The 69,186-nt window shown below is 35.9% G+C and overlaps 1 protein-coding gene across 1 annotated transcript; it reads right to left on the bottom strand.

Moving 5' to 3' along the window:
- Positions 1-18,183: 18,183 nt before the first annotated feature.
- LOC128552463 (protein mono-ADP-ribosyltransferase PARP14-like) lies at positions 18,184-68,969 on the bottom strand (the record flags this gene model as incomplete). The annotated part of the gene is made up of 20 exons (XM_053533502.1): positions 18,184-23,204; positions 24,018-24,195; positions 24,594-24,730; positions 25,008-25,114; positions 29,033-29,218; positions 31,904-32,028; positions 36,325-36,539; positions 38,156-38,356; positions 40,118-40,297; positions 42,538-42,603; positions 43,218-43,370; positions 46,957-47,068; positions 48,043-48,264; positions 50,661-50,897; positions 54,650-54,768; positions 56,345-56,577; positions 57,200-57,455; positions 57,976-59,724; positions 61,172-61,405; positions 68,673-68,969. Coding segments are annotated over 20 exons (5,297 nt in total), but the record flags the coding sequence as incomplete, so codon positions are not given.
- Between the last annotated feature and the right edge of the window lie 217 nt (positions 68,970-69,186).

The raw sequence follows: 69,186 nt of genomic DNA, 5'->3' as shown, positions 1-69,186 counted from the left end.
GATCTACATCTGTTTCAAACAAGACGAATTAAAGAGATCATAGAAGGTAACAATGCAATTCAGTTATATTCATAGATAAAACTCTGTCATTCTCACATGTGATCATGAAACATATTTACTAAAATGTAGAGGAACACATTTTAGACACATTTTCTTGTTTAAAGATTCTCTAAGATGAAACTATACAGAATTTTCTTCTGATATTGTTATGAATAATCCATCCTTTACAGACCACATCACTAATAGATTTTTTTAGGAAGTATCTTTTTTTAGAACATAAAAATGTGTTGCAACCTGTGACTGGCGTACTGAAAAAAAAAGTCAGTCAAGCAAAATATGTTTTTCATAAAATACACAGGAAGCCATACTGCAAAAATCACATTAAGTTAATAATATACGGCCAGTGAATAAGACAGTTCAAGAAAATTGTAATCATTAAAAATTCAATTAATTCTAATTCAGACTTGCTGTAAAATAGCAAGAAAGTCAATGAATTACTATCCTTGCAAACTGTATGTCAAGTGTCAAACTCTCAAACAGTTAAAAACACTACTGTCACTGCTGTTATTGTCATAGACATAAGAATAATAAATAATATTAATTAAATAATATTAAATAAATACAGACTTGTTGGTTAAAAATGTCTGGGGTTGGGGTGGGGGGGGGGGGGGGAGGGCTATTACTGTCATATAAATATGGCAAGTGAAAGACATATGTGATGTATTTGCAAGTATAAAAATCTATTCAAATAACTAGAGTTGGCACTGCAGAGACAGATACTGCAGTTTGTAATAATTAAATTAATAGAAATACCTCTGGTCTAAACATCATCCACTTAATACAAACATGAACACATAATATTCACTAAAGCACTATATCATTTTGAGCAAAATTGAAAACACTGTACAGCACTGATCTCATTATCTGAACAGCCTATTCAAGAAAGCAGCTAAGAGGATTTTATAGTCAACTCGTCCCCTAGTCAATTTGTCTCCCAGTCAATTTGCTTCCATTTCTTGTCATTTCGTCCCCCTTAAAACTTCAAAGTGGTCATTTTGTCCCCAACTTTTCTGCCCCTCTTTCCATATTTTGTTTTTGTCGTAATTTTCTAGATAATGACAAATATGGTTATGATGTAAAATATACGTTCTGCATATTAATATGGTAATGTTACTTTTTTGTTTTATAAATATCTGGTTGTATGAAAAAGTGCAGAGTGCATGCCCGTTTCGTACCTTAAAGTGAAAAGTTTGCATGAATGTTATTATTCTAGTCACAATTGTTTTTAAAAAGCGATATTTTCTTACTTGGAAGATTTCCAATTTTATGTGAAATTACAAAGTGTGTATTCTTATTGTTTTCTCGTTACTAGTAGATGCTCATACATAAAACAAATTATCAGCAATTACCTTCATGTTATTCTTTTCATTAGTCACTGAAAAGATAATATCTGTTGAGAAAAACAGATCATATCCTCAAACAACCCAATCAATATTAAGTTGAAAAAAATCACTATTAACACCTTTCAATCAGTCTGAACATCGAATGTAAAACTGATTATTTATAATTAATACCTTTTCAAATACATCTGTTATAATTTAATATGTGTTAAAGCAGCATGGCATCGCGATTGATAGGTACTTTTTGCAGTTAGTACAAAAATTGCAATTAAATGAAAGGCAGCCACACTCGTGTCTATATGAATTCATTAAAATGGATATAATAACTTAATTAAAGCTAGACTTACTTCAGTATAGCAGGATTATAACAAAAGTATAAAGTAACCAAGGAATAACATGTTCATTACAGTGAAAGAAAGTAATATTTACTTGCTTCATTAACTGTTTCTGTCGTTTATCCATTGATTGATAAACAGTTAATACTTCTTTCATTCTTATTATAGATATGTAACATTGTACATTGTATTTACATCAGCTATTTTCTGAAGGTTTAGTTTACAAGTTAATTTATCTTTAATTTTATGCATTATACCGCCTTACCCTGTATAAAACTCAAATTGTTTTAAAGATTTAATTATATAAGCGATCCCAATGGGAGACTTTGGTCAGTTATCTCCCGTTCATACTCTATTAGAATCAGTAGGTCCTTTCACTTGGATTACTCTGTTGTTATCGCTATGTTATTTGTACCAATATGATATAAATGAAGCTAAATTATTGGTCATTATGACTGTTGATTTAAGAATGTCTTCAACTACTTATTCTGTGAACATTAATTGTCTAATTTTGACATTCCAAACATTTAATTTACCCCCCAAAAAAAGCAAGATATCTTATACCTGAGAACTGAGATATCTCATAGGCGAAACAGCGATAAAGTAAGAGGATTCCAAACGATAGGGCCTACATACAAAGTTATTATCTTGAACATAATCCAATAAGTGAGACAATTTGATTCAACTTAAGTCCCTCGTATCATTAATTCAAAACATTAGTTAGTAAATAAGGACTTCAAAGTGAAAAGATAGTCAGGGCGAAGTGAAGGGAGGGATAAAATGACTAAAACGGTGACGTGTTGACCGAATTCAAGAGGTTGGACAAAGTGACCAAATTTGGGGACGAAATGATCAAACTGGGGCTGAGTTGACTGAGGGTGGGAGAGGGACTGCCTGACTAAGGGCAACTTGATTACCATTAAGAGTATACATATACGTCCACACTATCTAGCAATTCAATTACAAACCCTTACAAAGGTAAGGCTGCCGAGGTACAAAAAAGTGCAGTTTTAAATTAATCAACTTTTGTCATACTAATTTAAATTTAAAAAATGCCGAGATGTAAATGTAAATTAGTATAAGCACTCGCTCTTCCTGGACCAATTTAATTTAGTTTTGTACTTCCTCATTCGACTTATGAATTGTCCAACTAACAAGACGTTTCGGATGACACTGTTGTATTATATGCTATAGTAATGCTACTAATGAAAGGCGCAAAACATATAGCCGGGGAGAACGTTCCTCAGATGACGTCGCAGTTGTTCCGTCTGGTGAAAAGAATGGCCGGGAAGTTGTTTTCAATGTTAAATGCCACAAAATATGTGCAATTTACAATATTATTTTGTTTACAAATAGAAAGGAAATAAAATGTAAATATAAGAAATGAAACTTTTTTTTCGGTGTTTATGCAAAATGAACGACAGAATAGGATCGGAAAAATCATTTTATTTCTTAATTAAACTAAATGTTATCCCAGTTGTGCATCCAAGACGTAAGATACCCATAGCATTGCATGACAAAGTTGAAGGTGAGTTGAAGCGCATGGAAAAATTAGGGGTCATAGCTAAGGTCTCTAAGCCTACTTCCTAGATTAATTGTATGGTTGTTACGGGAATAAACAAGAGTGCCAGAATGGAAATGCAACAAAGGCAAGTAATTCTAAAGGGACCTGCGCAAGACACTCTGTTTCATGATGGTGTACAATTGTGCCAAGTTACATCAAAATCCCTCCATGCATGAAGAAGAAATGCTCCGGACAAAGTCAATTCTTGTATCTGACATTTGGCCTCTTAGTGTGACCTTGACCGTGGGCCTGATTCTTGCGCACGACACTTCGTCTTGTGATGGTGAACATTTATGCCAAGTTATATCAAAATCCCTCCATGCATGAAGAAGAAATGCTCCGGACAAAGTTTTCATTCTTATATCCTTTGACCTCCAAGTTTGACCTTGACCTTAGACCTACGGACCTGGTTCTTGCGTATGACACTCCGTCTCATGATCGTGAACAATTGTGCCAAGTAACATCAAAATCCCTCCATGCATGAAGAAGATATGCTCCGGACAAAGTCATTCTTGTATTTGACCTTTGACCTCTATGTGTGACCTTGACCTTAGACCTAGGGACCTGGTTCTTGACACTCCGTCTCATGATAGTGAACAATCGTGACAAGTTATCAAAATCCCTCCATGCATGAAGAAGATATGCTCCTGACAAAGTCTGTGGACGCCGCCCGCCCTCCAAGGGCGTTCCCATAATACGTCCCGTTTTTCAAACGGGTGTATAAAAAAAAGGAAATATCAGAATCTGTCTAGACCCTAGAGACCCTAATAAGTACATCATTAGGCCTTATTATCCAATGCAAACATTAGATGATATTTTTGCAAAGTTTTTCACAGGAATCATCATACTAAACCACAAAATTTATGAGGAATTCTCATACTTAACAACATACAACACGATGAACGGCAGATATAGATATTTTTGCGCGTCCCATATGGTCTTAAAAACTCTGGAGATGAGTTTATGAGGAAATTTGACCAATGCTATGAAGGGCTAGAAGGCGTCATAATTGCAGATGACACAACGAGTTCTGGCAGCTATAGAGAAGAGCATGACCAAAATCCTAAGCGAACAGCTGAAAATTGCATACACTTTAATGAGAAAATATTGCAAGTTGGTTTGACTGAGGTTACTTATTTTGAAACGTTTTAAGTTCAGAAGATCTGAAACCATGTCCAGATAAGGTACGGTCATAAGAATTACCACATCCTACTTCAAAATAAGAGGTTGAAACTATACTTTACATGGTAAACTACCTTCTCGCTTTGAACCTAACCTATCTGATATTACCAGCCCTATTAGATAAGTACTTTTGAAAGATGTTATGTTTTCCTGGGACAAACAGCAAATTAATGCCTTTGAGCAAATGGAGTCAATGATTATGCAACTTAGCAAGGTCTTGGCATATTATGATCCTAAAAAGGAACTAACGCTCCAAGTAGACGCTAGCCAAAATAGCTTGGAAGCTACCATTATACAAGAAGGTAAACCCATAGCATATGCTTCAAGGTCATTGACTGACACTCTCAGAAAAGATATTCACAAATACAGAAAGAAATGTTGGCAATCGTATTTGGGTGTACAAAGTTTCATCAGAACAAATAGGATAGGACAATTATTGTTGAAAACGACCATTTACCCTTGTCTGTAAAGTTTATAAACAACTCTTATTTGCAGCCCCGGCTAGGTTACAGAAAATGCTTTTGAAATTGCATAAAATATGATTTTTTTATATTGTTATAATTCGAGTTGCAAATACACTTAGTAGACATTCTTTGAAAGACACAAGCCCGGGGTGGTCTGAAAATGCTGACCTATATGTAAATTTTCTGATTTCTAGCATTTCTGTAAGTGACAGGAAATAAGGTCACTCACTGAGCAAAATGAGCAATTAATTCAGCCAAAAAATATTAAAAGGCTGGCCGTGAAACCGCAAGCCGTGCAGCCCATATAAAATTTCCTTTTGGAATTACAGAGGTGAATTGTTAGTGACTGGTGTCATCATCAAAGGCAAGAAATAATAGTAATATCCACTCTCATAAGGTTTTATGTATTACAGCTGGTACATTCCTCCCATTTCTGGGTTGAGAAGTGTCTGAAAAGGAGCATCAGAAGTAATATTTTGGTCTGGAATTTCCGGTGACATCAAAAAAATAAAGTTTTGAATTGCCCAATTTGTCTAGAACACAGGGATTCAAACAGTAAGGAACAATTGACTCCAACGAATTTGCCAGACTATCCATTTCAAATTGTAGGATTAGACCTGCTCTCTTGGGAGCGTGAGAACTGCCTTGTGTATAATGATTACTACAGCTATTACTTTGAAGTGAAAGAACTTCCGGACATGAAAAGTACCACTGTCATTAAGAGGTTAAAAGGTCTGATGGCTCTCTGAGGGATCTGTGAAATTTTGATTTTTGATAATGGTCCATGCTATTCAAACAGGTTAATGAATGAGTTTGCAACTGAATACGAAATTAATCATCAAGCATATAGCCCATATCATAGCTGAGGCAATGGTTTGGCTGAGGCTTATGTTAAAATATACATTGTACAAGATAATTATTTTCACAAAAAACAAACAAGAATTCTAAAACGATCCGATTCATTTTCCTATTAAACAAAAAAGACTGTAAACAGTGAATTATTATACGACAATTTACTGTTCTGACGTCACAATATTACGTCATAGCGTTTAACGGCATATAGCGGCGCGCTGGAAAAGAAACCAATTGAAAACGGGCAAATATTTAAAAAATGCCGTCAAGAATGTACTTTAAAGTCCTTGGTAACGTGTTAGAATTGAAATAATATATCTCATTTAGTGATTTGCTCTTGAATAAATCATTGTTTGTCGTTCAGATGCGTATTATTATATATAATTCCACCGCATCTGAACTCCAAACAATGATTTATTCAACGACAAATCATTGGATGAGATATATTGTTTCTTAAACATCCTTTTCTTAGTCTCATTGAGTTTAGGACTACACCCCTAGATGTAGGTTACAGCCAAGCCCAATTAATCATCGGAACACAGCTTAATTCAGTTTTGCTTACTGCCAGAGAAAACCTGGTTCTTGAGGTCATTTCATCAAAATTGATCAGGGTGAAATTTAGGTCACATATCCAAAATGTACTATGATAAAAATGCAAAACTCATTGAACACCACAATATAGGTGATTCAGTGATTCAGCTAGAATTCAGCAATTTGATAAGACATGGAAATCTGCTTTAGTTTTAGAAAAGAACAATGACAGTTCATACACTGTGTGCACTCAGCAAGGTATATCATACCGTCGAAACGGAAAACCAATAAAATTGCATTAAATCAAGATTCATAAGATTCTGATATACATGTACAGGCTGAATTTAGCACTAATTCAGCTACATCCTTTGGTTCAAATAAACAAGAACCCCTGACGCCTTTCACCTCTGCACAATACTGCCCATACAAAAGTGAACAATTACTAGTATATATATCAAACCATGCGTTACAACGTCTGGCCGATTAGTAAGGTTCTTTCCGTCTGCTTGAAAGTAAATGAATAGCTTATCAGTTTCTCCTACAATGTTAAGAATGGATGAACCCATCAGAATATTAAACTGACTGTACATAATTGGAGTGAAGTAAATTATTGACTCTGCAGTGTATCATTGATGAGTTATAATGGACTATTTGCGTACCTATTTAGTCACAGAACATTAAACGAAAGGAATTTTCTAGTTTACTGGTAAACATTAAAGTTAACTTATAAAGCTTATAAAGATTATTATTCAAATATTATAATTTCCTTGAAATCAATCAGCAAATTTCCAAATTTTGCACTTAATTAGATATTTGTATTCCTTTAAGAAAAAGATGTTGTATTTTATACTATAGTATAGTAATTCTACTAATGAAAAACTATAGCAAGACTGTTGCAGTTTCTTCCCTTGACTTACAGCTGTATCAGGGCCGTAGGAACAGGGGGCAGGGGGACAAGGCCCCCATAAGCTGTCCGATTAAGGTAATTGTCTTAGCAATATTTTGACAACGAGTAAATTTTAGGCTGAATTTCAAAATGTGTCCCCCCCACCAAACCCCACAAACAAATCTGAGAATGCTTCCTACGTGCCTGTCTATTGCAATAAATTTGATTTAGTGTGAGTTGGTTAAGCTAGTTAGTTAACAAGTCTTGTAACAGTAAAGATCTAGAGATACCCCTACACTCTTGTCATTATTCATTCTTTTAGTTAGATTTAAATTGACAATAATTGAACAGACATGACCATTTCTTTTTCTTCATACGGTATATTTGTTACTGCAAGAAAGAGAATCAATCTGCACATAATTAATCATTCTCTATAAGGTTACTTTTTTTCTATAAATTTACTAGTCAATTTTCTAGAAAAATAACAACTTTCGATTTGAAACCGAAAGTAGGCTGTTTTTGGTCGAATTTTTAGTAATAAAACTTTCATAAGAGTTCTCGATATTATAGACACGTTATCATACAAAACTGATAAAATAAGCAACCTGCTGCTGAGGAACATAATAGCACACATCTCGTCAGTTTATTGAAACTTTCGATTCCGTCGACTCTGTCTGTGTCCAATATTCGCCCATATTGAAAATGACTTTCAACACGACTACGAAAGGAATTTTCTGATACTGCGATTGGTACTTGACAAACTGTAATGCAATTTTCGCTTGTCTTTTCTAACGTCATTATTTCCTTAGGCTAAGCTGTTGAACAGGTCCCATGACAGCAGAAAAGATATACGTAAACAATAAAACCGTAAACATTAAATCGTCCCGATTGGATGTACGCACATTAAATCGTCCCGTAGATGTACGCGCGTATTAAATGTACTATATACTGACTAAAGGTTAGGGTAGGTTTAACATAGGTTTAATAGCGTACATTCAATGCGTGCGTAAACTCAGTGCGGGAGATTTAACGCCGACCATACATGGGTATATGGGTAAATCAATACGTTGATATCTTAATCACAGTACACGGTTTCCGGTAAGTTTGGCAGATCGAGTGGCTGTCGCGAGAATGTCTTCCCATCCCGGCTCTCCAACATACGCATGCAAGCACGCTTATACACGTACAAGGTCATTTGTGCAATTGAGTTGAAAGGATGAAACTTTCCATCCATGAATGTAAAGTAGTAAATTATATGATAACAATAATAATAGGCCTAATTTGTAATAATAATGAACTAGTTCTATAGTTAAAACTGGGTACTTTAGTTGGTTCATGAATCAATTGTAACATGAATCTTTTTGCTTACACAAAATGCCAGGCTTCTTGAGACACAGAACAAAAATCTAATTCAACCAAATTTTAAGAATACTAAATGACAAAATCTCGATTAGCATATACAGAGCCAAGCACGGGATTTTGCAAAAGTAAAAATTATTTTACCGATATTTGTATAGGCATTCAGATCAATAAAACGACGTTAAAATTCATAAGGACACCTTTGAAAACAAAAAGATATCTACATTCTTCAAGTGTCTAGTTCGAAGTTTTGCTAAGTATGTTTAAAATTTAAAATTGTTAACAAACAAGATTAAATTTAAAAGATGTTGTTCTTCCTAAAACATGTAAAAATTGCACTAAATCTATATTCCTAAATAAGTTTCTCTTTTCTCATTACTATGTTTGAACAGAACACAATTTTCTTTTATGAAAGGGCCAAAATATACATTACATTTGAATTGTTTAATTAGTTATTAAATAAAAGTTTAATAATAAAATAGTTGCACTGTTTAATCATAAATCTATAGTAACACCTAGCAAATTTACTTCATCGTTACAATTTATTTTATCGCCACATAGATAAAAAGTAATATTGCATTGTTCAGTCTTAAGTTCTATAGGGACTGTATTAATTATGCATCGATTAGCTTGCATTATATAAACTGAAACATTTTTATCAAAGACATCACCTTGACGTTCTGAGGTAGACTAAGGTGCTCCATGTTTCCAGGATATCTACCATAACATTTAGTTTTAAACTATATCTCTAGATCATGGTTGGCAAAGGACAAGTTATCATCATTGTAAATGTCATCAAGAAAAATGCTGAAAAGTGCAGAACCTAATATCAGGACTTGAAGTACACCTTTGGGCCTATATATTTCTTAAAACCACTTTTGGATTGCCATACTTTAATACATTGTTTCTTTTCACTTCTAAAGTAAATGACAATCAACACTAAATAATTCAGGTACACCATAATGTTTTAATCTGAAAGAAACTAAATCTTGTGGCAAGCAGTCAAAGGCTTTGAATGTCCATTAAAACTGATGTTGTATATTTATTCTCAACTAAGTCCTGTTTCTCACCCTCATTCAGTCTATGTAGCGTTATTTGACAGCCATAACCTGTTCTAAATGCTGATGAAAGGGCCATAATTACATCAAAATTACAAATCAGAGTTATGGGGATTGTTACCACACTTGCAGATGATGATGATAAAGATACATTTCAAGTTTCAAGCCTTTATCTTTTATTGTACTAAAAATATATCCAGAAAGCGAAAATTGCCAAAAAACTTGAAGTATGAAAGGGGCATAATTCTGTCAAAAATACAATTAGAGTTATGGGGATTGTTATTTGGATTGTATCCACACGTGTAGATGATGATTATAAAGAAATGTTTTAAAGTCATAATCTTTTAAAGTACGAGGATATGTCTAAATCTTTCGAACAAATTTAATAGTATTAGTATAACGGACCCAGTCCCTGCACATACACATACTTTGTATACTGGACAGTATTTATGTGAACATACAGTAAGACATTAGCAATAGTAACAAAGGTATAACACCTTGGTGACCTTGACTTTTGGTATAGTGGGCCCATCCCCTGCACATACTTTGTTTGTATGCTCGACAATGTTTATGTAAACTTATAGTAGGATATGAGCAAAAGTAACAAAGATATAACAGAAAAACAAAGGTTGCCGAAAAACTTTTGCCTTAAAAATAACCTTAGTATAACCAAAGAGCTATAAAAAAAGTCTTTTGTATAACACCTGAGTGACCTTGACCTTATGTAAAATGGGCCAAGCCCCTGCACATACTTTGTTTGTATGCTGGAAAATGTTTATAATATGTGAACTTACAGTAAGATATAAGCAATAGTCACAAAGATATGACAGTAAAACAAAGGTTGCCGAAAAACTGTAACCAAGGAAGCTCACGCGGACGCCGACGACAGGGCGAGTAGAATAGCCCCCTGTTCTCTGAAAAGTGGAGCAAAAATGGTTTTACAGAAGGCCAAAAAGCAGCAGTGATGGGAATATGAAAATACTATTGGGAATTTTCTAAGTAGATGGTGAAGCTGGGAAGACTTTGTAAAAGAATAAAATCTAACCACTTATGAAAACAACAACGATAGGGCAGTTTGAAATTAAAGAAAATGCTACCATTTTTTGTGTATTTATTACGTAGTTTACAGTTCTGAATTCTAAATATCACAAATAGCCTTTAGATATATCAATTTCTAATATATCTTGAGTGTAATATGTAAAACATGATAATATTTTTCTTTATACATGTAGTTTGGAAAAGGGGATAATTTTTTCAGAAATAAGGAAAAAAGGTTCAGACAAATATCTTCAAACCCGCTATTTTGTTAAATGTTGCCATAAAATCAAAATGGTAGCCATTTTGATCAAATATTGAAATTTTCGTAATTTTCTTATTGTTAAGCCGATTTTGAAAATTCTTTTACTTCCTCAAATGCTTAAATAAATTCTTGCAGGCAGAATATACCTGGGGCTACTAAAACGATAAATGAATAACATCTCCGACGACATACGTTGTCCCTACCATTGCTATCCTATCACCCTACTACGTACTAGTTAAAGTATCAAAACTGAAAAGTAAATACGTAAAATTGAGCTTTGATACACTCTAACGAAGGCAAACAAAGTTGAAAAGGCTAATAAGTATTTTGTAATTATAACAGCTCTTTTATAACTGAAAATCTTGGTCAATTCATTCTTTACATATTAACAGTGTCAAACTGCGTGAAGGGTATCGATCACACGAAGATGATTTCTGACAATCTACTAAGGTTAACGTTGTGCATTCTGCCTAGAGCACAAGATATCTATGTAATTTTCTAAACCTTCAAGATAATGTGTGCATTATTCTAATAACAATACAGCAATAGATTATATTTCTTTTGATGTCCCCGGGCATACAGCCATTGCATAAGCTGTCCTTCATTCCATCCAGTCGAGCACATGATTGATACCTTAAGCGTAAGGAGGTGTGGCCAATTCAATGTATTCATCGTGCAAACAACTTAAGTCCTTTTTACATATATGGTCATTCTTTTGTGATTTCAAACAATGGAAAGACCACCTGATACCAAAGTGTTCATCCGTACATTCGTCCGTTCGACATCTTACCGTTTTGCCTACAACCCACATTAATTACCCGATTTAGTACATACTCGCACTCAACAATTCTTGTGACTAGACCTAGAACCTAATCTATATATAAAAGACTTTGACCCTCATATGATCTTCATTTTCAAACTTAATACCTTAATAAACAACACTTTGGTTATACAGCCCACATAAATGACTCATTTTAGGTCATACTCACACTCATCAAACTTTGTAGCAAACCTGCAAACTGACCATTTCATAGATGACAATGGCCTTCATTTGATCTTCACCTTTAAACTTGAAATCTCGGAAAAAAAAAACATCTTTAGTTATACAACCGGGGCATGATTTTGTATTCACTAATATCCTCTAAGTCGTCCTTTTACGCAGCTTAAACGCGCATTTAACATATTTGAGTTAATACTGACAGATGTGAGGCAGTTTGAAGAGAGATAACAAATGATTCAAAGGCGAAACAAGACGTATATGATTTAAGATGATGAATTAAGGACAACTTTGTAATCTAAGCCTCCTCACAGCCCTTTGGTCGGACCTTGCGATAGAAAGGCATCAGCGGGTGACTTTGTGAAAGCCTGGTAGTTATCATGCTGCTCGCACGAACCCATGCAAGACCAGTTTAAGTTCCAGCTAAAATACTGATACTCAGAATATATATATTTAAGAAATGCTAATTTTTTTGTTACAAACAATTTTTAATTTAGATAAAGTATATCCTATTTCGGCCGTTATCAAAGTGTTCACAAAACACTTACTAATACCTAACAGTTACCTCTAACATTTACATCACACATTTACATGTACTTTTCATATAAAGTGAAAATAGAATTCTAACACTCCTATCAAACATTCAAAGACCAGACTGCATCAAACTTCACCCGTTGGAAGAACTGCGGCTGAAACGTTTTTCCTAAAATTCAAATATTTTTTCAGAAATCCATCTTCTCTGAATTATTACCATGTAAGTGTACAAACACTTATGCATGTCTTCTGTTGACAAAAACAAATCCAGCAAACTCCTTTCCCCAATATCTCCAACTTGAATTATGTGTAAGCTTCTTGCGATAAACGTTTCTCGCTTCACAAAATATAATATCTTTGTATGATCTCCAATATAGCTTCTGACAGAAACGTTCATGTAAACCCCAGCTTATCCAAATTCATGAAGTTATTTATGGATCTCTGATGTCAACCGTGCAAACAGAATTTATTCTACCGGACTTAAAGAACGCCTTCTTTAAAGTTATACATCTGAATAAAATTGATGACGCACTTGAATTAAAATATAATCTCTGATGACGAATATTCAGACGAGGTATCAGTAACACCAGGATATCCTCTAGCGCCCTTGCATGGTCCTCTTCTCTCCTTGATTATATCAATGACTGCCTAAATTTATAACTTCTCAGATAAATGTTGTTTGCTTATGTAAGCTTTTGTATCCTATCCGACTGTCGCACTCCAGGAACGTTAGGAAATAACACTTTACTTATTTAAATTAAATTCAAGCCAGGAAAACTTGTTACCACTAAACTTCCGAGATACAACTCTAAACATAGTTTCATTAATATATTACAAGACCGAATTCTTTAGTCTGCTGGTTATTCTAAATACCTTGGTGTCAATCTTTCTTACAGTTTATCCATCAAACATAGCTATTGGATTTCTTAACCGTGTTACATGTAACGTGGGAATCAAATTCGTCACTTTTTATTTTCGTTTTCATTCGGAAAACTGACTTATTAGGGAAACTCAATCAGCGGTAATTAGTTCTAATAAGCGCAAATTAAGAGATTTGTTTAATACAGGGATATTGCGTATGTTTCATTAACAAAGGACGAATTCCAAAGGCTTTAATCACACTACTTATGGTACCACTGTAACCATTGCATAGATGCGACAGATTAAACACTTCACATGTATCATAAAATTGTACTGTCCGTTCCTCGATTGTGTCCCCACTGTGTGACTATCGTACAACATCACGTGAGCATTCACTCGAAACTTCATGTTGTGATTGTTGAATTTATGACGTCAAATAACTATTCAGATCATCAGTCTAATGCCAGATTGTGTGTGTTACTCAGGAATATGCAAGTCCATATCTCTTGTTATGCAAAATCTGTTATGCACCTTTTTGTAAACTCAAGGGAAGAGGCGAGAAAACATTTCAACAGTTAATTAATGTATAAAGTGCAATGGTAATTATATCGAGAAAAAGTCCCTACAATCTGAACAGTAACGTCAACTGATATCCCCTAATGCCGTTACGTCAAAATAACATGCATCGTCTCTAGCAACATAGTTTTCTTTAAAAAGTGACAAGCAAAGTCAATGTAATTCTGGGACCCTTAAAAGACTACCACATACAGTCGTTCGGCTACATACCATGCTCGATGTCGGCACGCGGTCAGTCAACTGAATTTTCTCCAGATGGAAACTGACTGTAAATATATTCCAGTTTTTGTCGGTACCAGTCAATAACGTGGGCTCTGAAAAAAAGTTATAATATTCTTCCTTCTTAAGGTCTCTGACTTCAAATCATTTGGCGCTCATCAATATGGGTTCGAGCCTCACTCGAGGCGTTGAATTCTTCATGTGAGGAAGCCATCCAGCTGGCTTACGGAAGGTCGGTGGTTCTACCCAGGTGCCCGCTCGTGATGAAATTATGCACAAAGTGCACCTGGGGTCTTCCTCCACTATCAAAGCTGGAAAGTCGCCATATGACCTAAAATTGTGTCGGTGTGACGTTAAACCCAACAAAAGCAAATACATGTAGATAAAACTTCTAGAATATCTCATTCACTGCGCTATCTTGATTGTTGCATGGATATTTTGGAATTGTATGTGTTGCCTGTGTTAAAATGATTTACAATATATACACATAAATATTTCAGAGTAGTTAAAGGTTAACTAAAACGAATTGTCATTGCATCTTAATTGTTTGAAACATGGTGTAATTGAAACATGTTTCCTGTTTAAACGTATTCTAACCAAACAGATTGAGATAAGGTTTCCTCTAAACATTAATGATCATTTTATTCATGAGGTATAGGATTTTCTTTTCCCTTCTTATCTATCAGCCTTTAACTTAGGTACGAGATTTATAATTTTTTAGTGTATTTATTCTTCTTTTTTTCTAAATAACATATTTCTTTAATAATTATTTTAGGCAATTATCATATGTAATATTTGTTAATAACCGGACACTATCGGCTGTCTAAACGTCAATATGACCTTGATCTTTGATCTACTGACCCAACAGCAATATGGATTCACTACTTACATCTGCTGATGACAGGCCTATGAGTCTGAAGGCAGTCTTCACGAGTTCTTTAATTCGTGATTAGAAAAGCCTGGCACTCTATAGATCACTGTCACCCAGACCTTTGACAAACTGACCTCTTAAGCTATTGGTGTCTACCCCTAACAAAACACATTATCATATAACGCTTGACAGCTGTATGCCAGATAGTTATTCAGATCTGAAGCAAACAATTTTAGTTACAATAACACCGTGACCTACACTTATGACCCTCAAAAGAATATAGGTCATCAACTGACCACAGAAAATCTTTCTATTAATTTTTATGGTGCTATATAGAAAAATACTATAATATAAAATAGTTAAAATAGAACCATGGCATGGACATTTCTCCATTTTAACTCATGCCGCGCATGAAATAAGTGTCAAATGAATAAAACCCAGTTTAAAATATCAATTGAATAAAGTCAAAACAAATCCATTAAACACCCGATATCAGAGGAAGCACCTAAAGGGCATTCTGAATAAAACATGTTTCCTCAAACTTTACCGAAATTGCATCCTTACTAAGTAAACTCCGAAGATAAACTTTTTTAACGTTGATCAATTACAAAATGTCAAATATTAGGGTGAACATAATTTGAACATAGCCCTGTATACAGGTCTTACGTTAAGCCAATAACGATGATGTCTGTTTTGGGTCAAATGAATATTTGTAAGAAATAAAGAAGTACACACTGAATTCTTCCAGTACAAACAAATCTACTTTCTTTAATTCCTCTGATCAATGTGATGATGAGGTTCAACATAAGACAAGAGCTGTCCCTATTAGTGACTAATGCCGCACAGACGTGCCCAAGAATGCTAAAGTTGCCTGCGCAAAATATGCCAGAATAGTTTAGGTGTGAATTTTAAGCAATAAATATGACATTTGAAAAGATATGGACAGGACACGACTAAATGCAGATATCAAATTACGACATTGACCTGAAAGACCAAGGTCACAGGCACTATACACCTTTTGGCTTAAACATCCATTTCAAAAAGTAATTTCAAAATAGTTCCATGTTTAAAGGAGATATGAAGCAGAAAGAAAATAAAATGAAAATTTAAATAATGACCTTTACCTTGACCCAAGAGAACCGGTTCATGCACATGGCCTATTTTCAGGTTAAAATAGTTATTTGCTCAAAATGACTTCTAAACCTATACACAAACAACAAAAAACGAAAATAATAACTGCATGCAGAAAACCGATATGCCAAATTGTGACCTTAATATTGACCTTACAGATCTTGGTTATTGACACGGCACATCCTTGAGATTAGATGAGCATTTGTGCAAACTTATTTCAAAATCCCTCCATGTGCCAATAAATATGGACTCGACACGAATAAATTTTCAAAACCGATATGTCAAATTGTGACCTTGACCTTAACATCATTTTATGACATTGACCTGACCCGAGAGACCCGGGTCATAAGCACTACATATCTCAATACGGTTAACATTTGTGTCAAATTATTTCTAAATCCCCCTATGAATCTTAAGTTACAACCCGAAAAAGAATTAACATAGACGCACGCATACACACACGAACGTACGGACAGTGCGATTTTAATATGCTCCCCTTTGGGAGCATAAAATCGTATCAATTTTAACAAATCACAATCAATAAAGTACAAAGACTAGACGGGAATCATATTTGTGATTTCATGTCTTCTCCCACTGGCAATATTGGAATTCTGAATCGTTAGGAACGGGCGAGGGGAGGGTATGTAGTCAACACTGCTTGAGAAGAAATTGATTATTCAGAAAAACATAATAGAAAATATTTTGAAACACATTTAATCAATAGAAAAACAATAAATATTCTCATGTTTAATAAATTTCTATAGATATGTTAACAAAATCGTGTCACAAAATAAACTACTCTGTTAAAGTAAGTAGATCATCTAAACATAACAATATATTTATGAAATTCTACATGTGCCTAAGACATAATCTTTGGTATAAGTTATAGGAAACTTAATTATGATAGATAGTAAAATTAATTCAATAAAATAAAGAACTTGCCATTATTCACATTATATGAGTCCAAAACTGAGAAATGCTAGTTTTTCTAAGCAACTGAATGTGCATGTAATGCATCTCTCCGGCCTGAATTTGTATAGGGATTGATGTTGTAGAAGTCGCGGTTTTGTCTTATTGAAGCTGCATACCTCCAGATTTATGTCACAGCATTCTTAATTTATTTAGAAAGGGATTTCCGTAATGACTGCAATAGATTAATTGTAATGTGATTCTTAGCATTTAGTAAGTTTTATCAACCTTTAAGGAGTTCATCAAAATGTTTTGTGCGCAACTCAAACGCACAGCAAGCGATAACCACTGTAAGCAAATTTCACAATTCACCGCCGAAAGTGCATAACTGTCGGATATGCAGCGCACTTGCGGAAAAAATATCGTATATACTGACAATTTAGGTCGTGCATATTTTAACTTTAAAAGTGATGGTGTTTCATGGAAGGAGTAGTCGTAGGACGTTCGTGTCCAAGAAATCATCTTGCTCGAAACGAATACACTGTGAACATCCAAGTTTAACTATCTCATCGAGTAATGATTCAGCCGACTCTAAGTCACATAATATTCCAGAAAATAACGTAGATAAAATAATTATCTCTTTCAAGTCCATAAATGACTTGCTTAAAATGTCTTTATACTTTGTGTGCCCCTTCATGGATTTCACGTAGTAAGATCAGTGTTATGGCCCTTGACAGTCCAAAATGTACATAAAGGGCCTAAAATTTGTGTCGCACGTACCTCAAAAAGTATATGGCCCAGAGTCATGAAATCTTACAGGAATTAAATTCAGCATGCGAAGTTGTGCACCAGGGCTTTTATTTGAGGTTTCACTCAGTAAAAGCAGATTTATGTCCCTTGACTTGGTAATATATATACGTAAATGGCACGAAAGCTTGTGTAACACGTATCTCAAAAAGTATTTGACATAGAGGCATGAAACGTTAAAGCAGTATCATTTAGCATGTGAGTATGTGAGTGATACAATTAGTCATGAAACATTGTAACAGTGTGCAATTTAATTTGCTGTATAAGAAAAAAAAACTGTTCATAATTTTAGGTGGTCGGGGTAATAAAAAATACTTTTGTGGGTAGACTGAACATTTTTTAAATGCATATTTTATGCATAGTTAAAGTGGTTTCATTAATTGTGATGCAAAAACAGTAACAACAGAGTGAATTTTTAAGTAAACAACTGTTTGCACTTGTTTTATTATGACATTGTATGTATTGTTTCTTCAGACAAAATACCAATTTGGTGTTCTTAATAAAAATTGAATATTGAAAAAAAGAAGCACGGGTACCTATCTTTTTTATTTTTTATTTTAACTTGATATACATCAATCTATAAATATGCAAAGTTATAGAAAAATCTGTCCCCTAGAAATAATTGTGATAAGAATCTTTAACACTCTTTTAGTTTAAAAAAAGGTAGTTCGTTTGCTCAAAAATGTGAATCTGATGAATGATCCCCAACAAGACTTTGTGAAATGACTATACACATTGTCCGATGCAATTATTTTGAAAACTGCAACAAATAATAATTAATGGAAATATTGACATTATATGCACGTCTTCTCATTCCCATCTGTTATTGGGGCGAAAATCTTTATATATTCTCATCAGTGCTTTAAAAAAGTTACAAAACGAAGAGAACTTGTAAACTATTCCAGGAATATGTACTTAATTTCACTGATACATAAATATGCGAGTCTAAATTTTATAGAAATATTCGTTTGTTTGTTTTGGGTTTAAGGCCGTTTTTCAGCAGTATTTCAGTTATGTAACGGCGGGCAGTTAACCTAACCAGTTTTCCTGGATTCTGTACCAGTACAAACCTGTCCTCCGCAAGAAACTGCAAACTTCCCCACATGAATAACCAGAGGTGGAGGATGAATGATTTCAGACACAGTGTCTTTTATCAAATCGTCACGGAGAACATACACCCCGCCCGAGGATCGAACTCGCGACCCCGCGATCCGTAGACCAACGATCTCCCTACTGAGCTAAGAGGGCGGGTTTTATAGAAATATCTTCAGTACTTGATTATTTTTATGTTGGACATCGACGAGGAATAAAAGTACAAAAGGGAAGTACTAAAGTAATTTGCGACGGATAACGACAAGAAATAAATCTTAAGTACAAAAATGAAGATAATTTGAAAGTATTAGCATGAGTATTCAGTTGTAGTGGACAACGGCAAGGAATAAAAGTATAAAAGGAAATAATCTGAACATACTTGAGTACTGTACGACGGACAGCGACAATGAAAAAAATATGAAAGGGGAACATCATTTAAAATTATCAAAAATAAAGTTTTTGTTCTTGATCTTCGAATCAATCTATACTAGATTTTAAATGAAAACTCTTCAATACTTAAAAGATATTCTATGGATAAGGAAACATTAAGCACCAAAAAGTAAAATAACCAATTAGACCAATAGTTCCGTACACTTGAATCCCTGTAATTCTAAGATATCTATATTTTAAGTTTCTCTGAAATATAATTAAAACCTTTGGGGTTATAATACTTCGTGCAAGGAATAAAACGCACAAAAAGGGAGATATCTTGAAAAACCTCCATAATATAGTCATTGTTCTTATTCCATCGCACTTGTACTAATCTGCTTGTACAGTTACAGTTCAAGTTACACTGATACTTCCTGGTTTATGACAGTCATGCTCCGAAAAAAAAAACACAAAAGGGAAATTTCTTCTTAAGTATTGGACATGAGAGTTAAAGTAATTGTGCACAGCATTCTCTCACATAAATATCTTTCTACATAACATTTTCAAAGGAATCTCTCCAGTAATTCTAAAGAAAATGTAAGTACAAAAATGGGTGTCAACATGATAGAGTTACGGTCCTTATGCATTGTACATCCCCTAAACGGTACCTGTTTCATTTAAATATTTCCAATATTTTTGAACTTGTGCTCCTGGATGATGCCTCCAACAAAAGTCTCGTTTAAAAAGGTTTTGACGTTAATAAATAATACTAATGAAATATTTTGATCACTACTCGTAAGTATAATATAGGAGATAATTCTGTATTTATTAAAAAAAGAGTTATGGTAAGTTACTTCAAATTTCCTTCGTTGGATTTTAAGCCATACATTTTACAAATATAAAAAACAAATAAGTAGGCAAAAGCAATTACTTTATATATTCAAGAAAAGATTATGATTCGTCTGCTCGGTGTAAAGACATATTAAATTCCCTCCAATTGAGTTAAAGTTACTGTATTACAGGTAAAAATATGATGAAAATAAGTAAACAATGGAAATAAAGTGCATCTGTATAAAACGTTCAATAGTAATGACGTTGCCCTCCGAACAGTACATAAATAAACAAGTGAATGAAGTATTGCCATGCAATACAAAGTCCCCTACTGGAAGGCACCTAATTTTCTCTACTGCAGTATAGCATAATGAACTGATATCTGTCAATGATGTATAAACAATATTGTACTATATATACAGAATGCTATAAACAAAAGACTTGGATTAAAATTTGTATATATAAAACCCTATAGTTGTTTTCATATAGCATTTTTGGCCGATTATCAAAAAGGTAACGTTATTTATAGCAAAAAAGTCCATATAAGTCCACACAAAACTCTTTACCAGGTAGAGGTCAAAATACACCTAAAAATTGGATGTAACAGGCATGTTGTACCATAGAAAACTGGTCTCGATTTTTCCCTACGGCCTGTAATAAGTTACAATAAAGGCTATTTATATTAATAACAAAGGAAAAAGACTCTAAAAAACAAGAGTGCCTCATGGTGGTGAACATTTGTGCCAAGTTACATCAAAATCCATGCATCAATGCATAAAGACGAAATGCTCCGGACAAAGTCATTCTTGAACTTGGCATCTGACCTCTTAGTGTGACCTTGACCTTAGACCTAGGGACCTGGTTCTTGCGCACAACAATCTGTCTCATGATAGTGAACATTTATGCCAAGTTACCGCTCACCGTGGCCCAGTGGTTAAGGCGTCCGCCTCGGGAGCGGGAGGTCGAAGGTTCGAGCCCCATGGGGACCGTTCGTCCAAGGGATGTTTGTCATGGGACTCGTTCCGAAAAGGCCGGTTCGTGAGCCGCGAGCTAGTTAAATGAATGGCTACCGACTTCTATCCGCCTGGCGCCTGTCATAGTGGTAGAAGTTGGGAGGTAATTGGTACGCACTATAAAGGTGTCTCATAAGCCAAATTGGCTGGCCCTTTCAATAGGGGTGACACTATTATAAACAAGACCTTTACCTTTACCTTACATCAAAATCCCTCCATGCAAGAAGAAGTGTTCCAGACAAAGTCATTCTTGTATCTGACCTTTGGCATCTGTGTGTGACCTTGACCTTCGACCTAGGGACCAGGTTCTTGTGCATGACACTCCCTCTTATAGTGGTGAACATTTATGCCAAGTAATATTCAAATCCAGTTTTGCATGACAAAGTTATACACCGGACAGGAAAAATGTCCCATTAACCTTTGATCTCCAAGTGTGACCTTGACCTTTAAGCTAGGGTTCTGGATGTTGCGCAGGACACGGCATTTCATCATGGGGAACCTTTATGCCAAGTAATATTAAAATACCTTGATGGATGTCAGAGTTCTGGACCGGACAGGAATAAACACTACTGACCTTTGACCTCAAATTGTGACCTTGACCTTTGAGCTAGGGGTCAGGGTTTTGCGCATGACACGTCATCTCATCATGGGGAACATTTGTGCCAAATAATATTAAAATACCTTCATGGATGGCAGAGTTATGGACCAGACACGAAACAGACCTTGTTCACGCCATGTTAATATTTGACTGCCAAGTGTGACCTTGACCTTTGAGGTAGGGGTCTAAAAGTTATGCATGACACATCGACTTATTATGAGGTACATTTGTGCCAAGTAATATCAAAATCCCTTCATGGATGACAGAGTTATAGACCGGACAGGAAAAAAAACCTATTGACCTTTGACCTCAAATTGTGACCTTGACCTTTCAGCTTGGGGTCCAAACTTTGCGCATGACACGTCGTCTCATCATGGGGAACATTTGTACCAAGTAATATTGAAATCCCTTAAAGGATGACAGAGTTATGGACCGGACAGGAAACAGACCCTGTTCATGCCATGTTAAAATTTGACTGCCAAGTGTGACCATGACCTTTGAGGTAGGGGTCTGAAAGTTGTGCATGACACATCGTATTATTATGAGGTACATTTGTGCCAAGTAATATTATAATCCCTTCATGGATGGCAGAGTTATGGACCGGACAGGAAAAAATCCCTGTTGACCTTTGACCTCTAAACGGCGTTTAGTTCTTTTTGTCTGAATCATAACCAAAACATGTAGAAGACATTCTGGATATAAATATTTTTTTCCAGATATATAAATGTTCCTTTAGAGATACCGCTCACTGGCATAATTTTTCCAAGTAAAACAAAATATTTCGGATTAAATATTGCAATTTCGTATAAAAATGAAGTAATGAAGCTAAATCATTATAGTGTTGAGGTATTCCATCATCAAGTTTTCAAAAGAAAAAAATACCAAATGTAATTTTACTCTAGGTACCATCCATTAACATACGTCCTTTTAAACACACAATAAATAATATTATCATAAAACATTCACAAATAACAGTAGAAAAAATATTTAGAATCACTGGTACATCAACATTTTTTCACACTCATGTAATATTGTTATATTCTTATATTTATCCTATAAAGCAATAGAGCAGCTTGTTTATACTGTAAACCATTTACTTAAAGACCTCTTTTTATTCTATGGCTAGTAAAATAGAATCCTTTCACTCCTTAATACACATATATGTGATTTAAATATTAAGGGGAAAATGTAACCAGATATTCAGGATAAGCCTGGGTATCGTTGAAGATGATGTACATCCCTGGTGTATTCACATTATCCACGACAGAGTCATAAATGGCGTTACTCCCACCTGACGGTTTTGCAGGCGGCACCCTCATTCCACTTTGACCTGTCGTATATTCACCTGTCAGTACACGACAGTAGTACATTCGTTTCATTCCACTACTATCTGGCCTTGAGTATGTGTCACCACAAGAATAGGCAGCTTGAACAGCAAAATATACTCCATTTCCATAAGCAGTCGCTGTTGATAAAATTTTTAAGTAACAGTATGAGTATATTATCATTCGACCACGGAATACTGCGAAATCATTGATATTCGTGGGACACAAATTTTCTGTGGATTTCACGGTTGCTCCAATCCACAAAACTAAATCTCAACGAACAAAGAATATTCATTTAAACCTAAAAAATTAAATCCACGAATTCAAATCACCACGAAATAACCGTTCTAACAAAAACCATGAAGTTACACCCCCACGCAATTAACTGATTTCATAGTAGATAAATAGAAATTTTAAACAAGATATTGAGCATTGTTTGAAAGTGTTGGTTTGCAACGGGTTTATATAATTAAGTCATATCGACACTATTTCAATCTATGCGTATCCGAGACGCAAAACTGTAGTAAATAACCAATAAACAAAAACAAAGGATGTCAAGGACCTTTATTGTCCTCGAACAAACTATACAGACCGGTTGTATAGAAATATATTGACATTAGAGGCCTAGCAATTCTGAGGTCACAATGCTGGAACGATTACTCATTGTCATATAAGTTTAACTTGCTTCGGATGTTACACTTATAAAGCTTGCGTTGTGACACAATGTTTGAATGTTGAATATTCATCAAACAACCAACGTTTTAGACGATCTGGTCGTTTTGAAGTTTTAAGAGATGGAAACGCACTCGTTGGTGAACCCAAACAAAAACTACAAAATCTTGATTAATTCAAATTGTTTCTTAACAATTTTATGGTCCAAATTTTAAAATTTTACATACTTAAAATTTCGGAGGTGAGACATTTCATATACTTAAGACGTTATTTGCTTTTACCATTCTTGCCGCAATAGCTCCTGTTAAATCCATGAGCATTAATACTGTCTACTGCTTCTTCTGCTGTACCATGCCATAGAAAATTCTCATTTTGCGTGTTTGGCGGATTTTGACCTTCCAGTTGTTTCTTCTTAGTATTGTACTGATTCCATAATGTTTTATTCTGAACTCGGTGAATCTGAAAACATAGTCGAAAAAATAAACTGTCTAAAGTGACTTAATAATGCTTCCAATTTAGAAAGCTGGTGTTTCCGAGCGCTTAAATACAGAAACCACATGATGTATCAATTAACCAAGTAACTACGTTGGAAACTGGCCGATAACACTTGTCTGACATCTTTTTTGTTACCACATCAATGACCTGAGAACAAATTGACTTTTCATCTTTGGATGGTGCAGGAAAGTTCCAGGTGCCCCTTCAATCAATACTGCAGGCATCAGCGGGTACCTGAATAGAACCGCTGACCTTCCGTAATCCAGCTGGATGACTACCTCACATGACATGACTATGGCGGTGAGGGTACCTACCCCTAAGGGAATCTTTACATCCTTTAATCATAAAAGGGTAATGTTTACCTGACTGATTTGACTAACAGCAGTTGCCTGGAACTTCTGATAAATATCCTGGTATTCGGGATCTGTGTTTGGTAAGTTCACCACTTTAAGGTTTCCTTTAAATTCTCCCCAAGACGCGGGCGTATCACTTGCACCTTCTGTAAACAAATAAATTGTGTAAGTAAGAAAAAGCAAGTAAATACATGCGTGTGCAATATATCAAAGCTAAAATATTTCCATTTACACTTTAAACAAACATATATGTACGAAATATGTACAATAAATAAATGTCATAACTAAGCAGTTGGAAAGACAATAAAACATGAAAGGTAACGGTAGATTTCCCGGAAGCACAAAGCGCCCAAAAGACAACCATAGAGCCATGCATCGCAAAGTAGGTCCATCATGTATTATAGAAGTCATATTTATATTTACCTTTAAGCAGATCTCTCCTTATAACATTAACAGTATCTTCAATGTTATCTGCTGCATACTCTTCCATCTTCTTGAAGTCAAGGATGTATTTCCTCTTATCATCAGCACTTAAATGTAAAAACGGTTGGTTTATTATATTACTTTAGACTGGGTAATATTCTCAAGCTTTTCTGTCATTCTGCTTACAAATATTTCTACTATTCTAATACAAACGACACAAAATTGTACACTGTAAAACTAAAAACGCAAGCATTTCCAAAGTTTTCAATTACTAGTATAACTACTTTCAGAAACCGTTCTTTCATCTTTGAATCCATACTGCAGAATTACTTACACCAACAGCATTAACAACACCAATAGCATTAACATGATGCGTATGTTCATAGAAAATAGTTTGAGCTTGTTTAAGAGTGAAATTAAAATATCTTTCACTATTGACGATGTTGTTCACGGTGGAAGATTATAAGGATCATACATGCCTGCCTGAGTAAGGACTACGGGGAATGGAAAACAGAGCGCTAGCGAGCTTTTTCATTCACCCTGTCCCGAGGGTTTGACACCACTGGCATCAGACCAGAAAAAAATGCCAATGTACATGTTAAACCCTACCCATAGGTATACAATTAGAACCATGGCCATGAAAGGGAAAATGCACTAACCCATTTCAATTTCTCATCTAAAATGCGGAGTTCGATGAATGGGTAACAAGCATATTCAACAAGGGGTAATTTGTCTTCCATCGTGCACGAGTCACATTGTCTCAGTATTATATATTGCAGAGATACTCCACTTATATTATGCTTTCGCCAACGTTACAGAAAAACTTGGATGAACTTCCCTAATGACCATCCGGTCTAGAGGTCGCAGCGGCGTGCACATGTTAGGCGAAATGTAAACAAACAAGAACAGTGCAAAATATTCACAGTTATAGATAAAACTCGGAAATGCGCGATTGAAATGGATTAGTATATTTTCCCGTTCATGACCATGGTTCTTATAGCATACTAGGGGTAGGGTATAACATAACAGTGGCATTTCATTTTTGGTCTGGTGCCAGCGGGAAACACCCGCCTTACGCAGACAGACATGTTAGATGCCGTATATAACTTTCAATGATTTTGTAAACATATCAATTGCACATAACGCTTATGAGGCCATAATAAAGAGTATCAAGCGCGTGTAGGTTGTCTTTTCCCGAAGGAAAGATAAGATTATTGCAACCCGATCACCGTCTCTTTCGCCGCTAGGTAGGCCAGCAGGTCAACACAAGGTTTTCTTGACTATCTAGCTGGCAAAGACCCAAGTTGTGGTGGTAGGAGATCCCCTTATGTTTTCTAATAGGAGAAAACAAGATACATGCGTAAATAGTGACGGCATGTTATGACATTTTGAGCTGTCTGTGCTATATATTTTCAAAATCAATGAAAATGAAGGTAATGGAAGACTTACAAGAGCTGTCACAGGAGACCGCGCGCTCGACTCTTTCGATACTGGATAGTGAAATTAGGCACATCCAAGGAAGCTGGAGCTATAGCTTAAGTCTGTGTCCAATGTATTTAGTAATACCAGAGACCGAGACGAAGTGTATCAAAACATTAAAAATGTGTAAAGTGATATAATTCATGACCATTTCCGCAACAGTAATGCATCGTGTGTCATATCATGTGGCTTATAATGCAGAACAACTACTTTATGTTTAAATCAAATCTGTTTAGTAATAACTGAGATAGGGCAAAAGTGCATCACAACTTGAACCAGAAATTTAAAGCAAATAGGGAGCATAATTCATAACAAATTGGTGCCAGCATTATGGACCTTGTGTCATATGATATGGATGATGATGCGGAAGTTTCAATCAAATCAATTTAGTAACAAAACATCAAAAGTAAATGGACATTTTGTTTGTGTGTTTTTGGTAAAACGCCGTTTTTCAGTAACGTAACGGCGGGAAGTCAACATAACCAGCGTTCCTGGATGTTGTACCAGTAAAATCATGTTCTCCGCAAGTAGGCTAACTGCGAACTTTCCGACATGAATCAGAGGTAGAAGACAAATGATTTCGGACAAAATCAAATTCATTAAATAATGATAAAGATAATTATAGTGAAAGTACACCAAAATTAACCTGACATTCTAAGTAAAAAGGGGCATGATTCGTTAAATATTGGTGCAAGAGTTATAGACCTTGTGTCACATGATTTGGTTGATGATGTGAAACAACTATTATTCTAAGGTTGCACAAAAAATTGTTAGTAATTACAGAGTTAGAGCTTAAGTGCATTTAAGTAAAAAGGGGCATTATTCGTAAAATATTGGTGCCAGATTTATGGCCTTTGCTTTACTTGTTACGGGTGATGATGATGTGCAACAATTTTTTAAACTTAAATCAAAAATTGATGCTGAAGATATGTACCTTGTGTCATATGATGTGAAACAACTAATTTAAGTTTGAATCAAATCTATTTTAGTAATAAATGATATAGAATGAAAGTGCACCAAAACTTTAACCTGAAATTCTAAGTAAAGGGGGATAATTGATGATATATTGGTGTGAGAGATATGACCCTTGTGTCATATGATGCAAGCGATGATTAGAAATAAGTTGGAAGTAAATCAAGTAATTAAAAAGATAAAGAGAAAGTGCATCAAAACTTTAACCTAGGTTTAGAGACCTACCCTAAGCCCTCTTTACACTAGGGAAACAATCTGTTTATTGAGTGAAATTGTTGAGTGAACACCGTTTGACAGTCATAATCCTGTCTATGTTATACCAGTGCATAGGAAAGTAAGCTATCTATGTTATCTGCTATACAGGATAACACACACATGCATCTAACAGTCCTGAATTGTTTTCTTTGATTTTCTCATATTTCTAGATATTTCTCCCATACTTTGACGCATATATACGGGTAGCAGAGATCATTCTCTCTCCAGCAATAGCTTTCTCAACATATTTTACCTTGTGCAATTCTGTGGGTTTTAACATTTTTAAAATTTAAAAAAAAAATCGTCTGTTTGTTGACAAATTTCACCACAAAAATGTCACATTTTCCCCCAGGGCATTAAATGATTTGATCTGTACATATTTTTCTTTTCAAAGTACTGATCTTTACAGTAATTGCTACTAATTATGCATGATTTTTTTCGTGCCTAGAGGTGGAAAGTGCATGCTTTGCATGAGATACTATGATCATAGCCACCTAAGCCTACAATGAAGTTTTAGCGAAGTTGTCTCCATTTTTTCTATATAGTTTACCCAGGATCACATTTTTCAGTTGAAATAACTCTTTTTCAGAAAATGATATCTAAAATACTTTGATGCAGTTAGCTACATATATACCTAAAATAGATAGCGCCTACTTGAAGTTTGTATTTTTGGCACAATGCCTACTAGGTATGGACGCGGAAGGACGCCAACGTCGAATTCGGGTCGAGTAGGATAGCTCTACATATACTTAGTATAGTCGAACTAAAATCATCCAACATGTCCGCTTATATAAGACAATTTTTCCCCAATCCCATTACAGCAAATCGGCTTTCCATTGCTCGCTGCCATTTGGGTTAGGATGTAAGACACGTGCGCATTTTGACTGCATAATTATAATACTCCTATATTTGCATAAAACCTGTTTTTCATATTTTTTGATCAATGAATTATTTCAATTTTAGTGCGAAATATGTCTGAGAATTGCACTTTGAAAATATCAGATATATTTTTCACTGATACTGAAGTATTAAATGTGTAAAATTTGTCAAATTATCTTACATACCTGCCTGTGTGTCTCGGTTTTCCTAAACTGAGCGGAAAGCGGGGAATAGAGCGCTAACGGGGTTCTGTTACAAGGGTTGGGAAAACACATGCCTTTCACATGCACACATGTAAGATCATTTTTCTTGCCTACCATTGCAAATTTTTCAAAGATATTGTAAATTATAAAATTGCGCATGCGGTTTGTACGTGCAATGAAGCTAATGAAAAATATTCATATCGATGAAGTGAAAAGCCTGAAAATAAGAATACTTACACAAAAGAATATGTAGGTTCTTGCAGCTTAAACGCATTTTCTATCTTGAAGTTAAGTGTTTTGTCATATTCCACCAGTTTTTGTCCACATTCCTCCGTTATTTCTATGTAGAACCACTGCACTAAACAGCTCATAATTTCTGCGGTTTCTCTTTGCTTTTCCTGTGTAGCAGCATCACGCATGATTCTGAAAGAGAGCACTGTCAGTTATTTTTTTCTAAATGACACATTCAATCGGGGCTTTAGTGTGCTCTATAACACGAGTACTGCCTGCTCAAACTGTACAGTACGAACCACACACTGTTAACTGGAGCGTACTTTAAGTACATGAAATTCAATGGGGCACAGAAACAATGAAGTTCAGTCGATCTGATTTCAGACCTCGCTTCGTACGCAGAAATCAAAATTAAAGGTTCAAGAATAAAAATATTTTATTGCAAAAGGTTCAACAATACAAAGTAATTTAAATATGTTCTGCGCTTGGCTGTGACTTTTACCGGAACCAAATCATTTTTGAAATATATCAAACAGAAGATGATACATGAAATACAAGAACTTTGAATATTTTTGGGTGTGCCCCTGTGCACATAAATACATCATGGGTGTTTTATCTTTGAAGGTCCGACTTGTTTTTGTTGGATTCTAAGTCATACAAACGCAACTGTATGCCATAAGGTAACATACCAGCTTTTGAGGGTGAACGAAGGCCAAATGTGCTACTCCAAGCATTATTTTGAGCACAGGCTAACACCTAGATAGAACAAACGATCTTTCCTTAGCAAGCTAAATGACTTCCTTACATAAAAGGATTCTCCATCCGAAGCGAGGCGTTGAACCCATAACCATAACGGTGTGTGGCAAATAATCTTAACCACTCACCAAAGTACGGAATCCTGTTGGGGCCATTTATAATGTCGCCGTTGCGTTTGTGGGGTCGACACACGACAACGCGAAGTGACATAGCGACATTACGAAGTGACACCCGACAATCGCAAACGACGGCGACAATCCCAAACGACGATGTCGCGATATCCACTTTGAAATGTCGCCTTTCAAAAGCACGATATATCGTGATGTCACTTCGCGTTGTCGAGCGTCGTATCGCATTGTCGCTATGTCACTTCGTAATGTCGAGATGTCACTTCGTGTTGTTGTGTGTCGACCCTGCAAACGCGACGGTGACATTATCAAACGACATGCGATAATCACAAACGACGCTCGACAACGCGAAGCGACATTTTCCAAATGTCGTATCGTATGTCGCGTGTCGCGGGTTTGGGTGAGGGTCGACGCGCGACAATTCCAAACGATACACGACACGCGAAGTGACACTCGACAATACGAAGCGACATTTTCATAATGTCGTATCGCATGTCGCCCGTCTACCGGTGAAAGGGTAAGATAAAAAGCTGTATTTCCGTACTGTTCCGTATATAAAATGTCCATGTTTTTCATTAACTTCAAATAATTGTAATTGTTCCAAACACAAGATATTTTAATGAAATAACTTTTATAGATTAAATTCAAACATTGTCTAAACGGATATGTAACTTGTATAATTTTACCGCCGACGGTTTCGTCGGAGCACCGTCTCAAAATGTATCATTTTTTCGTGAAAATATGCATACTTCTTCATATATTAAATAGAAGGGTGGTCCTTGTCTGAGGAGCCATATCTTCATAACCTGATGTCCGATTTTAATAAATGATACCTTGTTGCAAAGGGCAAGCCAGTACCTAGAGAAAAGAGGCCACGTCAGGTTCGAACCCGGTCGGCTAGGGTTCAAGGTCAAATTCCGGTAATATTCTCAAAATATGAACTTGTCAGAGCAGTCAAGACAGTCCAGAAAACACAAGCACTACCTTCACTGAGTCCAATAACACCATTGGAGCAATTCTCATGGCTCCCCGGTTCGGGTCAGCTTAGTCTTGGCCAGCACCCTACCGCATATAACAAGTTTGATCATTTTCTGATACCTGGCCTATTTTTTTTTAATTATTATTATTGTAATTTATACTGAATTTCAATTGATAATGACACTATGTTAGATTTTGACCCTTGTTCGAGTCTCTACATCCCAGGTACCTACCTATACCATATATATATATGAATATGTTCGTAGATGTTTTGGCTTTACATTTAAGCTACTTACAAGTCCATATGATGCCATCAGAGCTCAGGACAGGTATCAGAAAATGATTAAACTTGTTATATACGGTAGGAAAATAGTTATTGGACCGGTGTGTTTCGTTTCAAGTTATAAGAGTTTAATTCTTGTTCTAGCGGATACTGAGGTATAGCTTAGATACAGAAACTAGAGATCTCTTTGGTACGGAATCCTGTTGGGGCCATTTATAATGTCGCCGTCGCGTTTGTGGGGTCGACACACGACAACGCGAAGTGACATCGCGACATTACGAAGTGACATAGCGACAATGCGATACGACGCTCGACAATGCGAAGTGACATCGCGATATATCGTGCTTTTGAAAGGCGGCATTTTAAAGTGGATATCGCGACATCGTCGTTTGGGATTGTCGCCGTCGTTTGCGATTGTCGGATGTCACTTCGTAATGTCGCTATGTCACTTCGCGTTGTCGTGTGTCGACCCCACAAACGCGACGGCGACATTATAAATGGCCCCAACAGGATTCCGTACTAAAGAGATCTCTAGTTTCTGTATCTAAGCTATACCTCAGTATCCGCTACAACAATAATTAAACTCTTATAACTTGAAACGAAACACACCGGTCCAATAACTATTTTTCTGAGGTAAATGGAAGTGTAATTTTCAGTATGATTTGACTTTGACAGCGGTTTCATGAACTTTCAACACATATTTTCTTTAATCTAACAATCATAAAATATTACCCATGGATCTTGTCTGAGGCATTCATCAAGTTTTCAGCTAAGCCAGTTATCTGTATCTTCCCTGATGTCACATCAGTGTTTATTTGGACATTGCTTTCTTTTGCAATGGCTTCTATTTCTGCTATCTATACGGAAAGAAAATATCAGATAACAAAGCAGTGAATATTAAGGTTATACATTACGTTGCTTACTAAACAAAACAAATGAATACAAGCGTACTACATACACACTGAATTATCAAGCACATATAAGTCCCTTAAAAAGGACCATTGGACAATGGACGTTTCCAATGTTATAACAGGGTAATTTAAATAGAAAATGATTCTTCCAAAGTCTGTTTATTTCCTTAAAGGTACCAACTTTCTTAGAAGTATGACTTAAGGTAAGTAAATGTGCATGGTGGTTAAGTGATATCAACTTTTTTGTATTTCTGTTAACGGTTATTCTGTCGCAAATATTAGGAAATACTATGTTGAGATGTTATATCAGTGTTTTTTTTTTCATCAATAGGTTAAATACGAAAGTCGTGTCAGGTTGGGAAGACATAAGCAACATTTATTCTCCACAATTTGCCATCACTGTCCGTCACTGAGCAAAGTGTCTAACGTTTACCTTTAATTTGAAAAAAAAACGAAACAAATCACTGTTTAGTAATCAACATTTAGATATGAAATACATATGGACGATTTTAATGTTCAGCCTATACTATTTATAGCGGCTACCAAAGTGACTGACTGGAAGTTACCACTATAGACAGGTAACATTACTATACCCAGGTTGCGATGTAGGACATCAAATCCGTTTAAAACTTCATTGTGCCCATGATTGACATAAGGTTTATTGTTTCTAATGATGTACTACTATTTAATTAAGTAACACATAAAAACCTCTTAAACCTGATACAAAGTTTAAAAATATTTAATTACGTATACATGCATTACACTTAACTGTAGATGGGAGCGTTTTCCATTTCTTAAATATATAACGGCTTCTTTTGTTCCTTCAGAAATAGATGAATAGGTAATATCGTAACTGTTAATAATAACTTTTAATCCTTTATTAACTGTTAAAAAAAAGGTGTGCCGCACGTGGGAGCTATTTTTTGCATAATGATACGCATATTAAAAAATGGTTTAGTGATGAATGTAGAATGAAGCGTGAGGTGTATTTAAAGGCATTGTACGATTTTTATTTAAATAAAACTGACATTACTAGGAGTGACCTATATGGAAAGAAACGAGATTATAAAAGTACGTGCAAAAATGTAAACGAAATTATCATAGAAACCTTGGTAGGAAAATGAATGAAATGAGAAGAAAGAGCTCGCGGGAATTTTGGAAAATATTTAAAAAGAAACCAGGTAGCCCAAATGGTGAAAATATAAGCATCGATGAATTCTATGAACACTTCAAAAATTTGTCCAGTAATACAACTGTGAATGAAAATGCGGAGTGTAACGAGTTTTTATCGCAGTTTAATAGTGAAGACCATGGAAGTTCGTTTGTTGAACTTGATCAACCAATCACGAGAGAGGAAATATTCTCAGCAACTAAGCGGTTAGGTTGTAATAAGTCTTGTTCACTTGATAATGTTTTATATGAATATTTTAAAGAAAGCATCAACATAACTGTACACTCTATTGAATTATTGTTTAATCATATTTTGAATACAAAGGTATATCCACGTAGCTGGTCGACAGGATTAATTATTCCCTTGTACAAAAAAGGCGATTCTGCGGACCCAAATAATTATAGAGGAATTACACTGACAAGTTGTTTTGCTAAATTATTCACTGTCATTATAAATGAGCGACTGAAACGCTGGGCCGAGAAAACCGATAGTTTGACTGATGCACAGTTCGGGTTTAAACAGAACTATGGTACTGTCGATCCTATTTTTATATTGAATGCTTTAATTGAAAAGCAAATCAGAAATAAAAACAAGTTGATGTCTTGCTTTGTGGATTATAAAAAAGCTTATGATTTTATAGACAGAAATTGTTTATGGTACAAATTGATAAAGTCGGGTATAGATGGGAAATTGTTGTCGATTATACGCTCTATGTACGATGATGTGAAACTTTGAAATTGGTCTCTTTCAAGGGGAAATAACTTCGCCTATAATGTTTTCCTTGTTTTTGAATGATATTGAATTGTATTTACAAGAAGATTTGAATGGCGGTATAACGCTTGATCAAATATCTATTTATCTGTTGTTATTTGCTGATGATGCTGTCTTGTTTTCCGAAACAAAAGAAGGGTTACAAAATGCTCTTGACAACCTAGAAACATATTGTAAAAAATGGAATCTCACGGTTAATATTGACAAAACAAAAATAGTTGTTTTCAGAAAAGGTGGAAAACTAAATAGAGAATTCAAATGGACATATGATGGTAAAGATATTGAAATAGTTCAGAACTTTAATTATTTGGGTATTGTTTTTTCAAGTGGTGGTTCGTTTATACCAGCAACAAATACACTTAGTGGTAAAGGCCTAAGGGCAATGAATTCATTGTTCAACATTACAAAAGAGTTAGATGCCAACGTAGAAATAATGTTAAATCTTTTTGATGCTTGTTTTATCAATTTTAAATTATAGCTGTGAAGTATGGGGCTTTGCTAAAGCAGAAAATATTGAACGTGTGCATAAAAAATTTTGTAAATGGTTACTGAATGTTAAATTGTCTACGAACACATTGTCATTGTACTCAGAACTAGGTAGATTTCGACTGTATATTGAAAGGTATGTAAGGATAGCTAAATACTGGTTAAAATTACATGGAAATAAGAGTCAAAATTGTATTTTGTCATCGATTGTACAAAGTCAAAGAAATGATATCATAAGTAACCAAGCTGTTGTAAACTGGACTTCCAAAGTTCGGGATATGTTACAAAATGCAGGTTTCCTAGATGTATGGTTGTTTCCAGAATCAGTTATCATAAATCAGTTCATTCCATTGTTTAGATTACGACTTCGTGATATTTATATTACACAGTGGCGTGCTGGTATGGAACTATGTTCATCGCTACAAATTTATAGAGAATTGAAAAGTTGTTACGAAAAATCGAAATATTTTAGTGTATTAGAAAATGTTAAACATCGAAATATGTTAGCCAAAATAAGATTGAGTTCTCATAAGCTATTTATTGAAACAGGAAGACACAGAGGTATATGTAGAAGCCAAAGAATATGCACATTATGCAATATGGGTGACATAGAGGATGAATTTCATTTTATATTGATATGTCCGTTGTATAATGATTTGAGAAATATGTTTATTTCAAGGTACTTTACTACTAATCCTAGTGTTTATAGATTTATACAATTGTTAAACGAAGATAAAAAATTAGTACTGCAAAAGTTAGCACTATTTTGTATTAGAGCCTTTGAAAGACGCGACAATGAATTAGATTAATGTTTCTTTATTACTATATGACTTTGTTATATTGTGTTATTGACATGCTCAGGTCCCTTTATTTCTATTATTATTATCATGTATTCGCTCTCTCTCAACGCATGCATTGTTATTTACATGTATAAAACATGTTGTTATGACGATGAGTATTGTGCTCAAGTCTAAATAAACCATATGTTCTGTTCTGTTCTGTTCTGTTAAAAATATTTTATAATGCTACGCTAAAAATGTTTTAATAATATTTCTGATATGCCATCTGCAGTAGACACAAATATTCAATTTTTTTTACCAGTTTTTGGCAAATTTAACCTGTCGCTAGCAACGTGTTTACCAAAATAAAACTAATAAAATCATTACTTTATACATAGGAGTATTTTAGAGTTTTAGACTGATTTATTATCTGACAATTTGTTTACATCGATACAGTAGGGAAAACACATGCTGCAATTTAACAACAGGGGGGTTTCATGGGCCATTATAGCGCATTTGTGAAAAAAATGTTTGGCTGGCTGCATATCGCGTTAGACAGGGTCACAGAATGTTGAAGGTTAATTTTATACGGAATTCTAAAGGTCGCACCTAAATATGACCGTTCTATGCAGGATCATGCTATATACAGGTGGCCACTAATGCGAGTTAGAATGTATAAACGTATCTTAAGCACAACCATGTACATCGTACCCAAATGGTAATTACTAAACCGCGATTTATATTTTATATCTATAGATCTCTGAAGCAGATGAAGAGCTTTCTCCCGTGACGATCTGAGCAGGGCTTGGGTCTAGATAGGTGAACCATTTGGCAATGGAGGCTCTAGTTTGATAGATGTAAACATATTTATAATAAATGATAGTACAAATATGTACTACTTAAGTCCGTTTTTCGTTTTATGTAATTCATCGACGAAAATCCCACAAATTTATGTAAAACTACAAATTATCACAATGTTGACCTCTTTCTTATCCTTTGAACCCGAGAGCACACAATTAAAGACATTTCATTTACATAGTTTGGATCCATGCGGCTGATAATGCTCTCCTTAAATTCCTTCTTGTGAATCTCTCTTTCCAAACATCCTTCCAGTCTTTTAATGGCTTCTTGAATCACATTGTTATTCATTGACAATATCTCAAATGTAACAGAATCGCGATTTTGTGGTTTTTTCTTTGTGCCTATACTGGCCTCTGCATATGAACTGTCCTTGCCACCACCAAATAATCCTACAAATTGACAACAGAAACATTTATTTGCAGTTAACCAGTGAAAAGAGTACAGCAGGCAAATGAAATTCTCTACTACATTTACCTATGTATTTTCATTGAAAAACTGTACGTCTTATTACATAAAAAGGGTACGACCCTAAATTTAGATGATTTTTACATTGACATTATAGTCTTATTACGAGTAAGATATTTCGCGTTAACAACGTGTACAAACCACATAGTTATTATTAAATCTCTTCAGGCAAAAAATGGAATATGCCTTACACCACCAAAAGTAATTTTGATCGAATGGGAGTTCCATTCTTATAAACGAAGTACAAAAGGGCCATTCTAACAAAACAACATGCGATCTCCTGTATAAGCAACTTTTTATTAAGCGACCCCAAACGTTTTACTACATAAATGCATCCCATTTAACGATGTTTTCATTACACGACCAGTTACAACATAAGACAAACCCCTGTAGACAGATTTGCCTGCAAAAGTATTTATTAAACGACCGAGTACGAAACTTCGCACAAACATCCCATTGCCTGTGTATTCAATTAGTCTTTCTTGCAGTCGAGCAAACAAACGATTGCCTCAGTCAGTGAACTGCAGCTGTCAGAAGTGTGTGGAATCTTAAAACAATATTGGACAATATATTTTACAGTTAAACTTCATGCGTACGGTGTATCAATATTAATTCTTATCTTTCACAATTTACGAAATCTCTTAAGAAACCATTCTACTAAGAGACCACGTTTTGGAGGTCCCTCGGGTTGTCTCTTAATACAATGTCGACTGTACATGAGAGGGTTATTGTGCTTGACCTACTGTTCTCACCTAAATGATAAACAACTGTACAAAGTCCAAAGCTTCAGCTCTGATACTGTTAATGAAAAGTGGATCTAAACAAAGATTGTAAGTAAAATGCAGCAACATTACAATAGCAACTTTCAGTACAACGGTACATGTTTCATGTTAAACCAGCATAAATGCATCATTTGTGTAGCATATACTGCATTTGCAGCTATTTTTATTTATCATTAGGTGCAATTCTGCATATCTGATATGTTTTTCTCCTACACAGATTAAGCTGGTACATGTCTATAATCCAATGCAATACTCAGTTAGCAATCATACATACACTTGACATCATTGAAATGCCAAAAACTGTATTAAGAGGCCACCGTAGTCGAGCGGTCAACGTCAATGACACTCAAAATCACTCAACCTTCACCGCTCTGAGTTCGAAATCTTGCTCGGAAAGAATTATTTCGTGTGAGAAATCCATCCAAATGCCATGCGGAAAGTCGGCGGATCTACCCAGCAGCCTGCTCATGCCTAAAATAATGTATGGAGGGAGGGAAGGCTAAGGTCTTCCTCCACCATAAAAGCTAGAACTCGTCAGTTATCTATGTAAAACGTTTGATATACTAGACACAAAACAACAGTTCACAGGCAATTATCCTATGAATCCTGACGAAGCATTCAGTTATTGATCAAAAACCATAGCTTCCGGTGATCAAATATGAGCAAACTATGTAACACATCGTCATACAGTATATACAGTGCAAGTTTTGCCCCTGAAACCACTAATAAAAACAAATTCTTGTAACCAAATACAATACCTTTCATACCGTTGTAGATTGCGTTCAAAATTCCAGAACCTTGTTTTGCATCTGTCAAAAGAACTCTCTTGAAATCCTGCACCATACCTTGTTGAAAAACTACAATACGCACTTCTTTCAAGAATGCTGGTTTAGTCTTGTCAAAGTCTACGAAGGCGCATGTCATAACATCAGCCATTTCTTTGGGGTCAGACTGGAAGCCTAAATTCACGTGATTTATACACAAGTTAATAAATTTGATTATTATTTTTTACAAAATATGATCCGATACTTTTACTCTCGACGATTTAGTTAATATAGCAAGTGTTCTTGGATTCCATATAAGTATTTACTTGTTCCCTTCAAAAACAAGTCATACGACATCTGACGAGAGTCAGAAGTGTGGAATGAATGACGTCATACATTCTGTCTATTGTCAATCGTCACAGAGAAGATACAGCTGCGCGAGAATCATCTCTACGACCTCTCGATATAGCGCTAAGTCATATCTACTAAGCCAATATAAACGGCTTTAACGTTCTTAGACCGACCTGAACCTTCGCATTTATGTAGCGGCCTCCATGAACAAGCGGTTAGGGTCGCTGACTTCAAATCACTTGCCCCTCCATGATGTTGCTTTGCGCCTCCCTCCAGGCGTTGAATTCTTCATGTGAAGAAGCCATCCAGCTGGCTTATGGAAAGTTGGTGGTTCTAACCAGGTGCCTACCCTTGGTTAAATGATGCACGCAGGGGCACCAGGGGTCTTCCTGCACTATAAAAGATCGCCTTATGACCTATAGCATGTGCAGGTGCAACGTTAAACCAACACAAACAAGAAGCTGCGTTCAATAAACGCTTTTGATGCCCCCGGTGGCATCCTTGTCGATACAAAGCAACCTAAGTCCAAACCGAGGTCAAGTTCAAGGTCAAACTGAGGTCAGGTGATGTCTGAAGATGAGAAATGGTCACAGGTTACATCTGCATTAGTATCAAGTCATTCTAGTAAGGGGTATTGATGCTAGACGAAACGGCCCCATTTAGTTAACCAAGAGATGGCCCATATAAAGCAATCTAAGTCCAAAATGAGGTCAAGGTCAAGGTCAAACTGAGGTCAGGTGATGTCTGAAGATGTGGAATGGTGACAGGTTACATCTGCATTAGTTTCAAGTCATTCTAGTAAGGGGTATTGATGCTAGACGAAACGGTCCCATTTCGTTAACCAAGAGATGGCCCATATAAAGCAACCTAAGTCCAAAATGAGGTCAAGGTCAAGGTCAAACTGAGGTCAGGTGATGTCTGAAGATGAGGAATGGTGATAGGTTACATCTTTATTAGTATCAAGTCATTCTTGATGCTAGACGAAACGGTCCCATTTGGTTAACCAAGAGATGGCCCATATAAAGCAACCTTAGTCCAAAATGAGGTCAGGTGATGTCTGAAGATGAGGAATGGTCACAGGTTACATCTGCATTAGTATCAAGTCATTCTAGTAAGAGGTATTGATGCTAAACGAAACGGTCCCATTTGGTTAACCTCGTACGAACGGACGGACAAGACAATCACTATATGCCTTCCGCATCAGTAGATGCCGGGGGCATAAAAATAACATTTATGCATATATCATCCACTAGATAGATCTAGTTATATTTATCAAATGTTTTCATTCAATTGTATAAGCCCCAGAAACTGCTTAGCCGACATGGGAAACGTCCGACAAGTTCAACGTGTTTGTGAAAATATGCATAAAAGCATTTCAATGGTGCCCCGAGTCTGATCAAACAATATTAAAATACTTGACTTTTGAATTCTATGTCAAGTGAGATATAACTACATACAAGAGGAGTGTTAACAATACTGAGTTTTGACTGTTGTTCAATAAAGCTTAAAAAATGTGTTACTGATAGCGGTGCCAATATGTGCTGATACTAGTTTGATACCTGATTCAAGTGAAATAATATAGAATTCACTTTGATAAAACAATACCTGTTCCAAGTGCTGGAAAGGCAATACTTTTCAGCTTTTTTTTCTCTGCTTCATGGAGACATCTCTCAATGATTGACTTCCATCCTTTATTGTTGTCCTGCGCAACTACATGAACGATGTGTTTACATGGAATCCCATGAGCTGATGTCCATACCAAATGTTTCTTTCTCATAGTATCTCCTGTAAATGATTCATAACTTAATTCAAGAAAGAAGCTGACTTCGCATCAAAATATTATTTCAAATAATCAATGCCCGAACCATATTAGCGTCAGTGAATAAACAATATTTATCACATGTTTGACGTCGCGGGAGTGTAATAAAGCCATTACATAACAATGATAATACACTAGTGTAATAGCGTCGACGTCGATAACAATATAGGAGACGTTGGTCAAATTGATTTGTTTATAACAGTTAAAGAAAGTAGAATTTTTTATGTTTCGACAGGAAAAGCTAACATGTGACAAAAAGAATATTACACTTGTGATTTTCGACTTTGAATTTATTAAACTCTTTTAATAAAATTGATAAAATGCTCGGTAGAGCCTCGCATTTTATTATTTTATTCAACTCGTTTAATAAATTCAATATGAAAAGACACTCATGTAATATCATCTATATATTTTTTTATTTTTGTTGTTCCCATTTATGTATATGCAATCTGACTTAAGTACTTGATCTTCTAAACGAAGATCTGAGAACGACCCATTCACATACGTCTTCTGTATATTTTGGATTTCCAGTATAGCTATTTTTATTTTAACCAATCAGACGACTTGTTCTAAAAGTCAAAGAGTAAGAAAATGTGCGTACATTCCAGGATTCGAACCCGCGACCCCTCGCTTACAAAGCAAGCGGGCTACCGACTGAGCTAATCGGCTATCTGACACATTACGACATAAGAATTGTAAATATCAAAAGTCAAAGCTACAGGTAGATTTGCAAAATGTTGTAAGGTAAGCCCTGGTTGGCTAGCGAAAGGGTTGTCAGAACGAGGCTATGAATAGGTCGTTCTCAGATCCTATGCGTAGCGTAATAGGATATGTACTTTAGTCAGATTGTATGTATATGATACAACAAAACAGCTTCTTACATCAAGTACATGCACTTCAAACTCCGCTATAGAACTTGCTATAGAAACGGTAAAACCGGACGTCAATATTTTTTCATACTGTCATGAAAATTTTGTGCCGGGCGAATGACGTCATTTCAAAGATCATGTTAATATTTGTCGTTGCGTCGAAAAATTCAATCATGGCGATATTTTTAAATTTATTAAACTCATATATAGTATCATTTATATAACAAGAGCACCGCCTTGCGGGTGCAGACGCTCATCTGTTTTTTTTGTCTCTGTATAATAGAAATATTGTCATACCCATGATTTTCTAAGTCCAAAAGGGGCCATAATTCTTGCAAAAATCAATGTAGAGTTATGGTACTTGCTGTGCAGAGTCAGCTTTAAATGGCAAATACCTGCTCTAAGTTTTAAAGCAATAGTTTTGACCGTTAAGGAGAAAAGCTGACCTAAACGCAAAACTTAACCAAGAAATCTGATATTTTCTAAGTCCAAAAGGGCCCATAATTCTTGCAAAAAGCAGGATGGAGTTATGTTTCTTGCTGTACAGAGTCAGCTTTTGATGGTGAACAAGCGTTGCAAGTTTTAAAGCAACAGCTTTGATAGTTTAGGAGAAAAGCTGACCTAAACACAAAACTTTACCATGAAATCTGATTTTCTAAGTCCAAAAGGGGCCATAATTCTTGCAAAAAGCAGGATGGAGTTGTGTTTCTTGCTGTACAGAGTCAGCTATTGATGTTGATGTTGCAAGTTTTAAAGCAATAGCTTTAATAGTTTAGGAGAAAAGCTGACCTAAACATAAAACTTAACCAGGAAACGCAGACGCCGACGCCGATCAAGTGATGACAATAATTTATCATTCTTGTTCAAAAAAATCAGATGAGCTAAAAATGGTTAGTCTAGATGCGTATGTAATACCAAGATTATTTGCTTTGTTTCCAGAGAAATATACCGATTCTTTTGCGGCAACACTTATTATTTCACGGACTGATACTGCGCTCCAAAGGTTGCACAGCACTCATTCTTCAGCGAACTGATATTCAATATATCCGCGTCAGACTCGCGAATGGTTTTCAATACAAACCTTTATAACTTTTAAATATTAATTCTTTCACCTTAACACTACGAGTGTTTGGTTATAGTTGAAAGATATGGATGTGTTTCGTTCTGTCAACTAACTGACAACTATGCTCATACAGTACTATAGAATTTTCAGATATGTAAAGAGGTCGATGTTGATTATATGAAAAATGAATAAACAGGGGACAGCACTGAATTAAAATGAAATGTTTTATTTCTGCAAATTGGATTATATACTACAAATTTAAAATATCGCTTACTTTTGCTCTGGATTTCACTTGCAAGAGCAGCTCCTCCTCTCTTTAAAAGGGCTTTAGACACAGCCCCTACAATTATACAATTCTGACTTACACAAATGAGCAACAACTGTCTATTGTATTGCTAATACAGTGTTTTGCTGCATACATACAAAGCTAAGCTTCCATATTGAGAATACCGTCTAACAATCAGTTTTCTATGCTAATTTAATTTACAAGATTACAACTTTGTTTTATCAATGACATGCCATGTTTTTGAACTATAGCAAGGAGTGCATTGTATATCAATATGTACAATATTTTGTATAACTGTTTAACACATTACTTAATTACACAACGATACAATAACTACAGATATCCTTTCAAATGCTAAGGCTTATATCCCAACTTTTTATGCACTGTTATAGGGGATAAATGAACAAATGATTTATGCACAAATCAAAGTAATATTTAATACATTCACTATAAAATACTTCCCTTTGTTTTTGTGAAAAGGGGAATTCCTCAGATAATATGTAACACTAGCTGAAGCATATCCAGTTTGTTCCATTTTATTTTATTATTCCTTTTTCTTGGTCCAACGACATCAAAATATAATGAACAAGAGTTAACATTTGCTCTGCAAATGTAGGCGACCATTTATATTTCTAAATGCATTAAGAAGTCAAACGTCCAAACAATACCTCTATTTAAGTCAAGCGTGTCATTAGAGCTGTTGACAATACAGTCTGAATCCTCTTTAGTAATGTCCCCTTGTTTCACAGTCACTTTCAGGTTTACATAGGCACTTTCTCCACTATCTGGTAAAAAGTCATATTCGTGCTCACTGTCTGCTCCTACAATAAAATTTCACTGTATTCTCAGAATTATGTATTATTAAAATGTTTCATGTGCGACTTTCTGATATAACATTTAAGCACTGAAATATCTGCTTAACTATGCTATTCTTAGATAAAGCGCTTAACATTTTTCATGGCCAAGGGATGGTGAAAAACTTTTAGAAGTTTAATTCCTTCCTTTCACTAACATCAATGACTCATTCCCGTGATCTTAGGATCAAGCGCAAGTGGACTTACGATCACAAAGGTTCTTAGATTTCAACAAAATGAACGAATATAAAAATACACAACTCCTGTTTGTTCGACTGGCCTCAAGCCAGTATGTGATGTCTGCTTAACTTAAAGGATACTTTTTTCATTTTTTTGTCACCACTATCTATGTTATTATTTAGTAAAATTATCTGGTACTTTTTTCTTATTCAATTAACAAAATATCTGATTATCATATCAAAGGTTCTGTTATCTTCCTCCGCGATTGTGCGATGGTAAATAAATTAGAAAGTCAGGCCAATTAAAGAAATAACTTGCCTTATATTCATAATTAGCCTGAAAACCTATTAGAATAGTTGCGGTTATTTTTTTCCAACACGAAATGAATACCGTGGAACTTCTTCAAAAGTGACAATTAAGATGAGTACAAGAGAAAATACTACCAAAGTGTCATGTCAAAAGGCAAATGATCTACATAAATCATGAAAAAGCAATATTAACTGGTAGAAGTAAGGGTTATCTTTTTGTCAGCTTTTATCTAAATTGCGAGTTCCTTACTAAATGAGATCATGATGCTTCAAATATATATAATACAAACCCTCCTGAAATATTCGGAACATGACTATACAGTCTCCACATGAAGCTGAAAAGCTGGGATAGGTGTTATTCTACTTGATTACCATTGGTTGAAGCACAGTGCCGAAAAGTTGGGATAGGTGCTATTCTAGAGGATGAGCTAAGCAAATTTGACAATGCTGAGAGCTGGGAAAGGTACTATTTAAGAGGATCGGTTCAAGCACAGTCAACAATGCTGACAGTTGAGATAGGTACTATTTTAGCGGATCGGTTGAAGCACAGTTAACAATGCTGAAAAGTTGTGATATTTAATATTCTAATGGATCGGTTGAAGCAAAGTTATCATTGCTGAATAATTTGAATAGGTGCTATTTTAGTGGATCAGTTGAAGCGAAGTTAACAATGCTGAAAAGTTGGGATATGTGTTATTCTAGTGGATCGGCTGAAGCAAAGTTTTCATTGCTGAAAAGTTTGGATAGGTGCTATTTTAGTTGATCAGTTGAAGCACAGTTAACAATGCTGAAATGTAGGGATACGTGCTAAATAGGTGGATCGGTTGCAGGAGAAGGGAGTTGACAATGCTGAAACGTTGGGAAGGATGTTACTCTAGTGATTCGGTTGATGCACAGTTAATAATACTGAAAAGTCGGGAAAGGAGCTGTTCTTTTGAATTGGTTGAAGCACGGTTATCAATGCTGAAAAATTAGAATAGGTGCTATTTTAATGGATCAGTTGAAACAAACTTATCGATGCTAAAGTTTAGGATAGACGCTTCTCTAGTGGACTGATTGAAGCGCAGTTAAAAAAAGATATTGAAAAGTGGGATAGGTGCTATTCTAGTGGATCGGCTGAAGAACAATTTACAATGCTGAAAAGCTGGGATAGGTGCTATTCTAGGGAATCGGCTGAAACATAATTAGCAGGACAGATGCTATACTTGTCGATCAATTGAAGCACAGTCGAAATGCTGAAAGAGTTGGTGCTATTTTTTGGTTTTTGTTGGGTTTAACGTCGCACCGACACAATTACAGGTCATATGCAACATTCCAGCTTTGATGGTGGAGGAAGAGCTCATGTGCCCCTCGGTGCATAACTTTTTCACGGTCGGACACACTGATAGATCCACCGACCGTCCGTAAGCCAGCTGGATAGCTTCTTCAAATGTAGGATTCAACGCCCCGAGTGAGGCTCGAAACCATACCAGTGAGGAGCAAGTTTTTTGATGTCAGCGACCGTCACCACTCGGCCACGGAGGTCCCTGGTGCTATTCCAGTGGAACGGCTGAAGCACGGTTAACAATGTTAAAATGCTGGGATATGTGTTATTCCAGTGGAACGTTTAAAGCATAGTTAACAATGCTGAAAAGTTGGGATAGGTTCGATTCTAGTGGATCGGTTTAAGCACAATCAACAATGCTAATATTTCGAATACCCTCGTTTCTGAGAAATGTCATTATAAAACAAAATCATATTTTGACAGTTCAAACATTTAACGCATTACAAACCTCTTTTGATACGAATGACACCATTCAATTTATCATCTATTGGCCTAAGATAAATATCAAACCATATCAAATAGACATAATATAAAACTAAACTCTGCAAGGCATAAACACACTACAATGCTTAAATTCTTTATTCTATATAAAACTGGCACACTTCAAAGGCCAAAGCACACACCAGGACCATTTTTAAATGTCTGTAACTTGTATTTTCTTGAAGAGACTTTAAATCAAAAGAAAAGGTGGTTGTAAGTTAGATTATAGAAGAATATTTTCGGTTGAACAAACACACTGCAAAATCAGCTGCAAAATAAGACCCAAAGTTGTAGTGGTGTATGGTCTATTATTTGAATCACATTCTAGTCCGCTTCCTTGAAAATCCTCTATTGGTGTCCGACACGTTAACCAGGAGACCGCCGCTCCCCGATCAATTCTGAGAATCGTAGGTTAAGGCATTATCACGATACTGAGCAGAAATGTTGTTTTTTTACCTTAACCTTTTATCAACTGACTTTAAAATGTTTAAAGGCCATTCAATGTCCATACGAAATACGCATGCAAAGAGTGAAGATCGTAGAGAACATGTCATTTTCAAGATATTGAGCAGACACAATTTTTGTACTAACAGTTACGGAAAAGTTTTATTCAAAGTTGACTTTTAAGGAGTCATAACTAAGCAAAACAAATACAAACGGGATGTGCCCAAGACGTTCATAACTAGGATTCATTCCAATCATTCCTGTTAATTTCATTCAAATCCGGCTAGTGGTTTTTAGAAGAGGAACTGACAAGCTAAAATCGGACAGACGAACGAACAGAAAAATCAATATGCCTCCCATAAAATGAGGATTATACTAATGTCGAGTTATTTGAATATCAATTCATGCATAAAAATGGTTACATCCGACAAGAAAAATAACAGAGTCTTTGACTCTAAGTATGACCTTGACCTTTGAGATAGTGGTCTCGGTCTTTCACGCAACAATTTGCCTGATTGCGATGAATGATTTTGACAATGCATGGCAAATTCTAGACTGGACACCGTTTTCCAACATCATTAATATAAGAACGGACGCGCATACATGCGAACATACACATAAACATTGGTAACTCTACACGCATCCGACTATTTTAATGGCAGAGGCATAACAGTGTTTTTTTTGTATTTTCTACATTATGTAATTTCACACGCTTTATAAGGCACTAAAAAGCTAAAAAAACATGAGCATACTTCGTTTTTAGTATAAATATAGCTAAAACATGAGCCGAATAACCATGATAACACACAGTATTTACCTGAATCAGTCTTCCTACTCTGAAGTCGTTCATAAATTGGATCTAATTTTCTGGATTGTCGAGCACTTTTGTATTCTCCCGAGGACCATCGTGCTTGTTCAGCCTCAAACGCCTGTAAACAATATAACATCATTCAGACATTCTTTTGTAATAATACGAAAGTGATCCAAAATTAATCAGATCTTTATTGTAAGTCAAAAACGAAAAAAATATACTTTTAATAGATTTCATATTTGAAGACTTCAACATTTACTTCAATTTATCACAGTGACCAGTAAAGTTACATTTTATACAATCCATTTCCTCTAGTGGTTTCTGTAATACATAAAATCAAACAAAAATTAGGGTACCACCATGTTCGAGTGGTTAAGGTCGCTGACTTCAAATCACTGGCCTTTCACCACTGTGGGATCAAAACGTCGCTTGCAGTATCGAATTCTTTCATAAAAGGAAGCCATCCTGATTGCTTACGAAAGATTCTACCCAGGTGATCAACAATGCCTGAAAAAAATACAAGGATGACCACCTGTGACCTTCCTCCACCATCAAAAATCTGTTGATATGACGTAACACCCATCAAGAAATACCACCTATTGAGACACCGACGCCGGCGAATGGGAAAGTGCATTACCTCTGCCTAATAAATCTGATTATGCGATCTTAAATGTAGACTGACAATATGTCTTCGAATAAGCTTATACAAATAAGATCAGATCACGTTGCCTGCCAATAAGACCTTACATCAAAAGCATTTGATAGATATTCAGAGTTTATGTTTATTTCAATTTGTTTCTTATGTTTCTTATGTCGCTTATTCTTCTTATTGCGATTTATCATTAAAGTAAAAATGCGAAAAATAAAGTACAAAAAGGGAGATTATTAAAAACCTATTTAAGAAACATTTTTGGTTATGCGTTCAACGGTTTCTCTTATCGCATGCTATCATTGAGTAAACTTATAACAAATTCCCTTCGGTGGTGTCAAAAGTATTGTTTAAATGTTTTTGATGGACATTCAAAGTGATTCCAATATAACGCTTTTTATGAGGGTATGAATACAAAAATAAGAAAAATAACTAAACATTACCTTAATTGTTGTCCAGTCCTTTTGGTAAACAATAAACCTAACGTCTTTGACAGAAGAATTAGGATTTGCTGCGCTGAATTTTGAGACTGCTTTAAACATTTCTCTTGCCACTACATCTTTGGGAAACCCCAGATTCCCTGTACCAATTGCTGGAAAAGCTATACTTGTTTGATTCTGTCTCTGTGCTTCAGCTAAACAGTTGGTCACTAACTTGTGTATTGCCTGAGAATGAAGATATACCATTTTACGTAATCACTTTCAATTTTATTCTTACTGAAAATGTTGTAATAATTCTGAAATTTTCAAGCACAGGTTCTATGGCAATAAAAGTTTAACGAGTTTAAAAATTAGTGTAAGAATTCAGCTTTCTGACTGATCGATTTTAAAATCGAGCTCAGAATCAGCATGTCAGGAGAAGAATGGTCTCCAAACACAATTTCATGTTGTTGGACCTTCTACATTTCTGTAACTGATCAATAAAAGCTGTGAAAAGATCCGTTTGAAGCATAAAGCGCAACAAAGCAACATTAATGCAGACTCGGTTCAATTGAGTCTTTCCGTGCTCATGAGAGGTAATGAAATATGCAACACCCCTAACGCCCACTAGCACCGACTTAAGCGGAACACTATTATAGTAAAAATGAATGTTCTTCATAATCCCAAAGGACAAGAAAATATAACAACACTTGAGTCTAAGTACGGGTGAGGGTGGGGGAGCATTTTACAGCAGCCACACAGCACTTAAAGACTGTTGTTGTGAAAGTTAATAAATCTGTGAACAAATCCTTTTGAAGCAAGAAGGCAACCAAGCAACATAATAGCAGACTCGGTTTGACTGAGTATGTTAACGAGAGTTTATGAAATGTGCAACACCCCCTAAACCCTCTAGCACCGGCGTAAACGGATCTCTATTCTAATTGAATACAAAAGTCCTAATCTATTTTCTTCTATTTTCAATATCACAGACTCATCTGCTTGAGAAATATGATATACAGTATAGCCTCTGTTATCAAACCTGGCGTTCAAGCGGTCCCTGGTAAAATCTGAAGGCTAATGTTAGGGCTACAATTAAGATGTTTAGGGCCGGATGAGGAGGACCTAAATGGCCTACATCTTCTCCTGGTGAGGGATCGAAAACTGCTGAAACCACTCAAATATTTTGCAAGTTTTCTTGTATAACTTTAAGCAAATCTGACAGACTCAAATCTGACTGAAGTAACCTGGCTTGGACAAACTTTGTTAGCAGAACATGCAAACTATTTTAGTTAAAAGAGAAGAAAACTCTTGTTATGTTCACCCTATACAACCCTATGGAAATTAAAAACCTTTTGGTGGCCTAAGTTAGATTTTAAGAATTTGATACCAGTACAGCAGTACCTAATGCTACATGCAAATACATTAAACATTGTGAAAAAATATTTCACTTCTGGAAACTATGGTTTTTAAATCATCCTTATGTATCTATATCTTTTTGTTTGTTTTGGGTTTAACGCCGTTTTTCAACAGTATTTCAGTCATGTAACGGCGGGCAGTTAACCTAACCAGTGTTCCTGGGTTCTGTACCAGTACAAACCTGTTCTCCGCAAGTAACTGCCAACTTCCCCACATGAATCAGAGGTGGAGGACGAATGATTGAAGACACAATGTCTTTTATCAAATCGTCACGGAGAACATAAGCCCCGCCCGGGGATCGAACTCACGACCCCGCGATCCGTAGACTAACGCTTTCCCTACTGAGCTAAGCGGGCGGGCTCGTATCTATATCTACAATACCCCTGTTGTGGTCCTACATTTGACACAAGGAACCTATTTCAACAAGCACTAGACCATGCTGCTTGCAAGTATTACACTATGTAAAACATTAACCCAGTCTGGAATCTGTCTGAACGTAATTGGGACCACTTGTCAATATCTTATGTACATGAGCTGATAAAGAAAGCAGCTTAGACATATTTGAATGTTTTATAGTCTCAAAAGCTAGATTTGGCTAAAGACTAAAACATCACATCTTTATTATTATATAACTATACCTGCATTCCAAAAGCATTCTGTATAGGAAGAACTAGAATATTGGTAATTTTTTAACATTTTTTTATATTTAAACAGCACTTCCGATATATTTTAGCAAATACATGTCTGATAAAAAAAAATTAAAAAATTATGAATTTTGATAAAAAGTAGAGTATTTTAGAAATTCCCTTTTATTTTTTCAGTTTTTTAGGATTTTTGGAAAATGTCAAAAAGCAGAGCAATTTAGGACCACTTGAAAGCCTGCACCACATCCAGAGAGCTCATTCTTTAAACGTAGATACTCTCATTATCGGGGAAAAGAAAAGTTACAAGCGCGTATAGTTGCGTTAACTACATGCGCGACTTTATAATTTATAATGTCTTTGAAAATTTTATAGGCAAAAAAGATGACCTTACATGTCTGCCTATTCAGAAAGGTACAGGTGTTTCCCAACCCTGTCCTATACAGGCAGGCATATACCATCCTTATATTCTATTAGATAAATTTCGTACTAGATCATTTCCTTACGAGCAACAACCCCAATACAACAAACACATTTAATTCTTCTTTGGAGAGATTGCAAGGTTTCTGTAGTATTCACACTTACATCACAACACGCAGTAGCGTTATTTGCATCGTAATTTGACAGTGTTGTATGAAACACTTGCAAACATTTCAACGTATGTCCAGCTGAAACGGCTATTTCTCCGAAGTTTATACCATCTGGGTAGTTTGTTGAAACTTCCATCTGTAAGTTCTGTCCACCAAATTTTAATAATGATGATGATACTGCTCCATTTTTCAAGTCAAGATTCTTTGCTGTTGTGTTCACAATCACATCAACCTGGCAAAAATAAAAATTTTTAAAACAAGTTAAATATTGACAAATGAAACATTCTTTACAAAGAAGAATCGTCAGCAGACAGCAAAGATCGCCGCAAAAGATAAAAAGTATAACAAAACAAGAGCAAATTTTGAAAAGGAGTGGCTATTTTTTTTGACTGTTTGATTGGGGAATGACTGAACAAGAAACAATGCTGAGAAACACAATAAGGTGAAACTAAAATGCAGTGCATGGCGGATGGTATTTTTGGCGGGGTTGGGGTCGACATCCAAGAAACACGAGAAGCAAAATAAAATTGGGTGGGTGGCTGGGAATGTAACAAGATATGAAGATACAGTATCAAGAACTAAAGGAACTAGAAGCATTTTTGATGGAAGGCTAATATAAGGTGGGCGAGGGTAGGTGGGGTTAGGGGGTGAGTCATGTGGGCGAGGACCAGATGACGAGTTTCTAAGAGGCAGTATCAAACGGTTGTAGGGACAGACAGATGGACGAACACACAGAATTATAAACACGCTTTCTATAACCCCTTCAACTTCATAGCAAGGAATAACAAAACATTCAAAAAAGACAAAAGAAACAGGAGTTTACTGCTTTATTAAAAACAAGAGAATCATAATGGCCCTAGATAGCTCACCTGCGTTTTAGAGCTTAAACAGGTCAGAGAGTGTGCTACTTTGGAAGATAACCACAATATTCTCCAGGTGTAAATAGTTCCAGAGGCAGTAGAAGTTGATTACATAAATAAGTGTGACAGATGACAAACAGAGCAAACACTATTGCTTCTTAGGTCTTTCATATTGGGTAGAAAAATACACACAAACAATTGCAGTAGGCTGAGGTTGTTTTGGAAAGTCTCTTTATAATGATTACCTGCATCCTGCAATTCATGTGAAGAATTCATTTAAAGGTATTTCTATATTCAACTCTAATGGCCCTTAAAAGGGGACCGGATGCGCCTATTAGAACATAGATGACCTTATAATGATGCTACAGACCAAGTTTGGTGAAGATCCATTTAGCCGTTCATGACATGAATTTGTTTAAACGTATTACTTTTTAAGTACATGTTATCCCTAAAAGGGTCCTTGAACAAATTAGGGAGCGGACCTTACAATAATTCTACTGAACAAGTTTGATGTAGATCCATCAAGCAGTTCGTGAAAAGATGTTTATTTAGCTCTGGAGGCCCCATGAAAGAACCGCTCCAATTTGAACAAAACTAGGAGAGGATCTTATAATAATGCAATTGACCAAATTTGATCAAGATCCATCAAGGGGTTCATGAGTACAAGCTGTTTTGAGGCATTTCTATTTTAGCTCTAGTGGCCCTTAAAAGGGTTTAAGCGCCCCTATTTGAAATTTAAAAAAACTGGGAGAGGACCTTATAATGATTTTACCGACTACGTAAGGTTTTATTTTCTATTTTTAGCTCTAGCTAAAAAAATATCAACTGTTGAGAGCAAAGAAATATTCGCCAAAATATGCGTATATGACTCAAAATGAAGAATAGACACTAAACACAAACTCAAACGCATGTTGAGATCAAGATATCTTTAACACAATTTTTGCCTTTTTACACACAGACACCGAATTTTCCTTGCAACCCCGTTTTCTCTCTAGGCCCATCCTGCGTCAAATATAATAGTTCAGTCCTAGACCGATATGTTTTGTTTGTAAAATTGAACTTAATTTCTTATTTTACAACTGCTAAAATGACAACTTTACCTACTGAGAACCTTTTCACAAATTAAACTAGAGCTATCACTAAAGGTGATGAATGTACCCCACGCATGCACTGACACAGTACATTGCAATTTGACGCACACAAGATTGCATAATTATGTGGACTGTATGTATATAGACGGTATGTATATACAGTACAGTAACAAAAAACAAAGTCCCATAACTATGCAGAATATTTATCTAAAAGAACGTAACATGCACCATGCACAACTAGGGTTGGTACTGATCACTTGTGTGAAGTTTCATTAAATTGTGTGCAAGGATTTGGAAGATTAGGCGCGCACAAGATTGCATATGCAGACTGTATGTACATAGTATGTTAACAAGAAACTAAGTCTCATAACTCTGCAATTTTTCTTGTTGAAAGAACCTAACATGCCCCATGCACTACTACTGTTGTTACTGATCACTTGTGTGAAGTTTCATTAAATTGTGTCAAGGGGATGAGGAGAGATGGTGCGCACAAGATTGTGTCTATGTATATAGTATAGTTACAAAAAACAAAGTCCCGTAACTCTGCAAATGTTTTTCTGAAAGAACCCAACATGCCCCATGCACAACTACTGTTGTTACTGATCACCTGTATGAAGTTTCATTAAATTGTGTCAAGGGGATGAGGAGAGATGGTGCGCACAAGATTGTGTCTATGTATATAGTATAGTTACAAAAAACGAAGTCCCGTAACTCTTCAAATGTTTTTCTGAAAGAACCTAACATGCCCCATGCTCAACTACTGTTGTTACTGATCACCTGTATGAAGTTTCATTAAATTGTGTCAAGGGGATGAGGAGTGATGGTGCGCACAAATTTGTGTCTATGTATATAGTATAGTAACAAAAAACAAAGTCCCGTAACTCTGCAAAAATTTTTTTCTGAAAGAACCTAACATGCCCCATGCACAACTACTGTTGTTACTGATCACTTGTGTGAAGTTTCATTACATTGTGTCAAGAGGATGAGGACAGATGGTGCGAACAAGATTGTGTCTATGTATATAGTATAGTAACAAAAAACAAAGTCCCGTAACACTGCAATTTTTTGGTTTCTGAAAGAACCTAACATGCCCCATGCACAACTACTGTTGTTACTGATCACTTGTGTGAAGTTTCATTAAATTGTGTCAAGGGGATGAGGAGAGATGGTGCGCACAAGATTGTGTCTACAGACAGACGGACAGACAGACAACCTGAAACCAGTATACCCCCATTACAACTTTGTTGTCGGAGGGTACAAATATGTTTAAGTAAACATACGTATTTGAAATTAATTCCTGGGTTTAGAATATAAGATATGGACACGGCTCATACAATCTTGTAAAAATGAAGTCTTCTCAATACAGCGGAAACACCACAGGTCGCCCAACACGACAAATATGATAATGTTTCAGGGTCAGTTTGAATTAGTCTGTTCAAATTCGACTATGGTATTAACTAACTTAAAATGTCTGTAAAGAATCCCTATAATGTTAATAATGAATAGCAATCGTAAACAGGAAGTAAAGTCAAAGTGATTTCATAAGACCTATGGATATATTTATCCAACTAAATACCAATGACGCTTTTATAGTACATTGTATGTAGGAAAACTGTCTTCTGTCTTTTTCACACATTTTAATGTGATATAAAATAGAAGAACACACTTGTGACTCATTGTATTAAATCTCATTTTTAGAACTTATACTATCAAGGACATGTGGATCATGCACCACGAAAGCAAACTCCATTCAAGATAATCAATATTTAACTTGAGTTAGTGACTAGTATTACATCTATTTTTATAGCTGCATTAGTTAACTTAATATCTATTTCGTTCAAGGCAGAAGTTTACCAAGTCTGAACAAAACTTAAAATGCTAAAACCAGGAATTCAGACACTTAATACAGTCTGCCATGCCAAATTCAGAAATACCCTCCAAAGATTTTACTGCGTATGTTCTTAAAATTGCCTTGTCATCTTCAGAAGTGTTCGCTAAAATCATACAGATAGCTGTATTCTTACGCTACATACTTTTTCTTTTGCAATTTCCTCCTTTTTCAATATAATGGAAATATTCCCAATGTTTACTAGATAACTGTCAGACCCTGGTTTTCTTTTTGGCGGTCTTGCTTTGGGCACAGGTGGTGCACCTGGAAATGAAAGAGTTTTATTAATAACAGGAACTGTACGATTTAACTAATGCAAAGGGGTCAATACATTACAATACTGCTGAAGCCTAGCTTAAGCTGGTGTTCTGTGCATGAAATGACTTAATCAAACCAAGTTTGCTATTATTAATTCGCTTGGTTGCGTTCTGTGCTTCTAAATGACCTTAAAGTTTTTATCACATATCGCACAGGCAGTTTTAAATATTTTTATTGTTTTTATATTTTCTAGTCTTTTGGGTTAATGAATTATGTATAACAGAATTTCGCTTCAGTCGATGCTAGAGGGCATGTGGGGTACTGCATATTACATTACCTCTCACATCCGACGAAATCAAACTGAAACTATAATTTTTTTCTTGTCTGTTTGTTTGCTATGTTCGTGCGTGTGTGTTTGTTTTGTGTACGTGCAAGTTTGTGGTGCTCTAGTTGAATATTAATCCTTGCTGTTTTCCACTTTCTCCAACACCCTCATTCTTTTTTTCTACCATTTACCCTTTTTTTGTATTTTTCATATAATTAACCTGTATTTGTTGTTGGACTTTTGCAGCAACCTGTTTACTATATTTTTCGTTAGTTTCTTTTTGTTGCGGGCCTCTTTTGTGATGCATGGTTCACTTACTGTTTGGGGTGCTTTGTGCTTCAGGAAATTTACCCTTACCTTTTTTCTAAAGAACTTTTTATAGGTAGTTCAAAGTACATCCATTGGAACATCGTTCCAGAATTGAAACCCACTCTTGTTTTTGCTTTTTGATTTGTTTGGTTATATTTCATGTGGTTATTCATAAAATATATAGGTGCGAACGCAGAAGAGCAATATGTACTCATGACATTGTTTAATATGATATAATTGGATATGCATTGTTCTTAAGTTACTTAAGAATTCACCCAATCTATCTATCTATAATGAATATCACAGACTAAACACAGAAATAACAAACTTCTTATACTTTCAGTCGTGAACCTGACAAAAGCCAAAAACATGAATCATATGCTCTTGCTGATACACTTTGATACGACAGTCTTGTAAGACCGAAAATTCAAATTTTCTGTATGACGGCTATGTATGTTCAACGTATATGTTAGGAGTTTTCAACACCACAATAACTTTTGTTATCAATAGTGAACGAAACAGTAATGTTACTACCCCTAAGAGTGGTAGCTACATAGAACGAGGCAACTGAAATTGGTACATTGGTGAAAAGATTTCCTAGGAGCTCCTTGTTTCGCTTCAGTGTATTTAAGTGTATGGCTATATACTGGTGTTCGACTTTTCTAATCATATCAACTGGGAATTATAGAATTATCTATTGATCTTCCTTATTTTATGTCAATGCTAGAAATGCTAACTGAATAAAAGTTACATAGCAAACAGTGGTGTGACAAGCACCTGATGTGACAGAGGCATGGTTTACCTGTCCAAATGAATGTGGCCGAGTGATTAGGTTGCTGACGAGTAAACACCGATGTTGGTTCAAAGTCTTATTAACCTAAATTATCAAAAAAGGTCCTGTGATTATGGACTGAAAATACATACATATTACATTATTAAGATACTTACACTGGTAATTTGACTCCTGAGATCTGTCTGAAACAGTTTCATAATCTTCGTCCTCAGACTCCGCCTGAATATGTATATTACCAAATTCCTCTTTTAAGGCTTCATTGAAAAAGTCGACTGTGTCAGATTTCACATCACACAAATAAATGTCTGTAAGCTGACTCTCGTGATTTTCTCGAAAGAATTTACTAATGGCTTGTACTATTGTTGATGTAGCATGTTTTACTGGGTACCTAAAATAAATCACAGTTCCAATGCACTCAATGGCAAGGTAGCCACAGACTGAGCAAAAACGCCACAAAAATTGAACACTGGAAATGGCAATTTTGTTAGATCTAACCAAAATTTAATTTGATAATTTCATATATGAGAAACTTTTGGCAGCTGAGACATTTTCTGATATCTTGAAATATATCAGTAAAATTGAATGCAAAGGTGCTTATGGCTAAATGCGGGAAAACATTTGAAAAGTAAGGTTTTGTTTTTGCTAGGTTTAAAGTCAAACGACACAATATTAGGTCATATGCAGACTTTCAAGCTTTTTTCTGGTGGAGGAAGACCCGAGAGGTGCATTATTTCAGGCATGGTTGGGCACTCAGGTAAGAACAACCGACCTTCCGTAAGCCGTAATACATACTATTAGTTTCTGAGAGTTTCTAAACAGAGATGTTGATACTTGAAAACCGTCTCCTCCAGCATATCCGTTAATATAAATTGTTCATTTCTCCAAGCCGTTGGCTCTCACTGGTGCACTAAATCCATGGTTTGATATTGCCAAAATACGAACACTGGTAAGTTATTTGCAGATTAAATATGAAATTAAGATTTAATACACCTATTATTTACGATATTTACCCATGTTGACCGCAGCCAATTGCTGGTATAGCCATTGATGTGGCACGATATGTAGATGCTTGATGCATACAATTCAAAACAGTCTCCTTCAACACTTTTTTCTCATTGTTACGTCCACCTTTCCAAGCCGGTTCTAATACATGAACAATGTAATCTGCATACAGGTTTCCAGCAGTGCAAATAAATGCTTCATCTTCATAAAGTTTCCCCTCTGCCTGGATGTACTCTTGACATGCCTTTTCTATTTCCCCTCCACCTGTAAAACATAACATATACATTACGTACATAAAAATATATAAGATGAAGTGAAATCTTCTGAAAGTACCGGTATCACTTTTGCAGGATTAAAAATTGGTTGGAACGCAAGTAGCAAATATTATGTAGTAAATTAGATTTATTTTACTTTAATTTTGCTAGGTTTAGATTCACACAGACACACTTAAGCTCAAATGGTAACTTCTCCATCTTTTGATGGTGGAGGAAGATCCATGGCGCCACTTCGGGCATTATTTCTGGATAGGTGGACAAATGCGTTTAACTAACGTCCTAACAACCACGCAAAGTGAGCTTTTGAACCTACAAAGGCTAGGGGCAAGTAGTTTGAAGGTAGACAAAGAGGTTAATTTATTATTTTAATTGTACATGTATCATTTCAAATTAATTTGCTCATCTGGGAATAATACAGATTCAAACAAACAATTTACATAGCAGTAGCAAGGTTTTGTAAACATGCTCAAAAATAAGATTCTTTCCTATATAATTAATGAAATGCTTACCTTTCAAAACCATAGCCTTTCCAAGTCCCCTACTGAGACTTAATGTTTTATCAGCAGCATTAACGAGAACTTGCGCTGTCATTTCAGTCATGTCACCAATAGCTGTGTGCACAATCTTGTTTCTATACGCTTTACATATAGCTTTCACTTTTATCTTCCTATTTTTTTTCCCATTGCTTGCAGGGTCAATATCATACAGATTACTGGACATCTGCTCTTCGCCCAATTCGTCTTTGATCGATATTACACAAGGCATGATGCTTTCTATGGTATCTAAACTGTCCTTTCCTCTTGAAGTTTTCATATATTCAGCTAAACCTGGTTTAACTACTGTGTGATCTTTTCTCTTTATTTTGTCAAATAATACACGCAGTGCTTCCTTTGACTTTGTCATTCCGTCTTCAGTGCCGCATATTTTATATCCACTATGTTCCTCTGTGGTTATCTTTACATGGTAACTCTGTAAAGTTTTGCAAATTTCGCTGATTTCATTTTTGTGATTCTTTTCTATCAGTCTTTGTAAACCTTTGGTACATAAAACGTTTTCTTCCAATACTGTATTGCAACGCAAAAATTTCTTCACAGAAAGTAAAAGTTCGTTTGCTACATCATCTGTAGAACAAATCGCAACCTTAGCCATAAAATCATCAACAGCAATGTGTGCCTTTCCAGCATACAGAGAGTGCCATTCTTTTACCTTATATTGCCAGGCCTCTGAATTCACAACAGACGCAGATGCTTTTGTTAACCCTATGTTAGTTTCAATTACTGACTGGTGGATGATACTAACACAGTGATTAATTGTTTTTTCTGATGAACTGAATATTATCAGTGTTTGTCCGTGTATTTCCCATACTCCTGTCACCGACTTATCTTTCATTTTTTTCACAATATAGTCCTTTGTCTGTGTAGCTTTAAAAAGTCCAGCGGAAAGTGTTGATATGTTTTCTATAGACTTTTGTGCAAAATCGCTCTTAATTTCATGCATTTTTAATTTAGCATCACTTACATTTCTTCGGGACCCTTCAAACACTATTTCATGTTTAGTGTGATTGATTTTTACTTTTATTCCCGGAAATATTTCTTCCATCTGAGTAGGAAATTTGCCCATAAGAAGCATTCTTGCTTCAATAGGTTTTAAACTCCTATAAATCTCCGTAACCTTCTGTCGTTCCACTTCAGCTTCTTCTATTACTTTCTGTAAAATCTCACGTATGTTCTTTGCAAGACTTTCGGCAGGTTGTCTGTTTCCAACAACTGTTACCAAGCCGCCATTCCTATCTGGAAACACTGCAACAGCGTCTGGACTGGTAACTGACACGGACTTCAATTGTTCCATTACCTTGTCCCAAATGTCTTGCAAAACACTTATCTGACAGACAGTGATTGCGTTCATGAAGTGGTCAAACCTTTCCTCTGTCTCCTTTTTCCAAGTTTTAACAAGTTTAAAACAGTCATGCACATCTTTTGTTAAAGTACACTCAAACGTAACGTCCCCGCCATCTGTAGGCAATACCACACTCGCATGGCCACTCAACATTTGTTTCTCAAGAGCTTCTCGATGAAGTTTAGATTTGTTAAGCAATTTCAATTTGTGAGGACATACATCTTTCATCTTCAGTGGATAAGGTACATTTAGTTTCCTTTCGACTTCTTCTCCTTCAGGGCGTCCTAGACATTCCTGGTATCCTTTCAAATCTAACTGTGTTTTACTCAACACGTGTTTCCTATTAATCACTCTGTCAATAACTTGAAAATAGAAAATTAATAGGTACAGTGCTTAAATATGGTTTACTGTCATGTTACTGGGACTGTATCATTTTTATAAATACATGAATATTCACTACGTTCTGAATTAAACATGCTAAGGAATATTGTTAAACTAATGCCGGCGGATAGCATTTGAACGTCCAACATAATAATCAAGTCATCTTCAAAAGCTTAAAGAACTAACTGCTTGATCTTGATACCAAATTATTTGTTATTATAACGGAAGTATATACCAGCTGTTTAGCAGTTTTGCTTACTATATATATATATATATATATATATATATATATATATATATATATATATATATATATATATGGACTGTAAGTTGGTCTGAGAATACAAGCTGAAGGATGTTGTCTCAGGTTGCGGAAAACTGCTGATAACTTGTATCAAGAATAGAGGTAAAGCTTAAATGAGACATCTAAAGTACAATAGTTTTTAATCTGCTCATTTGTTCATATGCGACTTGTCAAATATAGAAACATCGAAAGTTTTAAATGTGCTATTTGTTTATACATTATGGATAACTACACAGAAAGGCTCACTACAGATGTACAATAGCCAGTAAATGGAAAAGTCGGGAATGGATTAATATAACTCGAGAAAGTAAATATGATTTCAGCCGCGTTTATTAGTTATTGGTAGTCACAAAATCAGTAAAATCAAAACCGTCGTACTTTTTATTGCATCATCATTGGTATTTTGGTAATACACAATTATAAAGTAAAGGTACATGCATTTCAACCCTTTATCACTCGGAAAACTACCTTCCTTATGAATAACAGTCTCCACTGAATAAACAAAGCTCATAATCACTTATTACTATTATGTATCAAAAATATGGAAATATAAATAAGAATTAATCTCAAGCTTATTTTATTTTACAACAATTATTTCCAAACATTTAAGATGATCTTTTAGCAAGAAAAGTAATGATATGATTAATTGCCTTAAAACAATCTTACAAATCGACTACTCTACATGCTTTCTTTATCTATAAGAACTTAAACCAAATTCGCACTGATCCCTTGAAATGAAATGTACTTGAATATATCTGACAATTGCAGAGAGCTCTAATGTGTACTATTTTGTATTCTCTTGCATCCACGTAATGCGAAATAAATATAACAAAATGATACCTAACGTGTACTCTACAGTGATATAGCAAACAATACTGTGAATGCGGCTATGATAAATTTTCTATTCCCCAACAAAAGAACATCTTGGAATGCCAAATGCATACCGAATACAACCTAGTGATGTTTGAGCGATGACCACTGGGTTTGAATAAATTTCTTTAGTGGAGTCTGTATCATGCTAAGCGTCCGGTCATCCATAAAATTCAAAATGACTAGCAAAATACAAATTAATGACAACTGTCTTATGTCGTAAAATCGTCTATAAAATGGAGTGTAAAACCTACTTGTGTGGTCCGCAAAATATACAAGGCATGTATCATCCTCATTCATCACCACCTTGTCAACTTGTCCTCCACCACTTTTTCTTTTATTTTCAAAGTAGAAGCTAACAGTGTCTTCGGTAACATCAGAGGCAAGGTTAGCGACAATTAAACAGTTTGAAATTGGTACAGGACAAACCTTCAGTATGGCTCCTTCCAATTTAGTTTCTCTGAATACTTTCTCAAGTTCCTGGAAATCTGAATTAAAACAAGAAGCAGTGATCTGAAAGCTGATACAAATACTGTTCGTAACCACCAATAAAATATTTTGTGTCTACAAAATGAAGAAAGCGAAACGGAAAAGATATTTATTCTATTTGGATAGGTCTGATTAAAAATGCAATTTTCTTTCCCATTTTCTGACCTCGTGACCTAGATTTGGACTCCAAGTGGCACAGTACGAAACTAATCCACACATTTTGACGAAGTTCCATGGTTATTTGAACACAAAAGTATCCTTACAGTGTTAACATTTGACAACAACTGTGATCTTTACAATGTTAATATTTAAACAACTGATGACGACAAACGACGGCGGGCAGAGTGTACACAAAAATAACTTACCTTAAGTTCAATGTGAGATGAAATTGATAATTTGATCATAACTGTTTGAATGGACAAGGCTAATTTCGCAAATTTCGGGTCAGTCAAGGGCCATAATTTAAGTGTGCCTGGGGCGATTTGGATGGTTATCGAACTTGGCCAAGATGATAGAAATTCTGTCAGCAAGTTTGATGAAGATCGGATGAAAAACTGCTCGACTTTGAGAGAGGACAAGGCTAAATTCGCAGTTTTTCGAGTAACCCGAAGTCATAAGCCAAGAGTAGCCGCAGCAATTTGGGTGGTTATCGAACCTGACCAAGAGATTATACCCACAAACATTGTCGACAGGTTTGGTGAAGATCAGATGAAAACAAAACAAAACTTCGAGAACGGACAAGGCCAAAATTGCAGTTTATTTAGTTATTCAATGGCTATAATCCAAAAGTGCCTTCAGCGATCTTCGGCGATTTGATTGTTTATCGAACTTGGCCGCGATATTATGCCGACAAAAATTGTCCGCAAGTTTGGTGAAGATCGGATGAAAATGTTTGACTTAGAGGGCGGACACGCTATGGAAGCCGACCGCCCGCCCGCAACGGGTGTTCACATAATACGCCCGCTCTCTTAGAGACGGGTGTATAAAAAACGTAAGGTAATTGGAAATGAATCCACCAGCTTTCCAAATTCTCACAGGTAACAAGTCAAAGAAGCACTGCCATGCAATACCTAGTCACCTACTGCAAACAGACAAATAACCTCAACTGTGGTATAACCTTTAGTCTGATATTTTTAAATGATGTATATAGAATTGTGTTATGTATGTTGATAGACATATATGTAAACAATATGTTATTTCGTAAACTGTTTGGATTTAAATTTGCATACCTGAAGGTCAACATTTGTAATTTACTTTAAACATCTACTGATAAATATAAAAATTATAACACTTTTAAATAAGAGAGAGAAAAAAAACGTACAAGAGCTGTCATATGATAGCGCGCTCGACTATTTAAAGCCCTACCACTTAACACAAGCTTACATACATAAACTACAGTAGCCTTTCCTGAGTTGAAATAATGGCATATTTTTGCGAAAATGTATGCCAGAGTTAGTAGCTTGCCATGTCAGATCATTTCATGATGCTGAAGCCATGTGTGAAGCTAGGAAGCATTTGACCTCGTGATTATTAAGAAACCAGCTTACCATTAAAAACTTTAACCTGAAATTCTTAATTTAACAGAAATATAATTCTGATAAAATATAGGCTAGAGTTATGCAACGTGTCCTGGGAAGTCAAGTAAGATGCCAAAGACAGGTGTGAAGTTTGAAAGCATTTGGCTTCGTGGTTTCTAAGAAGCCTGCACACATGAAAAACTTTAACCTGGAGTTCTAAGTTAAAAAGGGATACAATTTTTACACAATTAAAGCTTAGAGTTATGTTTCATGTCCACAGAGGTCATCTAAGCCAGAGTTATGTTTCATGTCTAAGAGGTCATCTTATATTATAATGCCGAAGACATATGTAAGGTTTGAAAGCATTTGGTCAAGTAGTTTCTTAGAAACCTGCTTACATGCTAAACTTTAACCTGAACTTATTTGACGAGGACGCAGACGAATGGATGCTAACAAAAGCTCTATAATTTGAAAAATTCTGAATGGTCGAGCTAAAATCATAGTGAATTTCTTCATCTTATTAGAAGGAAGTAATGCTTAAGAAAACAAGTGAATGAAGTATTGCCATGCAATACAAAGCCCCTACTGGAAGGCATCTAATTTTCTCTACTGCAGTATAACATAATGAACTGATATCTGTCAATGATGTATAAACAATATTGTACTATATATACAATATGTTATAACAACAAACTTGGATTAAAATCAGCATATATATAAAACCCACAGTTGTTTTCATATTGAATTTTTTGGCTTTTGGCTGATTATAAAAATGTTATCATGTAAGTTATTCATAGTAAGAACAAAGGGAAGTTAATCTTAAAAAAAAATCTATATAATATAAGTCCACAAGAAACTCTTTACCAGGTAGAGATAGGTCAAAATACACCTAAATATTGGATGCAACATGCATGCTGTACCACAGAAAAGTGGTCTCGATTTTTCTCTACCGCCAGTAATAAAAAAGTTACAATAAAATCTATTTATAGTAACAACAAAGGGATGTAATCTAAAAACAAGAGTGCATCATTGTGGTGAACATTTGGTCCAAGTTACATCAAAATCCCTCCATGCATGAAGAAGAAATGTTCCGTACAAAGTCATTCTTGAATTTGACCTTTGACCTCTAAATAAGACCTTGACCTTAGACCTAGGGACTGGTTCTTGCGCAGGACATGTTGTCTCATCCAGGGGAATAATTGTGTCGACTGATATCTAAATCCTGCTTTGCATGACAAAGTTATAGACCGGACAGGAACAAAATCCTCTTGACCTTTGATCTCAAAGTGTGACCTTGACCTTTAAGCTAGGGTACTAGGTCTGCGCATGACACGTCGTCTCATCATGAGAAACATTTATGCCAAGTAATATTGTAATCCCTTGATGAATGACAGAGTTCTGGATCGGACAGGAAAAAAACCTTATTGAACTTTGACCTCCAATTGTGACCTTGACCTTTGAGCTAAGGGTCTGGGCTTTGCGCATGACATGTTTTCTCAATATGGGGAACATTTGTTCCAAGGTATATCAAAATCCCTTCATGGATGGCAGAGTTATAGACGGGACAGGAAAAAAACTCTGTTGACCTTTGACCCCCAATTGTAACCTTGACCTTTGAGCTAGGGGTCGGGGATTTGCGCATGACACGTCGTCTCATCATGGGAAACACTTGTGCTAAGTGATATTAAAATCCCTAAATGAATATCAGAGTTATGGACCGGACACGAAACAGACCCTGTTCATGCTATGTTAACATTTGACTGCTAAGTGTGACATTGACCTTTGAGCTAGGGGTCTGAAAGTTGTGCATGACACATCGTCTTATTATGAGGTACATTTGTGCCAAGTAAACTTAAAATCCCTTCATGGATGGGAGAGTTATGGACCGGACAGGAAAAAAGCCTTGTTGACCTTTGACCTCCAATTGTGACCTTGACCTTTAAGCTAGGGGTCCAGGTTTTGCGCACGACACGTCGTCTCTTCATGGGGAACATTTGTGCCAAGTAATACTAAAATCCCTTCATGGATGGGAGAGTTATGGACCGGACAGGAAAAAAGCCCTGTTGATTTTTGACCTCCAATTGTGACCTTGACCTTTGAGCTAGGGGTCCGGGTTTTGCGCATGGCATGTCATCTCATCATGGGGAACATTTGTGCCAAGTAATACTAAAATCCCTTCAAGGATGGGAGAGTTGTGGATCGGACAGGAAAAAAACCCTGTTGACCTTTGACCTCCAATTGTGACCTTGACCTTTGAGCCAGTGGTCCGGGTTTTGCGCATGACAGGTCATCTCATCATGGGGAACATTTTTGCCAAGTAATATTAAAATCCCTTCATGGATGACAGAGTTATGGACCGGACACGAAATTGCGGACGGGCGGACAGACGGACGGACGGACGGACACAGACGGACGGATGGACAGACGGACGGACGTTCCTACATATGGATACTTATGTGGCTACTCTTTTGTTCTCTCTATTGTTCTTTTAGCCACGTAAGAGAAAAATAGCCACATAAAAGCCTTACGGAATGAATGACATCAAAGAAAAAGTACAGTTACCTATTGTTCCTATAGCCACCTAAGTATGCAAATGTGAGCTCGGACAGACGGACGGACAGAATGACGGAAAAGCGAATTCCTATAATCCCCGAAACTGGTTTTCAACCAGTAGGGGACTAATAAACCAAGATTAGATTAACCGAGTCCGCTTAACAAATGTGCTTGTTATGTTAAATGTTAATACCAAGTTATTTAAATATAAATGGAGAAAAAAGTTACAGCATGGCAAAAGAAAAATGACCTAAAATATTTGGCATCCAACTTTCAACTAGGGTTCTGGGCTTTTTGTGTGTCATATCAACATCTTGCGAGGAACATTTGTGCCAAGTAATGTTAAAGTCGCTGAATGGTTGTTTTTGTTAGATTTAACGTCGCAACGACATAATTAAAGGTCATGTGGCAACTTTTTAGTTTTGATTTTAAATAAAGACCCCAGATGCCCCTCCGTGCATTATTTCGCCATGAGCGGGCACCTTGATAGAACCACCGATCTTCCGTAAGCCAGCAGGATGGCTACCTCACATGAAGACGTCAACGTCTCGAGTGAGACTTGAACACAAATCGATGAGGGCAAAGTGATTTGAAGTCCGTGATGTTATCCATCCGGTCACGGAGGTTCCTATAATTTGTTTGTTTGTATTGGGATTAAACGCCATTTTTCAACAGTATTTCAGCCATGTAACGGTGGGCAGTTAACCTAACCACTGTTCCTGGATTAGTAACTGCCAGGGGGACGAATGATTTCAGACACGATGTCTTTTATCAAATCGTCACGGAGAACATACGCCCCGCCCGGGGCTCGAACTCACGACCCCGCGATCCGTAGACCAACGCTCTCCCTACTGAGCTAGGCGGGCGGGCTGGGAACTACTGAGCTAATACTAAACGGACCCTGTTAACCTTTAACCTCCAAGACCGACCTTGACATTTAGCCTAAGAGGTGTGCGAATTGTATACATGGATTTATTATTAGGAACAAATGAGTCAAATAACATTAAAACCCTTTGATAGACAGGACCGGTTTTGAGTAGACACATAAAATGCACTGTTGTGCTAACCTTGACTTTTAAGAGTTGCGCATGACACATAGTCTTCACACGAGGAACATATGTGCCAAGTGATATTTAAATGCCTTGATAAATGACTGAGTTATGAAGCATACAGGGAAACAATCTCTTTTGGCCACAAAGTGTGAACTTGACCTTTAAGCTAGAGATATGGGTGCATGATACCGGTCTTAATATGGGAAATATTTGTAACAAGTAATACCATAATCACCTGGCTAGCAGTTACGGGTCTGACACGTAACAGAGCCTGATAATACAATGCTAGTCTTTGACACAGAAGGTTTGTTTGTTTGTTTTGGCTTTAACGCCGTTTTTCAACAGTATTACAGTCATGTAACGGCGGGCAGTTAACCTAACCGGTGTGCCTGGATTCTGTACCAGTAAAACCTATTCTCCGCAAGTAACTACCAACTTCCCCACACGAATCAGAGGTGGAGGACTAATGATTTCAGACACAATGTCGTTTATCAAATAGTCACGGAGAACATACGCCCCGACCGAGGATCGAACTCACGACCCCGCGATCCGTAGACCAACGCTCTACCTACTGAGCTAAGAGGGCGGGCTGACACAGAAGTGAGACCTTGATTTTAAGTCACTTTGTCTATTTATTGGGATGACGTGTACCAAGTAATATATAAATCCATTGTCGGATGACAGAGGTATACGCCGGACACAGAAGTATGGGTGGACGGAATGCAGGAATGACATAATGATGGGAAATGATTGGGTGTCGGAAAGTAATGCACACTCCTAAAGTCCCCAAAGCTGTTTTTAACAAATAAGGTACTAGTACAGATGACTATATAATGAACTAATTTACAAATGGTGACTGGGGCATTGTTCCTATATAAAATCCAAACCTATGTTTATGTATAAGCTATCTACAGGCAATGTGTCATACATATATATACATTGTATTTATTCAAACGGAAGGCGTTAAACTGACACTGATTTTCAATCTTTACAAATAGTGACCCTGACCCACTATACAAAAAGTCATTCTTTAAAATCAACAAACAACAGCGGATCCACTGAAACAATGAGAAAGGAGAAAACAAACACATACAATGTATATATATCAACTATAACTCGTGCTTTAAACAACAGCTGTCAGTGGACAGCGTGCTCAACTATTCTCAGTGCTTGATAGTATAATATAAGCTATGAGTAAAACTTTAACATTACAATAAGCATATTCTAAGTCGAAAAGGGGCCATAATTCAGTCAAAATGCTTGATAGAGTTGCCTCCTCCTTTTTTACAGAACTGGGGTCATGATGGTAAACAAGTATGCAAAATATGAAAGCAATATCTCAATGGACTTTGAAAATATTTGGGGTGGTACGCAAACTTTAACATTTGTTCTAAGCCGAAAAGGGGCCATAATTCAGTCAAAATGTTTGATAGAGTTTCCTCCTCCTTTTTGCAGACTTGGGTCATGATGGTAAACAAATATGCAAAATATGAAAGCAATATCTCAATGGACTTTAAAAATACTTGGGGTGATACGCAAACTTTAACATTTATTCTAAGTCGAAAAGAGGCCATAATTCAGTCAAAATGCTTGATAGAGTTTCCTCCTCCTTTTTACAGACTGGGGTCATGATAATAAACAAGTATGCAAAATATGAAAGCAATATTTCAATGGACTTTAAAAATACTTGGGGTGATACGCAAACTTTAACATTTATTCTAAGTCGAAAAGGGGCCATAATTCAGTCAAAATGCTTGATAGAGTTTCCTCCTCCTTTTTACAGACTGGGGTCATGATAATAAACAAGTATGCAAAATATGAAAGCAATATTTCAATGGACTTTGAAAATATTTGGGGAGGTACGCAAACTTTGTGTGACACTCACGCTAACGCTCACGTCGACGCCGGGACGAGTAGGGTAGCTCCCCTATTCTTTGAATAGTCGAGCTAAAAAGCAGTTTCGGTTTGGGTACGAAATACATGGTTGTGTTTACGTACGCCGTGAGGTCTTCGACCTCAACTCTTTTATCACGCCCATAGTTCTCGTAAAACGTTGTTACGTACTAAACGGCGATTCATTTTTTAAGTTAATTGACAACTTATAAAGTAATTACAGCTGAAATTTTAATGCAAGACAATAATACCTGGATTGTCTGTAAAAGTAACCATGACTATATCTTCTTGCTCTGCATGGCAGTCCATGGTCTCTGGGTTATATCCTGTTTTTGCCTCTATGAAGTTGAACAAACAGTCCTGGGTTGTGGTTGGTTTTAACCCTTTTATCAGAATCTTGTTCTCATAAGATGGCGGAGGTACAGGCGGCACATAGAGAGAAACACTCAGAGCTTTGCCTTCAACTTTGTGGTGACCATTTTTAACTACTTTATCTGCAGCTAACAAAAATGATGTCGACACAGTATGAGACAGATTCGTGAAAATGTCTGATATAATATAAACTTCCAAAAAAGGACTTAATAAAACAAGAAAATATCGGTAAATCCGATGGATGTTCCCCCAAATTTGATTATTACATACCAAAAGCATTAAAGCGAAATTCATCGACTGAGAACATACCTCGTCCTAGTAGTGAACTTCCAAAGAAGTTTTTTTCGAACCCTAGGAAGTAATTATTGACAAATGCGTGCCAAAGATTATAAG

Source organism: Mercenaria mercenaria, unplaced genomic scaffold (assembly GCF_021730395.1).
Source record: "Mercenaria mercenaria strain notata unplaced genomic scaffold, MADL_Memer_1 contig_2822, whole genome shotgun sequence".
Lineage (NCBI taxonomy): Eukaryota > Metazoa > Mollusca > Bivalvia > Venerida > Veneridae > Mercenaria > Mercenaria mercenaria.
Note: the sequence above shows the minus strand (reverse complement) of the source record. Positions and strands in the feature narration are given on the sequence as shown.